General features: G+C 52.4%; 2 protein-coding genes and 1 long non-coding RNA gene across 3 annotated transcripts; 2 read left to right on the forward strand and 1 right to left on the reverse strand.

Annotated features, from left to right (window-relative positions):
* Window positions 1–9,931: 9,931 nt before the first annotated feature.
* Window positions 9,932–15,347, forward strand: Pck1 (phosphoenolpyruvate carboxykinase 1). Its single transcript, XM_020152656.2, has 10 exons — window positions 9,932–10,080; window positions 10,242–10,501; window positions 10,895–11,076; window positions 11,588–11,791; window positions 11,912–12,099; window positions 12,534–12,696; window positions 13,093–13,317; window positions 13,435–13,566; window positions 14,068–14,163; window positions 14,337–15,347. The coding sequence occupies exons 2-10, from the start codon at window positions 10,278–10,280 to the stop codon at window positions 14,789–14,791; spliced, it is 1,869 nt and encodes a 622-aa protein (XP_020008245.2). The 5' UTR covers window positions 9,932–10,080; window positions 10,242–10,277; the 3' UTR covers window positions 14,792–15,347.
* A 21,837-nt stretch (window positions 15,348–37,184) lies between these two features.
* LOC141423436 (uncharacterized) lies at window positions 37,185–43,408 on the forward strand. Its single transcript, XR_012448325.1, has 3 exons — window positions 37,185–37,321; window positions 41,373–41,501; window positions 41,696–43,408. It is a non-coding gene; the product is annotated as an uncharacterized lncRNA (long non-coding RNA).
* A 5,041-nt stretch (window positions 43,409–48,449) lies between these two features.
* On the reverse strand, window positions 48,450–57,745 carry Zbp1 (Z-DNA binding protein 1). The gene is given in 10 exon segments (XM_074075261.1): window positions 48,450–49,121; window positions 50,287–50,653; window positions 51,275–51,462; window positions 51,465–51,657; window positions 52,562–52,568; window positions 52,687–53,190; window positions 53,549–53,942; window positions 54,355–54,420; window positions 55,174–55,404; window positions 57,468–57,745. Coding segments are annotated over 10 exon segments (2,133 nt in total). The 5' UTR covers window positions 57,502–57,745; the 3' UTR covers window positions 48,450–48,972.
* Window positions 57,746–70,128: the final 12,383 nt, after the last annotated feature.

Genomic DNA, 70,128 nt, shown 5'->3' on the forward strand with positions numbered 1-70,128 from the left:
AAGGGACAAAGCAGAGCCATGAAGGCATCTATGCATTTTTGTATGTCCATCAATAAATAAAATTTTTTTTTAAAAGAACCTGAAAAATAACCACTGTGAGAAATATAAGAACACTCTAAAAGAAGTTGCAAAACAAACTGAAAGATGAAGACTTCTTTTAAACGTTACTCAGATAGGCACCACACATCCGGGATGTATGCAGAAATACCTAAACACAGAAGGACTTGATAAATGTTGTCAAAGCACGTATTTTTAAAGCATATCTTGATCCAAAGCACATGAACTTTTCATTTTCCATGATGGGGCAGCTCACTGGAAAGCCAAGTTCAGTATTTTTTGTCTTTTTTTTTTTTTTTTGCGGTACTGGGGTTTGAACTCAGGGCCTACACCTGGAGCCACTCCACCAGTCCCCTTTATATTTTGTGATGTTTTTTTGGAGATAGGCTCTCGTGAATTGTTTGTCTGGGCTGGGTTAGAACCTCGATCCTTCTGATCTCTGCCTTCTGAGGAGCTAGTATTACAGGCGTGAGCCACCAGCGCCCTGCTTGTTTTTTTTGTCTTCCTCTGTGTTTTGATGGCACTGGGCGTTGAACTGAAGGCCTCATGCTTGCTAGGCAAGAACTGTACCATGTAAGCCATGCCCTAAGCCTTCAACCAATGTTTTTTGTACTGCCATATTTCAAGGTGGATGGTGCACCAGGTCTCTGGAACAGGCACACGGGCAGGACAAAGATATGGCTGTCCCCACTCCATAATTCAGCTCCTTCATCTCCTCTATGTCTACTTGTTCCATTTTTCTATCTGACTTCCATGAATAGCACACAGAGCAAGAGTCCAACCTTCATATCAGGTACATCCACACGATAGATGAGGCAGCTCGCCCCACCTGCTATCCGGCTCCTGTCCCCACACTGTCCTCACATTTCTGGGGAATGAGGCAGGGTACCAGGAAGCAATTATGACACCTTGCTACCTCAGCCTCATGTCTAGGGGAAGCTGTCTTCTGCTGGGAAAAGTTGAGGCCACCCAGCTAAAGTCATGGCACACATTTCCACGCAGCCAGAATGGCGTAACTCACTGAGGAGGGGACGTGTCACGGATTGCTATGTTTCCTCATGCCAGGTTTAAATTAATTTCTTTATATGTTCCTGTTAGTGAACAGTGATTGATAAAGCAAAGATATTATTAATAAAAATTAGGTGCCCAGATTGGGAATAGACTTTTGTTCGCGGCTCAGCGCTCAGCAAAGGGCAAATGAAAAAGGGTATTTTGAACAACTCGAGATTGGAACGAGCCAGGCCAGGTGGAAAATGAATCCAGCCATTCATCAAAGCTGTCGAGTGGAGCCTTGCCAGAAGTGTTTACTGATACGTGAGACCTGCACCCAAGTTTGGCTGACAGGCGCTCTTCCGACCTTAACCCTGAGGCCTTTTGCAACAGGGCTATTTAGTGTACCTGCTTATTGAAAGTGCATGCATCTTGTGGCCTTGGTGTTCGGAATTATGAGTCTGCACTGCAGGCATCTGGAAAGTAAACTATGTGACTCAGAAAAATGCCTGTTTGGAGTAAAATGAGCAGCTGGTGCTCTGGGGAGCACAGAGACCACAGCGTTCCGAGTGAAAAATGACCTGCTGGTCCTGCACAGGTAATAACGTAAATATGACTCAAGGAAGTGAGAGAAGTCTAGTAGACAGGTAAACTTATGGGAATGTTAAATAAAAACCTGAGGCAAGGATGCCGTCATTCTGTGGTCAGGGTCTCTCTGGGGAGGGGGTGCACTTACCACCCAGACAGCACATTTGGCGTTTGGTCATCTGTAGCCTGTGAGCAAGGGCTGTGACCTGGGCTTCCCAGTGGGTTTGTGCAGAAGACTTTTGTTTATTTTTGGCAATTTTGGATTTGAACTCAGGGCCTTTGCACTTGCTAAGCAGGTGCTCTACCAGTGAGTCACACTTCCAGCCCAAGAAGATGTTTGCTGAGTGCCTCCTACATAGCAAGCCCTGGAAGGAATAAAAACACAGACTGCTTCCTACCTGAGCACCACGCAGGAGCCGATTGTTAAATAAAGAATTTGCATCCACGTTTCCCTGCTCTCATTTGGAAGCTTGGCGCTGTTTTAAGAGTGTTTATTTGAATAAGCAAATTAAATCCTCATAAATTGCTACCCTGTGAAGTAGGCAGTAAGTTACCCTCATGTTATAGAGATGGAAACGGAGGAAGCAGAGAGGCCAGACTTGACTCAGGCCACGTGGCCAAGGAAGAAATGGAAGCAACACATTGGTTCCTGCCATCCAGCCTGTTGGTCTCCATATTGTGCTGCTTCCAAAAGTGCCCAGGGTCCTGCCCACAGGCTGGAAGTGCTAAACTGGCCCTTGTTCTGGTGCCCTTGCTGGCCAACTAGGATCAACTGCTCAGGGTGGATAAACCACAGCGTGGAAGTCAGTGTGTGAAAGCTTTCCAACACTGGAACACTTGACTCTGCCCCTTGGAGAGAGAGGGAGAGAGAGCCCCAAGGCCTGTGAGCTGAAGTCAGTCCAGGTCCTATGCCCTGGAGGCCTGGCCGAGTCAGTGCAGGACAAGACACAGGATTTGGAATGGGGCCTCTGTACCAGTGCTTCTTTGTGCCAAGCTAGGGAAAGAAAACTTACACAATCCCAGCCAGCTTTGGGCAGAAAAGTGCAGGGTAGAACTTAACTGATGGTACTGCAACTAAACAATTGCAGTACCTGTCCTGGGTGGGACCATGCAGGTGTCCCCGGACACTGAAACACCGGCTTCTGGAGAAGACAGCCCCTTCTGGGTTGGCTTGTGGTTCTGTACCTCACAGCTGACTTCTCATGTGCTCAATGGTTTTCTTTTTTTTTTCCAACATCCAACACACAAAGCGAAAGTTTACCTCCTTTACGCTGATGTTGCATGGTTGCCTCTTCAAAGCAATGGAGGGTGGTTTGGGGAAGGGGGCTTAGGGATGGCATCTTTTCCCACCAGTCTCTGTGGTTGGTCTTCAGACAAACGGGGTTTTCTGTGCATGTGAACATTGACTTTGCTTCAGTTTGGGCTATAGCAACAGCAGTTCCAAGGGGGCTCACTTTTCACTGTGCTCCAACTTTGGAAGACCTCGTCTCTCCAGCTAAGTAAGAGGCCCAGCCCCTGACCAGCTGTGCTGGTTGGACCCCCCGCCCTGGGCCATGTGTTCCCACATGTGTGCAATGTGAATCCCATACCCTTGGTGGAGAAGCAGAGTGGGTGGGTTAGATGTACTGAGTTTGGGGAATAATCCCCAGCACGGCTCAGAAAAGACATTTCTGTTCTGAGCAGAAACATTACAGGCGAGCAGAACAATTTGCATAGTTACCAGGGAACGGGGAAGGGTAGCGTTCACTCCCAGGCAATTATCCTCACTTCCAATACGGTTAACTGTGCTGCAAAGTGGATCTATTTTCTCACTGAGAAATAAGTGCGTTGGATTGTTTTTGTGGTAACGATGCAATTAGTTCTTTTAGCCTGTGCTCAGCCTGCAGTGGCTGGTGCTTCTCTGTGAGTGTGTTTGGAAGTGTTCAGTGACAAATTTGCTCTCACCATCTTTGATGCAAACTCTTAGAAAATGGACTTGCTTCCTCGGTGTACCTGAAGTTAGGAGCAATTTGAGATTGGCAGGCCATCTCAGTTAGAGATGAGGAAAACAAGAGGAGAGGGAGTTGCCCGGACTCCCAGTGCTGGGCGGAGTCAGCGAGGGCCACCTGTCTGTGGCTCTCCTGTGGGTCATGCAGAGTCTCGTATGTTGGCCCAGCATTTTAGAAGACCACATGGAGCTGTATTACACAGCCTGCACCTGCGACACCAAAACCCATGTGCAAACCAAGGTTTGGCGCATATGGCAGAGCGGACAACTTAGGTAAAGATCTGGGTACACTTTGTATGGAACATGCAAACGAAAGAGAGAGCCAGGCGCTGTGGTTAAAAAAAATAGTGCGAACTTGAGCTTTTAATTTTGTTCGTGTTACCCTGGTGAACTGCCCCTTCCCACTTACGGTGGCTGTTCATTCATCCTTACACACCAATCAGATCAAAGACTCCTTAGCCCTCAGCAAGAAAAGGGGCTTAGCAACCAGTGTCCCCAGACATCCCAAGTAGGTAAGAGGGAAGTAGGGCTGTGGAACCCCTGGCAGGGAATGTGTCTAATGACAAGGGACAGTCCTTTCCCAATGGAAACGGCCCCAAACTTATCTCATCTACCTCCACTGTGCAGGTGAGAAGAACAGAGGGGGACAGGTTGGAGCTGGGATGGGAACTACTCTTGGTCTCCTGAATCGTCATCTTTGTGGGCTCAGTATGGAATCTGGTCTCCACTGGGAGGTTTTACCTGCAAACAGCTAGGTTACCCAAGGCAAGGCTGGTTGGCTCTGGGGGGCAGGGGAAATCAGCTGGAGACCACAGCACTGAGGATGGGGGGTGGGGGGGTGTTGGAGGCTCACCTGAACCTGGAGTGGACTTTGGGTGCTCCCCCACCATGCCGCCTGCCTACTTGTTCCTGAAGGACTACGCTGTGTCGTTTTTTTTTTTTTACTGAAGTGAAATTCACACTATGTAAAATTAACCATTTTAAGTCATACAACATAGAAGGCTTTGTTCATTCCCAATGCTGCCCAGCTACCCTGCAGTCTGGTTCCAAGACACTTTCATCGTCCCCAGACGAGACCCTCAGCCCTCCCGAAACTAAACTGGACAGATGTAATCTGTAAGGACCCATTCGATTTTATGATTCAATGGCACCGAAAGAGGAACTTGATCCATTCAGCTCTGTGACAACAGCCCTCCCCAACTGTAGAGACTTCTCGATTACCCCATAAATGTCGAACATCTAAATATTTGTCCCTGACAAACACAGTCAGGGTGGACGACCTGAATCTCCCTGGTGACGATTCTGAGGCTGATGGTCACAGGGCTGAGCAGTGTTTTCCTGCTGTTGGAAACATCCATGATGAGGTCAGCCAGGTGCCCACTGAGCTATATACTGGCAGTGGAGACCCACAGTGGACTTGCACAACTACTTTTGGCTCCAGGACACAGGATTTACAGTTCCTTGTCACCTAGAAAACCACTGCTTCCTTTTTCTTTACTAGCAAGAGTCACGCTTTCCTGTCAGTTCAGAATCCTGAGCCAAGGGGCATCTTTGTGGTCACTCCCCCACCATGGAGGGGTGGGGATAAGCTCGTCCAGCAGTGGCTAGGGTGGACTGAGGAGGTCATGGTCTTGCTTGAGGGACTTAGCTTGGGAAAATGGCAGACAGTGCTTGTACTCTCTGATTCTCAGCTGCTTCCTTACCCAAAGAAAGGCTTGGTTGTGATTGGTGGATTCCCAGTATTTTCTAGCTGTGAAATTCCTTGCACCAAGACCCAATATAGAAGCCTAAGTCAGAGCTGCTGTGGGCGAGGGGGCTCTGAGCATGTCTCACTGGCCCGTCCCCCTCCTCTGGATGAGGCCTGGTTGAATCCCCTCTACCCTCGGAGCTCAGTTTGGAAACCACTCTCTGGACTTCTGTGGCCTCCAGACACTGAGTCATCTTTGGCTGTTCTTTCATTGGCCTCTAGGTGGTCGGGAAACTCCAACATGTCACAGCCAGACTGTCTTCAGAATCCTGCCTGGTGAGACTCCACACAGTTCATGGCTTTGTTTACTGTCGCTCACCTGGAACACAGCCATTGCCCCTGCCCCACACCTCACCTGTCGCACCTGTTGAATCATGGTGGGCCCAGGCCATGTTTCCACACTGCTTCTGGACAGCTCCCGAACAGGGCTTTCAGAGACACAGCCGGTAGAGAAAAATGATCGAACCACATGTACTCTGCACAGGGGAGAAGAAGACCTACTTCTCCTCTACTGTGTGCTCAGAAGGCCATGGGCAGTGAGCAGGCAGGACCCTGACTTGGGAAGTCAAGGGACCTGCGTTTAAAAGTCCTATGGCATCCCTGGGCCCACCATGACCACCTGGCCACGTGACAGCAACTCAGGGAAGGTGTTCACTTATCTCAGAGCTGGGAGCCAATGTCTGCCATTACTATTGGTTACAATCCAGCAGCCGAGTGCAACACCCAACCCACCCACAGGACGACATGAGCTCTGGGCTTGGTGATTAGCCAGGTGACAGAAGCATCCTATGGGTCTGATGACCAACCAAACATCCCAGACTTTCAGGGTGTCTCTCAGACCCCATCTTAAGTCCTCAAGGAAATCTCTTTATTCCTTTCTTCCTTCCTTCCTTTCTTTCTTGGCAGAACTGGGATTTGAACTCAGGGCTTTCAATTACAAAGCAGGTGCTCTACCACTTGAGCCACACCTCCAGTCCATTTTACTTTGGAGATGGGGGAATCGCAAACTATTTTCCCAGCCTGGCCTCGAACCACTATCCTCCAGATCTTAGCCTCCCAATTAGCTAGGATTATAGGTGTGAGCCACCAGCACCTTGCTACTGAAGAAATGTTCCTTCATGTTCTCACCACTGTGGTGTGCAGCGTGGCTGCCTAACCAGGGGGGCCAAATGTCGTGAAAATGAAGTCCCTTGCTTGCAAAGGAGAAAGCAGTGTTCTCTTTCTCCAGGGTCTTCTCTGCCACAGAGTGCTTTACTTGCTAGTTGATGTCTTGCTCCTCCAAGACGTCTTGTGGGAGCCAGGAGCATGGCCCTTCTCTGACCTCCCTACAGTGATGCCCAGGGAAGGGTGGGATTGGGAAGCAGGTGGTCAAATCCCTGTCTCAAGGAGTGGAGCAGCAGGAGGCAGGGCCTGTCTGAACCGAAATGCACGCTCCATCGTGCTTTTGACTCCTGTTATGAGACACACGCTCAAGTAATGTCATTAGGAATTTCCGGACAGTGACCTCTAGCATGAAACCCCAAGAAGGGCATCTCCTTCCTGGGATGGGGCATTCCCTTGACTCCATGAAGGCAGCTCTGGTGATGAGTATGCAGTAGGTGCCCAATGTGTGCTTGAGGGTGAGGTGCTGGTGGTATATAGAGGAAAAGAGGGTCACAGGCTCACAGTTTGGGGACACAGCTACAGAAATGTCTGTGTGACAGCAATAGTTAGCTGCTTAGCCAGTGTTTGCTGAGTGAATATGTGATTCTTTTCTTGACCCTCATTTACTTGATCTATAAAATACTAAAGACAATAAAGGCGCTTATTTCAGAGAAAAATCACAAGATGTTTTCCATTTCTGGTGTGCAGAGAAAGCCACTGTCAGGAGGAACATTCTCCCAGTGCTGGAAACAGAGGGCATTTAATGCCTGTTTTCACTGAGGGTTCCTGGAAACAACGTGGTTTTGGCAAATTGGATGTCCTGCAGGCAGGACACTGTATGCACGTCTGGTGCTGTGGCCTCAGGAAGGACAGAGGGAAAGGCAGAGTCGCTTGAAGCTGTTTCTCAGTCTGGACTTTCTCCTTCTTTCTCTAAAGCAGTGCTGTATGTGGCTCAATGTTTCATATATTTTAAAGGGCAGCCTTGGACTTGAGGACACACGTGTCCAGGGAGCCCCTGAAAAGCGGGGGTCTGTATGGTGTTTGTCCCAGAAATCACAGGAGAAGCACACACCTGGCAGAGCCCCAGCTCCCCACCCTGTGAGGGACACATCACCAGTGAGGACCAAGTGTGGCAGCTACTTAGGCCTAAGCCACTGTCAAGTGGGAGGCTGAGGGTGTCCAGCAGTGCTGTTGGACATACTGCCCACGAAGCCCCTTGAACTGGAGATCTCTGGGGATGGGAGCCACAGGGCTTAGGACACCATCAACTAGGGATCAGGGAACTTTGGCCCCTGCTTTTAATCCTGTGTCCTCAAAACCCTCGCTCTGTTTTGTCTCTCATTCCTTCCAGAAAACTCTGGACTTCATGATACATTTGCAATCCATTATTTGCTTTTTAATTCTTTTTTTTTTTTTTCTGGTACTGGGGATTAAACTCACGCCCTCACTCTACCACTAGAGCCACACCCTCAGCCCTTTTGTTTTTAATTTGTTTTTAGACAGGATCTTGAGCTACTTTTGCCTGGACTAATCTTAGACTTCGATCCTCCTGCCTCTGCCTCCCAAGTAGCTGGGATTACAGGCATGAACCACCAGGCTCAGCTGCTTTTGGACATTGTGACTAGGGCACAGTGATGCAGGGGCCATGCCACTCTTCCATACTGTGAGTGGGGTAACTAACCGGCAGGGTGAAGGTCAGTGTGACTTCCTGTCCTGCGTTTGAATGGAACTTGCCACTTCCCTCCCAGAAGACTCACAACATGAACACCTGGAATTTAGATGGTACACTCAGAGCTCCAACTGAGCCCCAGCTGGTCCACTTTGTTCTCAATTCATGAGCATTCCTAATCAGCCCATCACAGTGTCATCAGCAAACCGCAACTCCACCAGTCAGCTGAGCTGAACCTGCATAGTGTAACTGCGTGTCCTGACTTATGGTTGTGCACGCGAATGGCTGGTTTCACTGATGTCAGATGCTGAGAAAGGGCCCTCAGCCACCGAGCGTGACATCTGTGCTGGGTTTAGACATGCCACGAACTTACATAAAGTGATAGTACCTCCGGTAAAGAATTCCAGAGACCAGAACAGGAGTTGACCTAAAACTCCACAAGTCTTCACCTATTGCATTTTCACTGAAACACCCAATTGGTTGAATAAAAACCTGTGAGTGCAGTCCAGCAAAGGGTTGAGAATTTGATGTCTTTGTCTGACGTTGAAGAGCGAGCCAAGCCCATAGCTGGTTGCAAGCCCAGTCATGGAGTTATCTATGGGATCATTCCATAGTCACAGGGCAGGTGGACCAAACTCCCCGTCCTCCAATTCATCTGAGGTAGAGGGTTCCCATGGAAGTGTTAGGCCAGCTGTGGAGAGCAGGGGCCTGGAGAGGCCCCTTCTGCCTTCTCACCCAGTGTTCTCTATACCCCAGCCAGCAGCCTCGATAGCTCATTAAAGTGGACTGAAGATCTGGAGGCTGGCAAAGCAAATTCTTTACAACTGTTGTAAAGGTCTCATTGCTTAAGTGTAATCTAGCAAAACTGCCCAGCCTCTTCCACTCCCCAGACTCTCAGACTTGCAAAGGAAGTGAAAAGGGTCTAGGTGGCTCTAGGGCCACCCTACAGCTGTGTCTAGCCTACAACTTCTTGGGGGACACGTGGAAGTTTCCAGAAGAGGTAGTGGTACTCCAGAGCCCAGCTTGCTTGTGTTCGTATCCCCTCTCTGGCTCCCACCAGCCAGCAGTCACAACTTGATCTGCATGCCTCAGTTCCCTAGTCTGAACGTAGTGCTGCTTGTGGCTCTACCCTACACAGTGGCACTGAGCCAGCCGAACAGGGATCAGTATGCATGCATTCAGTGTCTGCTCTGTGCTGGACGCTGTAGATGTACATGAGTGACAAAAGCAGAAATCCTGCCTTGTGGGGTTTAAATGTGGGGGAGCCCAGCATATACAATAGGCACTCAGTTAGCTCAGACATCGCCAACCTTTGCCAGCGAGGCGCCCATTCACAGAGTCATGGTGTATTCTCATGAACCTTGACCGTGGGGCGACACCTCACAGCTGTACTGTTTTGACAACCATCAGCCATTGGCACATAAAATGTGCTGCCAGCAACATTTGAAGTCCAGGAGCTGCTCTTGTCAGCCTTGTCCTTGACCTCCACCCCCACCCACCACTCAAGGAAAGGGTGTGTGTTTTGCATCAGCAGTGAACGGGGTCAAAGTTTAGTCAATCAAAAGTTGTGTAAAGACTCACTATGGCTGATCTAGAGGCCAGAGGTCTCCCAACATTCATTAACAACTGTCTGCTCAACCATTATCTCCCTGGGGTTTATTGTGGTGTGTTGGTCCAAAACAACCTTGACCATGGCTGTGATCCAGAGACCTGCCCCTGACGTCAGGGGCGAGCCTCCCCCGTGCAGCAGAGGGGCAGGGCCATCTTTCCACACCATATTTAAAGCCAAGAGGTTCCGCCACCCAGCACGACCTTCCCACTGGGTACACGCCCCCAGCAGCAGGCAGAACCGGCAAGGCGTCCTTGGATCTCTGCGCCAAACGCTCCAAAGGAAGAAAGGTCAGTAGTCCCTTTGATTCCTGAAATCACAAATACAACATAACCTCACTTTCTTTTTCCTCAGCAGTAACTCTGGCCGTGTGCAACCCAAACAAAGTCAGAATGTGCTGGAAGGCATCTGTGTGCACTCTTGTTCAGGAAGCCTGTGTTTTCTGGTTCAGGTGACGTCAGCCTCCGTGCCCCACAGCACCACAGAAATGCCTCCTCAGCTGCATAACCGTGTGGACCTCTCATCCAAAGTTGTCCAGGGCACCCTGGACAGCCTGCCCCAGGCAGTGAGGGCGTTTGTAGAGAGCAACGCCCAGCTGTGCGAGCCGGAGCACATCCACATCTGTGATGGCTCTGAGGAGGAGAACAGACGGCTGCTGAACTGCATGCAGGAGGAGGGTCTCATCAGGAAGCTGAGGAAGTACGACAACTGGTGAGTCCCGGTGCTCCTGCTCTGTCCCCTCCTTGGTGTTGGTGGGAAGAGGTGAATGAACAGCCTTGGGGGTTGTGAACATCCTCAAAACTTAATGCAACTGTCAGAACCCTGGCGATTCCATGGTGTTAGCAGAGCCGCCCAAGCCCTAAGCAAGACTCCGGAACCTGGATTCCTAACAACATAGCCCCTGGCCTGCAGGACCAGCTCGGAGTAAGCTGGACCCTAAGCTCAAAGTCTGCAGATGTTGTGTACTAGTTGCTTTGCCTTTAACATTTAGGGGACATTGCCAAAGTGCTCGGTGTCCTGCTAGGCTGGGAAAGAACACAAGGATAGGTAAGCCTGCCAGTCCCTAATGATGCTTGGCTGAAGGGCATCCTGTGATTTTTGCAGCTGGTTGGCTCTCACCGACCCCAGGGATGTGGCCAGGATCGAAAGCAAGACGGTTATCATTACCCAAGAGCAAAGAGACACAGTGCCCATCCCCAAAACCGGCCTCAGCCAGCTGGGTCGCTGGATGTCAGAAGAGGACTTTGAGAAAGCATTCAATGCCAGGTTCCCAGGTTGCATGAAAGGTGAGGGTGACAGTCGCTTGTTGGGGCTGTCCCCATGGTCGCTGTAGTAGTAAGGAAACTCCTGTGGCCTCAGGTTTTTTCAGTTCCATGTGTGAAGACGTGCACCCTTATTCTGTTTAGCATACAGTTGCACACTTCTGAAAACTAATTCACTTTCCAGCAGATTCTTCTAAAGCATGAGGCTGGTAGCTGACAGGGTCTGATGTCATTTGTGGGAGATGTGACTATTTTTTTTTTTTGGCAGTACTGGGGCTTGAACCCAGGGCCTATAACTTGAGCCACTCCACCAGCCCTTATTTTGTAATGGGTTTTTTTGAGATAGGGTTTCACAAACTATTCGCCCAGGCTGGTTTCAAACCGCAATCCTACTGATCTCTGCCTCCTGAGTAGCTGGGATTACAGGTGTGAGCCACCAGTGCTGGCAGATGTGATTTCCATAGGGAAATGATGCTAGTTCCATTTGCCAGCCAAGGTCATTTCTCACTGTCGCCACTTACTTCCACCTCCACAGGTCGTACCATGTATGTAATCCCATTCAGCATGGGGCCTCTGGGCTCCCCTCTGTCCAAGATCGGGATTGAGCTGACTGACTCGCCCTATGTGGTAGTCAGCATGCGGATTATGACTCGGATGGGCGCGGCCGTGCTGGAGGCCCTGGGCGACGCGGAGTTCACCAAGTGTCTGCACTCCGTGGGGTGCCCTCTGCCTTTAAGAAGTAAGCGTATTATTTCAAAAGCCAGACGTTCATGAAACAGTAAGCTGGACGCTAAGCTTCGGGCTTGTGCCCAGGAATCCCTGAGCAGGGACACTCATGTGGCCGGGTGCTTGTTCACAGAGCCTTTGGTCAACAATTGGGCTTGCAATCCTGAGCTGACACTGATCGCCCACCTGCCCGACCGCAGAGAGATCGTCTCCTTCGGAAGTGGGTATGGTGGCAACTCACTGCTGGGGAAGAAATGCTTTGCCCTCAGGATAGCCAGCCGGCTGGCCAAGGAGGAAGGGTGGCTGGCAGAGCACATGCTGGTGAGTATGAGGGACGCCCTGCACTGCAAGGGCCCGTGGGCCGCAGGTCCAGCCACGCTGTGGTTCCCGTGCAGACAGGGAAATCCCATTGCTAAGTACAAATGACCCAGTATACATCCCCTTTGAAAGACCTCAAATGCAGTGGGACCAGAGCTCCTGGACTTCCTTTGTCCTATTTGAAGAAACAGACCTTGAGGGTATAGGTTTCTAGAATTTGTAGGTGAATTCGACATTCCTGTAGGCAGAAAAAACTACAGATCCCTTCCCTTCCATTCCCTTCTCTTCCTTCCTCTTTCTATTAAAAATTCAATCCCTTTCTCTTCCTCTCTTTTTATTATTGGTGCATGTTAATTACAGAGTAATGGGTTTCATTGTGATGACTTCATAAATGCGTAGAAGGGACAAAGATGGCAATGAAGACCTTATCTCCACAGGTCCTGGGGATAACCAACCCTGCGGGGGAAAAGAAGTACCTAGCAGCTGCGTTCCCCAGCGCCTGTGGGAAGACCAACCTGGCCATGATGAACCCCACCCTCCCCGGGTGGAAGATAGAGTGTGTGGGCGACGACATTGCCTGGATGAAGTTCGACAGCCAAGGTGACTCTATAGTCCCCAGTGGTGATGATAGTTGGACTCCTGTGACCTGGTGACCTTCAAGCTTGCCACATTCTCCTAAATCCACAGTGCCAGGTGTTTAATTGCATTGGGTCCAGAGCTGGCAAAGCCTTAGAAATGTATATTCTGTAGGCTTTCTGTAAGTCCTCTGGATGGAAATAGGGCTATGTGTCATTGTTAAAATAGTATTGGTGGACCACGGAAGAGGAACAGAGACTTGCAGAAGTCTACAGTGCTTGGATAAAATCAAGCTGGATGTGTAGCCTAGGGAAGAGGGAAAGGTTTGAGGTTTTGGTGCAAATGCCAGCCCTGCATGACAAGAACACACTGTGCTGTGCTTGGTGTTCATTGCTCTTTCTCTGCTTTGCCACCTTCCAGGTAACTTGAGAGCTATCAATCCAGAAAATGGTTTCTTTGGGGTTGCTCCTGGCACTTCTGTGAAGACTAACCCCAACGCCATCAAGACCATCCTGAAGAACACCATCTTCACCAATGTGGCTGAGACCAGTGATGGGGGTGTCTACTGGGAAGGCATTGATGAGCCACTGGCTTCAGGCATCACCATCACGTCCTGGAAAAACAAGGAGTGGAGCCCACAGGACAGTGAGTTCCCTTCAGAGGCCAGGTGCTCAGGGCTGCAGGTCTCTCTTGTTTGAGCCAGACACTAAGGGCGTCTCTCTCTCTCTCTCTCTCTCTCTCTCTCTCTCTCTCTCTCTGTAGGGGAACCCTGTGCCCACCCCAACTCACGGTTCTGCACCCCTGCCAGCCAGTGCCCCATCATCGACCCCGCCTGGGAGTCTCCGGAAGGTGTGCCCATAGAGGGGATCATTTTTGGAGGCCGCCGACCCACTGGTAAGGCTCTTTTCCATTCAGGGTGGGAGTGCAGGTTGGGGCAGCCCAAGGACTCTGGTGAAATCTCTTTTTCTATCACCTAATCAGAGGGTACCAAAGACCTTTCTTTCCCCAAATCTAGAGCAGCAGGCAAGCTCAAATGTAGAAGCAACCTTGATTCTGGTCATCTGCGGCCTTTCTGGGTCTGGGATCTAAAAGAGCTGGATCCAGTTTTATCATTCACTCTGGGGCTCTGGTGGTGTAACTTTGACTCCTCAGTTTTCTGCATGTTAGCTTTGCAAAGGCAAAATTAGCTCAAATGAAAAGATGCTTCCAGCCAGGTGTGGAAGCCATGTCTGTAATCCCAGCAGTCTAGAGGCAGAGGTGGGAGGATTTGTGCTATGTGGAGACCCTGTTTCACAAAACAAACAAACAATGCTGCTTGGCTGTGTCTTTTCACACAAACAGTAGTCCTAGAGTCTCAATGTCAAAGCCTTAGTAGAACTTTCTTTTTCGCTAAAGGTGTGCCTCTGGTCTATGAAGCCCTCAGCTGGCAGCACGGGGTTCTTGTGGGGGCAGCCATGAGATCAGAGGCCACGGCGGCTGCAGAACACAAGGGTAAGTCAAGGTCAGAACCCAACACCACAAGGAAGGGTGGTTAGAGCCTTCCCCTCTCTGTCTCTCTGCATCTGTTTTGGTGGGGGAGAGAGACCCGCACATGCTTAAGTCAACTTTGACATCCTTGCCTTTGACTGATGATGTACCAAAGCATCCCCCCTTCTACTCAACAGGTAAAGTCATCATGCATGACCCCTTTGCTATGCGGCCCTTCTTTGGCTACAACTTTGGCAAATACCTGACCCACTGGCTAAGCATGGCCCACCGCCCAGCAGCCAAGCTGCCCAAGATCTTCCATGTCAACTGGTTCCGGAAGGACAAGGAAGGCAAATTCCTCTGGCCAGGCTTTGGAGAGAACTGCCGGGTCCTGGAATGGATGTTCAACCGGATCAACGGGGAAGACAGTGCCAAGCTCACGCCCATCGGGTACATCCCCAAGGGGGAGGCCCTGAATCTGAAGGGCCTGGGGAATATCAACATGGAGGAACTCTTCAGCATCAGCAAGGAGTTCTGGGAGAAGGAAGTGGAAGACATAGAGAAGTATCTAGAAGATCAAGTGAATGCTGACCTCCCCTATGAGATCGAAAGAGAGGTCCTTGCCCTGAAGCAAAGAATTAGCCAGATCTAATCAGAAGAGGACTTCCTTTCCAAGACACAGGAGGCACTCGGAAAAAGAGATGGTGCATCTTCCCAAATCGCCACGATAATGACCACACTGCTGAACTGATCAGAAGGCACACTGTAATTGTTCAGATGAGAACCACAGAGAACAGTCTAGTCACTAGAGATCAGGAGGGGAAATCTTAGCATGTCTCAATGCATCGTTGGCTCAACTTGAAGGTCATGTAGGCATTTGTTTAGTTCTTCAGTTTCCTCACTTTAGCTGTCAGATAGCTAGATTGCACAGAAAAAAGATACTTGACCTGTACATATGTGTGTGTTCCATGTACTTGTGTGTATGTGTCTGTCTGTACTGTCTTCAGGAGTATATTTAACACCTATGGGAAAATCTCGGGCAAGATTACCTACTAGTTGTTACTACAAAGAAATGTTGCTTTATTACTAATATGTGTGTTTAAATTATTTTTATACAACACAAGTTCCTTACTTTTACACAGTTACAAGTGTTCTTTCCACTTCTGAGAAAAAAATAATAAAAGTTGCGAAAGAAACTTTTATAGAAAGGATGGATTTGATTTGCTTGACTTCTCTTATTTGAACCACCCAAATGAGAGCTCCGATTAAACACTAAATGATTCAAATCCAGCCCCAGCCCCAAGAAGGTGGGGACATGCAGAATTGCCCTTGAGAAGGGGGCGAGTTGGTCTGGGCTGGTGGAAGGAGCCAGTGGGGAGGAGGAACAGAGAGGATGGAGAAAGCCCTGGGGACTGGGCTGTGCTTCCTGGTTGCTGTAATCACTGCCGCCACTAGCTGGCACTCGTTAACAAGTCTACAGACCTGAGTGGCCATGTTTGCAGAGCTGGGCGGGAGTGTTTACTATGTGCTTTTGTACAAAAATTAGGGTCTAGGGGTTCAGCTGTCCCTTGAGAACTGCATTGTGTCACAGGCTGTCCCTTCTGCTCTTTTTTTTTAGCAAGACTATGCACAGTGTGGATGGTGAGAAGAAAAACATTTTTTTTTTTTTGTGGGACTGGGGTTTGAACTCAGGGCTTCATGTTTGGAAAGCAGGCACTCTATGAGCCACATCTCCAGTTATAAGGGAAGCATTCTTTAGAAGTAAAAGCTAATGGGAGTTTTGCTGTGCGAGCATTAATTGAGCTCCTTCTGTATTCCAAGCATTGGGACTGCACAATGGGCTTCCTGAGAAGGGAGGTGGCGGAGATTGGCCCCAGATTGGCCTCTGTTCTCCTCTGCTCCCCTACTTACTGGCTGTTGAAGAACAGTTCAACTAAACCATAAACCTGTATCATACGCTTGTCCTGCTTAGATAAGCAAGCACTACTTCCCTCTTGTCATGTTTTCCTTTCTGGGCCAGGCTGTGAAATTGCTTTGCCCTCCACCACACCCTAGTGAGCAGGCTGTTCCCACTCTAACCGGACACACCAGACTTTCTCCCCTCTGTACCTTGCAGACTCCCTCTGCCCCTCTGCAACTGCTCCTTGCAAGGGATCCACATGGAAAGTGTAGCCAAGATTATCCCAGTTTTACGGTGGGGAAACTGAGGCATCCACCAGTGCTGGATAATAGGCGTGTTTCATTCCCCTTTAAGGGACATAGGGTCAGAGCCAACTTCTCAGACAAATGGCACTTTGTATGACCAAAACCACTGATGGCGAAACCACTTAATAGAGTTAAATGCGGTCCGTGGTCTTTAGTTAAATCAGTGGCTTTCAAATTCTGTTCCCAGCCTGCCACAGAACACCCTGTTGACATTCTCTGTCTCCAACGCCCATGCCTGAAGGTGCCAAGGGAGGAGGCAGTCTACCTGGGGCTGGGGCGGGAGCTGGGGACCCAGGCTACCCAGCCTCTATTTCTCTATTCCCTGGTGGACTTACGGGAGAGTAGTCAATCAGGAATTCTGGGAGCATCCCTTTTCCTTGTGTAACAATCTCTTCCCTTCTCCCCCCTACCCCAGGGAGTCCCTTCCCCCTTCTCAAAGACTTTAGCAAAAGATCCTGCATTTGGAGCCAGTAATGGTACCACTAAGAAATGTGTCCTAAGTGAAAAAATCATGGCTGAAGCCAAAGATTTAGTTGTAAGGCTGCTTTTTATGAGGTTATTATGACCTCAAACTCGGAACCAACCGAAATGCTCAACTGTAGAGACTCACTTAAAGAAATTGCAGCTGACCCAGAATTGTCACCAAGGCAACGGTTTACAGGACTCTGCAGAAGATTGGTTGAATGACATAAAAGTGAAGACAAAAGTGGGGCGGACAGAGGAGCATCTATGCCCAGAAGACCCTCTGAGAGTGACAAAAGGGTACAGGTCATGCCTCTCACCTCTTTTGGGCGTCTGGAGCCTGGGTTGGTGGGGACGACATTGTATTTTCACCATCTTCTTCAGGCCCATAAATACTGCTGCTGTAGGGCCTACTCACTGCCAGACATGATGGAGGACAGAGGAGAGAAGAGGAGAGAAAGCAGGTCAGCATATGTTGACTTGTCAGATCCAGGGTGAGGATAAGGGGGTACGCACTGAGACCCGGCACTCCTAGTAAGCCTGATGTCCACGTGGGAGCCTGAGGTTGTAACATACCCCACACAGGAGGTGGCGAGCCACTGCCACTGCCCTTGCCCCCATGTCTATCCCAGGCTGTCCTGGGTCTCAGACATTCCTACACAGCAAAGGGCCCGACTTGGGCTCCGAAATCTCTGAGTGGCCATCACCTCCTCTGATGGATGCTTTGAACATGACTCCTGTCATCCCTGCTCATGCCTTGCAGCAACACAAGCTCTCCCCAGAACCCTGCTGCAAACTGGGAGCTTGGTTGGGGGGCAGGGGATGCCTTTGAGTTGAGAAAACTCCAGGCCAGCTGACTCTGTACCCCTGGAAGGGGACAAAGTTTCTTCTACAGGGAGAAATGGGGGCTTCTGACCCTGCTTGCACAGGAAGGTCAGCACAGGGGAGCACTGGGGCAGAGGGCCAGACATGGGCACTTAAGGACCCTTCAGAAGAACCGTGCAGATCACAGGAAGAGAGGCTGGCAAGATCGATGTGGGTCTGAGTTTTAGAACTGTTTCCACGCACCATGTTCTCTCAGCCACCTGGGCCTAGACAGCATCAGGACAAAGCTCAGAGGTTTCTCTCTGTGCAGAGCAGGGACTTGGGGCTGTCGCAGAGGAGCAGAGGACATCATTGTGCTCACAGTAGCACCAGAGTGGGGCCAGGAACACATTTGCCTCGCTGGCTGACACCTACCAGTGCCTTTGCTTTAACCTTCTCCCTGGAGGGGTTGGGGTGGGGGCTCGGCCCACGCAGCCTGGGTCGCCGCAGACCAGACCAGCTGCGAGCCCCTTGGTAATGGGATGTGTAAGTGTGTGTGTTTGCCTGAATGGCAGAGCTCTCCTCCAGGCAAAGCAATTTACAGCAAAATATGCCGTAAATATTTGTTCAGCCCAGGAAAATGACTTTAATTGCATAATTAAACTTGATGTAGACTCAGCTTCCGGACAAAAACGATGGGGAGAAGCACGGAGCCGCAGCTGTCTCTCGGAGTTTGTTGACAGGAGGTGTCGATTGCTGTTTGCAGACCTTGCTGCAGGTCTCCCTTCACAGGGCACGAGGACAAAGGGAGGAGGGAGGAGAGAGGGTGGGAGAGAGGAGGGGCAGAGAAGGTACGCAATCCTGACAGTGAGGGATGAACAGACCCTCAGGACAGGTAGGACTTGGCTCTGTTTGCCAAGTGTCTCACGCACATTCCGCCTTCCACAGACCATGGTGACCTGAGCAAATAATCAGTTCACTTCAGTGGAAAAATGTTGATAGACTGAAATAATTTGCTTGAAATAAAAAGAGCATCAACTGAAAACCAAAGCCCAGCTTTCTTTGCTAAAGTAACCCACCTGAACACCATCCTAAGTGAAGAAGAGGACCGCAAAGGATATGTGTGCTGTTATGGCGTTTATGTGAAATGTCCAGACAGGAAAGTCTACAGAGACAGAATGCAGGCCAGATGTTGCCAGGGGCTGAGCAGGAGGCCATAGGGGAGAAAGGGGTGCCAACGGGTGCAGGATTGATTTTGAGGTGACAGAAATGTCCTAAGGTCAGATTGTGGTGATGTTTTCACAATCCTGGGAATAGATTAAAGATCTATTATTATAGATAACATAGATGTATTATGGATTTTTAATGGGTAAACTTTATAATGTTATAAAGTTGTTTACTTGTCTTCCAAGGGGTGAGCTGGAGGCCAGTGTGCACTTGTTGGAAGGGAGGTGAGGCAGGAAGAGGACCTGGAACAAATCGAAAGGGTTCCCAGGAGACTAAATGGGAATGGGCTTGTCATCACATGTTCAAGGTCATTTAATGTGGAGCCAGGGAGCCCCCTGAGGTCATCACCAGTTATCTCCTCAACAGCTAGAAGAAAAACGGAAGCCACAGAGGGAGGAGCCTGCAAAAGTCACTTGGGCAGCAGGCAGTAGAGCTGGGACCACGAGGAGCTGTAGCGTCCAGGTGCTCACCCTGGCCTTGAGTCATGGTCATGATCCCACATAGGTCCTCACTCAGCAGAAGGAAGAACTCTGGAGTCAGGAGACCAGGACCCGCCAATGTCAGGAGACCCAGCCTTGTAGCACCTGAACGAGGGCCTAACCCAGATCACTCATAAGGACTAGGGCTCCAGCACTGGCAGGAGGAACCACCCTCTCCCTGGTGGCAGAAGCTCATGGAATGGAAGAGCTCACTGCAGCCACTGAATTCCTGGTGTATCCTGGGGACAGTCCCTTCCTCTGTGCCTCCAGCTGCACGAGGGCTCTGCCTTGTTCTGGGAAGCCTTTCCTCTGAGAACTGGGAGTGATTTGGCTTTTGAATGAGGGTATAGTGAGCCCAGGTCCAGGCTTGAGGGCAGTGGCCGGGCAGAGCCAGTGGGATGACTTCATTAGGACATGGCAGTTTGATGCTTTGGAATGGCACGCTTGAAACTCCACCTCTGACCACCTTTCACCCACACCTGTCACCCAACTCAATGAAACCATTTGCTCCCCACCTATAGCTGAGTCCTCCCAATTCCTGGATCTGGAAAGGATGGGTGGGAAATAGGAGGCTCAAACTCACGGGCACAGCCCAGGGCCCTTGAGTTTCCATCCTGGTCCAGAGCCTGGTTCATGTACCGCCCACAGAGACAAGGGCAATTGCCAGGCCTGCGTTAATCCTTCTGTCTTCAGGGCATGAGTTCAGCTCCAGGACATAGGGCTAGTTTTTTGTTTTTGGCAGTACTGGGGTTTGAACTTAGAATTTAACACTCACTATTTAAGCCATGCTCCAGCCCCTTTTTTGCTTTAATTTGTTTTTGAGATAGGGTCTCACACTTTTGCCCAGATCCAGCCTTGGACCACCATCCTCCTATACCTCCAGCTGGGATTATTGGCATGTACTACTATGCCTGGCCTGGACTTTGAGAGAAGCCTTTAGCATTTCCTAGGGAGGCAGGAAGAGACATTTTCTGTGGCCTAGAGGCCAGCACTGGGGCTATGTCGCTCTGAGAAGACCTTAGCCACCATGCCAGCTGCCAGATCCTGATGAGGGGCAAATTTCAGGACTAAGTAAAGGAGACCTGGATACTCAGTGGAGGCCAGTCTGGCTTAGTGGGAAATTTTGTGGATACGGGAGCTTGGACTGTCCAGGACTAACTCCAGAGGACAGGTCTGGTCCAGTTGGGGCCTCCTGGGCTGAATCTACCTTCTGGGGTTGTCGTAAAGCCCCCACCCTGTGTCCTGCTGGTTAACAGAACACTGAGGTGAACTCAGGTTTGGCCTCGGTGGGCACGGAGGCTGTGACTGTCTGTTTGAAGCATTGGCAAGGGTTTCATCATCATTAAGGATGGAGACGAGGGAGCCAGGGGCCCTGATGACTCATGTGGCAGCTGCTCCCCCGTTAGGTAAAGTAGAGCTCATGGCCATTAGCTGATAGGAGATGAAATTTACATTTTGAATTAACTCGGATCATCTGAGTGCTTCTTCTCGACCCAGTGAAATTAAACATCCTGTTGGAGGGAGGTGTGGGCAGGAGAGGCAGAGGCTCAGCCGAGCACGCCAGGTTGCCTTTTTCTTTTTCATTTTTTTAAACAGGCTGCAGGCAAAGGGGATGGGAGGACACTGCTGCAAAGTCAGCTCGGAGAGAGGAGATGGGCAGCCAGACGTGCCTCCTGTCTTTGTCCATGGGCCAAACAGCAATAAATCTGCGTGGCAGAATTAAATTCTGATCTGTCCGAGTTCCTCCATTGCATCCTCCCCTAATAATGGTTATTTATTGAGCACTTATTGTGTGCCTGGCACTTAGCTTAGAACTTTATAGATAAGGCAGAAGTGAATTTGTCTTCTTGCTCTATCTTCCCCCACCTTCATTACTGCTGGGGAGAGACCAGGATGGGCAAAGGAGAGAAACAAGTGTTTGATGAACAGCAATGAGCAATGCTGAGAACTTTGCTTTGCCTTTGGCTGCAGCACTCAGGGGACTGAGACCCTAAGGCCTCCTGTGACAATGCTGCAGTCCTGTCCCATAGCCTGTGTGTGAGGAGCCCCCTGGAGGAGTGCAATGCACATGTCTTCCCATCCAGCCAGAGTCTTCATGAGTGCTGCTAGGGAGAAGAGACCACAGGGACTGGGCTGGGGATTCAGGGGAACTGGGAAGGTGTTGCATCTTCCTTTGGCCTGTGAGCAGGTCTATGGTCAGCATCTAGCGAGAGAGTCAAAGTCTGGATGTCCTTCTAACTTTGTATAGGGGACCTTCTGTGTCACCCGATTCTCCCGACACCACTTCTGGGTTGGACTCTTACCCTATTGGGTCTTTTTAGCTTCATGGACATATGCACTCCTGGGACCTGTGTTGTAAGTCAAGTTGTCCCAAGTTGCCTGGATTCAGCCTCACCCTCCTCACATCTTGTGTCAAGTTGCTCAGAGGTGGCCAAGCCTCCTTGTTCCTGGCTATGATCCAACAGAAGGGGCATGTCCCCTGGGGTCCCTCCAGCGTGCAGGTGACAGTCACCACCCAACCATGGGAAGCAATGCTAGTAATGGCAGGGTCAACTCTTGCTGCTGTGCACAGGAGCCTGAGCTCAGCAGAGTGCAAAGTTTGTGCTGTCCCCAGCTGCCCTGTGCCCCCCTGCAATGGCACGTGTCCCAGAGCAACTCATCACTTTCCAATGAGTAGTTATTGAACGTCCTCTGACTGCTGGGACTTAGAATCAGCCCAAGTGCTTAGATGAGCTGGTCAAGACTGTCTTTCCTAATGAATGGGTCTCACAGGAGGCCTTGTCCTTTTCCCAGGGTCACTGAAAAACTTCAAGCCTCAAAGTATCAGGAGCAATATTTCCTGTGGGTAAGAATCCTCAGATTCCTTTTGCTGCCATATTTAGAACTGCCTGGTGGTCAGCCTCCTAATCCCACCCCCTAGATTTTGCAATTCTGCCTGAGCAGCTGGGAGAAGGTTTATTTGTGTTACAACTTGTCTGTGCATCCACCTATCTACCCACTAATCTGTCCATCCATCCACCCATCCACCCATCCACCCACCCACCCATCCATCCATCCATCCATCCACTCACCGACTCATCCATCCACCTACGCATATGCCCTCCCATCTACCTATCTATCCACCCTCCCAACCAACCATCAATCCATCCATCCAACCATCCAATTAGCCATTAATTCAGCCTTTTACCCTTCTATTTACTTATCCATGTTTGCATCTTCCAACCAACCATCTATGACTCCATACCCTACATCCATCTGTCCGTTCATCCAATCATCGTGAGCCTCCAGTATCACTTGCTGTTCTCCACTCCATCAACCAATCATAAACCTGAATCCACTTTCAATCCAGTTTTCCATCTTCTCACTAAGGTAAGAACTAACACAGCCTGGCTTCCCCATGTTCCTTCAGGACACCAATAACCCCTAAAGTGACAGAGCAGCCAATCGGAGGGAAGCTCCTCAGAGAAAATAGTCTTTGAGTAGCCCCAATAGAAGGACATGAAAAGTCGAGCTCCAAAGGAAAAGTGTAGGAATTGCAGAGCCTGAGTGAGGTCAGGGTAGATTGTGGTAGAGTATGGTTGAGAATGGACTAGGGTGAGTAGATGTGGAGGCGCTGTGTAGATGGTTAGACTTTTAACGAATGGGGATGTGGTTGGATCCAATCAAAGAATATGGGAACAGGAGAAGGGTAGTGTGCCTGTCCCCTGGGCTGGGGCAGATTTTGAAAACTCAGGCCATGTAACAGAGCTGGGATTGACTGCATTAGGCAGGGAGAGTAAACTTGAAGGTGTGTGAATGCCAGTGATAGCAACCTTGTCTAGGAGGAGCCCCTGTAGGTGTGTGCCATGTGCTTGGAGTGGCCCAGGCTACCTGGCTGTCCCATGTCCCATCAAGAACTTATGGCCGGAACTCTAGCCATTATGGAACTTGAACAACCTCAAGCCAAAAGCCAGGCTGTTGTCAGGAGTATGACTGATGGTTTGAAGCAGGAAAAGTCTCTCCCTGGTCATTTCATAATGGCCATTTTGGAAGGAAGAGGCTGAGGAAACCAAACGACTTGCCAGCATCTTGTCCGGTGTAAGAGAGCGAGGTCTTTGATGGTTCCAGGCATAAGTGCTGGCCTGCTGTTAGGCAAAAATACAGCATCTGAGAAGTTCCAAGTTAATTTTCAGGGAGGAAATTAGATGAGAAGTGGCTTTTAAAACACAGAGAATCTTGTGTTTAAAAACTTGGTTGCCAGGGAAACTCTCTCCAGTACTTCCTTGCCACTGCGTTATAAATTAAGCCCTAACTGAAGGGTAATTAAGGTAATTGGTAGAGCTGCAGAGAGATGGTGGCAAGGCAGCTGGGGAAGAGGCCCAGTCTTCAGGGCACACCCCCGTTACTGCCTGGGGGGGCTTGAGGGCCCCTCTGGAGGGGGAGCAAAGCAATAAACAGCTGCTCACCATGCTTGGTGAAAGGCTAGGGCATTGCTGGGAGGTAATGCTAAATGTCAGGCAGCTGCCCCACTGGAGTCCAGGAGGTGAAAGCTGCTCAAGTCAGTAATGAGCAGATTGTGAGGGCTGTGTGCTTGGCCCCCTGTGGCCTGGCTAATGTATGCAGGAGCTGAAGCAATTGTTATCTGCCACCTTTGGGAAGGAGGCAATTTAGCATTTAGTCTGTGGTTCCAGCCATCCGGCAATCCACCTGTCCATTCATCCATCTCTCTGTCTTTTCATTCACCTAATTGTCCATCTGAACATCCATCCACCCACCTTCTACTCACCTGATGGACCAGCTATGTAGTCATTTATTTATTCATTCACTCATCCATCTATCTGTCTGCACAGTCATCACTTACCCCTCCCAGTCTCTCTCTGTCTCACACACACACACACACACACACACACACATACTCACACACTCACACGCACATACAGTTGAGCTGATAGGCATGTAGATGGATGAAAGGATGTTTAGATGCTTAATAGGAAAGATGGATGAATGGATGGATAGATGGATGAATAGTGGATGATTGCACAACTCTGTCCATCTCTCCATCTACTCCCATTTACCTATATAGGCATCCACTCACTTACACATCCATCCATCCATCCATCTATCCATCCATCCACCATCCATCCATCATCCACCCATCCATCCACCATCCATCCAATATCCACTCATCCATCCATCCATCCAACATCCACTCATCCATCCATCCACACATTCATCCAATATCCACTCATCCATCCATTCATCCATCATCCATCCATCCATCTATCTATCCATCAAGGCAGTGAGACTTACTGAGCACTGACCATCATTATAATAATGGCTTTCACTTTCTTAAGAGTGCCTGATATGCAGAGAACTTTCTAGCTACTCTCTTTACTTCTGCCCTCAACATTGTCACTTGGATGTTATACTATCTTTTTTCTATACATGAGGCCATGGAGGAGTTCTTATAGGTAGTAAGGAGAAGAGGTTGGATTTGAACACTTGTCTCTAGCCTGGGTGCAAATTCCTAGAAAGAGAGGGCATGGTAGGTTTCACCATTGCCAATCTCTTGGTGTTTTATCCCAAAGAGCAAGACTCAAAGTGGATGGAGAAAGACAGCATGGATAAATTACCCAAAAGGAAACTACTCTCCTAGCTCCAGGGCGCTGACTCTCTCAGATGCCTTGACTTTGACCTCCTGCCCCAGTGCACCTGCGCCAGTCCCACCCACCCAGGTCTGGCCCTTTCCCTTCCCCCAGGGTAAACACTGCCAGCGTGGTCAGCAACTGGTGAAAGTCCACGCACGGGTCAAGAACCTCATGCTGTTCCCAGAAGCTGGGATCTCATCCATCCCCCATGACTTTTGGCCTGCTTCCTCTGCCCCCTTTTAGGAACTGCCCGTCCTAACTTCTCTACCCTTCACCTCACTCCAAGGTCTCCCATTGCTGAGAACAGGCTAGAGACTGATAGACAGAGAGAGGGGTCTGCCTGCTGAGCCTCTCAGCATAAAGTGCCTCTTTATGGTCAAGACCAGCCACATCCCAGCAGAGCCTGGGACTTGCTCACTGCTCTCAATTTGTGGAAGAGGAGACTAAGGTTCATGGTGGCGAGGTGGCTCTCCCCAGGTCACTCAGCGAGTTCTAAGAGCAGATCTTGAGGCTTGATACCACCATCCAGTGGCTGATCCAGAGGGCAGTGGGTGTTGGGGAGAGTGTGTGGGGTCTGTTCTCAGACAGCCACTTCTGAGCTGTGTGACCTGAGTGAGTCACTTAATCTCTCTGTGCCTCAGCTTCCTCTTCTGCACAAGGGAATAATAGGATCAACTCATAGTGTTGAGAGGGCTCAAAGAAGGGGTGCACACTCCAAAGTTACTCTCTCCATGCATAGTCAGTGCTCAGAAGGTGGAAATGACCTCCTTTGTGGCTAGGAGTTCTGCACCAAAAAGTCTGTGCTGTTGAGTGGGGGCTGAGCGCTGTGGCTGCACAAGGCAGAAGGTCAGACAGCCAGGGAGGATCAATATGCTGTCATTTGGAAGGGCACAACGGAGGCCAGCAGCTGTGACCACTGGAGCATACTGCAGTCCTGGGAGAGGCTGCCATTTTGCAGAGGGCGTGGTGGGCACAGGACTAATGTGTGTATGGGTCCCCTTGGGAAGGGGACAGGTGCTCTGAGCTTTTGGGAATCATAAAGGCTGAGGAGCAATGTTAAGTGAAGAACTGGGAGCCAGAGTTCTTTCATTATCCCCCAGGGGTCCACCATGTTGCCCAGGGCCAAAAGAGGGCACTGACTCTCCTGAGAGCTCTACAAGCCCCTAGTCTGCCCTGTGAGGCTGCCAGAACCCCAGGGTCCTACTGCCAGGGTTCAGTGGACCTAAGCAACTGGTCAAGGCCACAGGGATGCTGAGGGCGAAGTGGGATTGGCATCCTAGTGTGTCTGAATCCAGAGGTTCTGCCTCTGCCACCCCTTTTCGTTGCTGCCCTGGACTGTTACAGGTGTGGCCAGCATCCACGGTGGGCTCAGGGTCACTCATCTGCAGCCTTTCCCAGGGCCAGCTCTGTGGTAGGTATGGGGGGGGGGGGCTTGGGCCAGGCAGCTGCAGCCTGGGGTTTGCACAGAAGGTTTCTGCCTGGTCCCTGCATGAGGTTGGCTCGAAAAACACTAGAGCTGCTTTTTGAGCTCAGAACTGAAGCCAGCCAGCAACATCTGCCTCTTGGTGGGTGAAACCCACAACACCTACACCCACAGAATGCTCCCCAGGTGCCACCACCTATGCTGAGCCCCTTCCCACTGTCGCTTGAGAAAGCCCTGGTGACACAGGGTCCTCACTCCAGTGTACTGACGAGAAACAGGGAGGCTTTGCCACGAGACTGGCTGTCTGGCTGTCTCCTTCCTCTAAGCCCCTCCAAGTCCAAGAGTAACAGCAATGGTGACAGAGGCTTCCTGCCGCCCACTGTGTCCTGTGCATCCTGCTTCAGACCCCACCCAGGTAGGCAGCTGGAGGTGGGGCTGTGTACCCCATCAGATGGGGAAACTGAGGCTTGCACTGGGAACAGCAGATCTAAGGGCTCTGGGCTCTTTTGCTTGCTGCAGACAGTGAGAGAGTCATCCAAGGTCACCAGAGCCGCCACCGCAGAGACGACAACAATGTTCTGACTTCTGGTCAGGTTTTCCTTCCATCAGGACGCGCCAAGCGAGGGGAGGGAGGCGAGGCGTGGGGGCCGCCGGGGGCCTCTTTAATTCATGAGTTACTGGCAGAGGCACAATCTCGGGAAGATTGATGACCGGCTGCAGGTACTGGTGGGCGGATTCATAAAGCTGTCTGCAGCGGCCGTAAATCAGATGAATATTCAAGATGCCGCCTCGAAGCAATTCCCCGGCTCTGACAATAACAAGATGAATCGAAGGCGGCACGGTGGCCTCAGAAGCCCTCGGTCCCGGAATGAAACTCGCTCAGAACTTGTACTTCTGCCTGGAAATTTGAGCAGCTGGAGAGGAGGAAGAGGGTGCACTGCAGACCCCAGACCCCGTGCAGACCCTGGGGTAGTGAAACCCCATTTACGAGCAGAATCTCACAGGTCTAAGTGGGGTCTTTGTGCAGCCACCTCCCCAGTCCAGGTCCAGGACATTCCATCGTCACCCCAGAAAGCTCCCTGTGCCTGTCCCTAGCAGCCCCTCCCCGAGTCCAGGCAACCCTTGCTCTTTCTCTCTCTGGAGACAGTGGACTTTAGCAGTGGGCTTGGACCTCCCTGTGTGCTGTGCCATGGCCTGGCCTGAGTGTCCCTAGGCACCGTGAACAGTCCCCTCCTCCATTGCAAGTGCTGTCCTGTTGATGAGTTCTCTCTGTCTTCATGGCCACCTGGCTGTGTCAGGTCATGCCTGTTTGAGAAGCTGCTATGAACTGACCCTGGTCTTTCTGGCACTTTCTCTTGGGTAAATACCTCCCTCCGAGTAGAACTGCTGAGTCAGGGGATGGACACAGGGGGTAACACTGTTGGAAAGGCCAGACTGGGGGGCTGAGGGCATGTGCCACTGTCACTCCCTGCAGCCATGGCTGGGGACACAGCTGCCCCCTTCACTCTTCTACCAGCACATGCTGTATTGGTGCATATATCACCCCTGCTCAGGTGACACCCCCACTCTTTGTGTAACTCACAAAGCCTCTGCTGGTCCTGGAGGAGGGCACCTCTCCTTCCTCCTGCTAGCTCCTCTCTGGGTCTAGGTTCAGACTCAGGTATGCCCTCTAAGAAGTCTCCATGGCTGTCACGGTGCTGGGGTGCATTCTACAGGAGCGGGAGTCCATCTCTGCCTACCCTGCTCTGGTCCGGGAGCCAGGGGTCAGGTCCCACCCTAGGACCTTTGCACTAGCTGCTCCTTTTGCCTGGACCCCATCTGTTGGTATGTGTGTGCATTGCCTTTGACAGTCACAAGCCACTGAGGGTCAGGTGCTAGGGGCAGTTACCGTAGTAATGCCATCCCAAGCCTCACCTCACACACACATCAGGAGCTGAAACTCAGCAAGGTCAAGTAACTGCCCAACGTGCATGGCACAGCTGAAACGGGGAAAGACCTGCTTCCTTGGCACCAGCTAGCACCATGTTGAATGCTCCTTGGAATTGAGGTGAGAGCTGGGTTTCCCACGTGACTGGCGTCCATGTCCATCCCACAGCAAGGCCAGTCCCCAGGACCCCAGCACCCCAGAGATCAAAGCCCCAGGGTGGGAAGACCAAGAATAAGGGTTGCACACAGGAGCTGTGCCCTGCAGAGGAGCTGTGTCCCTGGCACACACAGGGTCACCCAGAGGTGGCATTACTGACTGAGACAGGCCCCCAATATCCCATCCTTGAAGAAGGGGAATGGTCCCTGAGTTGCCTCTCCGGGGATCCTGCCAGCAGCCCTACTTTGGTCCCATTATCCCCCAATCACCTTCCCCAGAAGCTGTCACCCCAATTCCCCCCTGTGGAGGTAAAAGTTTCTTGTCCTAGACTTCCAAGTTCTGAGCAAGCACCTTAGTGACATGAGCACGTCTTCCTCCTGCAGACTGTGTGCGTCACAGAAAGCCTGGGGGCTGCTGATTGGGCTGGCTCTGCTGCAGCAAGTCTGTCCCTGACGCTTGAAAAACAACATAATGTATTCCTGTCCGCAGCTCCGAGCCCAAGCTCATTTTGCGTCCTGCAGTTCCATTTCCTGAGGATTAATAAGTGTGGAGGGGGGACGCAGGCTTCGTGCCGAGTATTTATTTAGTCAATATACTCATCAGTTTAGCAAATTAGAGATTGCAAGCCATTTCTAAGCAATGCTGTAAAAACAATAGCTGTACTTTAAACTTGTAATGGATTTGGGGGCGTGGGGGGCAGCTACTATGTGTACTAAGCAGAAGAGTTTGTTCCCTTCAACTTCAGTGAACATCTGAGTCACTGTGGGAGTTTTAGGAAAGCAGACATCTAATCCTATGGGCTGGGGTACAGCACACCACAGGGAGGTGAGGAGGGGGCTTGGCTGAGGTGCTCCTGCTGGCCTCCTGGCTGTGAGGGGTGCTGTGGGCTGTGGGGTCTGGTGGTCTCTGTTTGGAAGGTTTTGCTGGGCACTGTGGAGTGTTGAGCACCCTCCCTGGTCTCTACCCACAGGGAGACAGGAAATGCAGCCCCCTCCCCAGCTGTGACACTCACAGATGTCTCCAGACAATGCACCATCCCTGGTGGGGTAAAATCTCCCCCAGTTAAGATCTGTTGAGGTGAGGCACACAGCTCAGGCTCCCTGGAGATCCCACCCTGTGAGCAGGACATCCAGCCTACAGCCCAGTGACAGCATGGCATTGTCCACAGGACGTAGGTAGGAAAAGGTGGCTCAGACAGGCACAGCCACCTGGCACATATCCAGCTTGGGGAATGGGAGCCCCCTCATTCTGGGAGGTCAGAGGCACCTTCTCCCTCAAGCAGCCAAGCAAATATTCCCTCCTCAGAGAGCCTCCATCCCCCCGGGCTGGGCCGATTTTTGCCCCTCCCCATGGCTCTTGGTCATCACCCTCCTGCATTCTCTGCGGGCCTTGCCAATGAGCCTCATGTCTGTGTGCAGATGACCTGGGCTGTGTCTGTCCCCTGCTGCAATGAGGACCCCATCAATCTGGCTCCCTGCTTTTTCCCCTGTCGCAGGCTCATAACAGACGAATCAGAGAACAACAATCGGCTCATCTGCAAGGTTACCAAGGCAGAGTTGCCAGCTGCCCCACGTCATTCATTCTTTCCGTATTCCCCAGTAAAGAGCGCCCAGTTTTTAGCTCTGGGACTCATGGATTTGGGATCAAGTGCTGGCCAGTGAGATAGATGATAATGGAAGTTTTATGTGACATCTTCTGGGAAGTGTCCTTATAGGAAGAAGCTAGCACCTGCTTATCCCTTTCTTCTTCCTGATGGCTAATGGGGGATTTGATGGCTGGAGCAGAAGCAGCCCTCCTAAACCATGAAGTAGAAGCTCCATGTTAAGCATGGAAGGACAAGGCAGAGGGACCTGAGCTTTGGTGATTTCTAGAAGGTCCCCACCCTCAGCTACCTTCCTCTGGACTTTTATTACATAGAGGTGGAATGCTGTGTTGGGTCTCTGTTTCACACACTACAGTGAGTCCTAATCACCATTCTGGACTTCTGGGAGTGGCCAGGACCAAAGAGGGACAGGTGTGGATTCTTTCCAGGTTGCTCTCAGACCACTGGCTCCATGGGTCCCTTCAGTTATAGATGGAGCCCCTCCTACACCGTGGAGGTAATTGCCCAGCTCCTGGGGCTACAGATTATTCATGACCCCATAAGAAGTGCTGATGGCCAGAGAAGTGTGACAGGCAAGGAATGGGCTTGGGTTCAAACTCACGATCAATGCTCCCCAGATGATATCACCCCCTTGCTGCTCCCCACCAGGCACCCGCCTGCCCACCCGTCCACCCATTCCATGCCCACCTTGATGGAGCCAGCCCCTGAGGACAGGGCAGTCAACACAACAGCACTTGGAATCTCTGATCAAAACAGACGATGGACCAGCAAACCCATACTGGTGAATAGGGGTGGGATTGAGAGACAGCTGCATGACTTTGAAAGGGAGAGTGGGGAAGGGCTCCTGAGCAGGATGGTGGGGTGCAGCACAAGGGTGTGGGAGCAAGGCTGGGGAACTGAGAACAGCGACCAGGCAAGGGGAACAGCAGGGCAAGTTTCCTGCTGCCCCAGGTGTGTCAGGGGGCTGGGAAGAGGCCCCAAGGCTAGGACAAGAGAGTGGTCAAGGGAGATGGGTTAGGGGCATAGCAGGGCTGTGCTCAGCCCCTTTTCTGCGTTCTCAGTGTTCACAAGAGTGACCATGCCAAACACCAGTGACCCTCAGCTGGGGTTTCTTGGCTTCCGAGTCGCTTCCTTGCACACAGTGTGGCCTCCTGCCAGTGATTGCAGAGGATTTCTAGGTAAATCCCTGGGTCCCGAGGAATAACCTTGACCTTTTGTGGTGAGTCCAGTGCTGCCTCCAGAGTTCCCAAGGAGGAGAGAGCCCACAGGGCTGCCTGTGTCCCCTCCCATGCCCCTCCTCCATCTCTTCTGGGACACCCAACCAGAGACAGAGTTCCCTGGTTTAAGCTCTACAGTGTCCCTGAGGGGAAGAAGCTGTCACTGCCCCTGTTTTAAGAGGAACAAAACTAAATGGGGAGCAGAGAAGCTAAAGAAGCTCAGGACACACAGGAGTGACAGAGCTGGGATTTGAACCCAAACAGCCTGGCTCCAGCCTGCCTTATGCCATGGCTTTTAGGTGGTTCTGGTTTGGCCTCGGTGTAGATGAGCCTTCTCCAGCTGGGGACCTGTGCTGCAGCAGCAGCCGGGGACCCTGTCAGACAGGGCAGTCAGAGGCTCACACAGACCTCACGGTGGGGGAGGGAGTCTGCACCTGCTGTGCATCTGCTGTGTAGACGCAATCCACTGACAGTTCAAAGGATCTCTCAGCTGTCGCATTAGAGATGGGGGGAAGCAGAGCGTGGGGGTGGTGGTCAGACTTAGGTGGCATGTGGGGCTGAGCCCCTAGACTTGGGGATGGATGAAATGTTGAGGTGAGGTGTAGAAGAGATGACGACACCCCAGGGTTCCTGACTCGCACTATCAACTGAGACGTCCCACCCGCTGTGTGAGGTGCTCTGGGGTGCAGCTGGGTGAGGGGTCCACGTTACAGCAAGGGGCTGGGGTACATCCGGCAAAGCCTGTCATCTGCTACCTCTGGTTTTGCCCCTCTGTCACATCAAAACTTCCAGAAACAAGGTTCTCTCTGGAGACCTGTCCTGCCAGAGCCGTCCAGGGAGAGGCCAGGACAGCTGGGAGCCAGGAGGGCGGTGCACATGCTGAAGTCCAGTCCCATGGTCTGTGAAGAGGACAAGATTAGCACAGGGCCACTCTGCCCGGAACCTCTGCTCTGGCAGAGACAACAGGGCCAGGCCTGGCACACCCTGGGCCCCAGGGTGGTGTCTAAACTCCTGGTGCCCAGGGGAAAAGAGGCTGGACGGCTGAGCTTCACATTGCATTTCAGTGCTTTCCAACAGCTCTATCCCCAAGCAGGAGCACCCCAGGGCCACACTGGTCATCAGGGGGCACTCTGGTTAATGCCTCTCCATGCATGTGCACACTGGAAAGTGGACTAATCCTCACACCTTGACTGATTGAAAACTAGGGAATCATTTTGTAAAAAGCATTTTGCAGTAATTTCCTTGTTGATAGAGTGCAGCATTGGGTCTCCCAAAGAAACAACCTTGCATCCCACATGAGGATGAGATGCAGGACAAGTGGCAGGCAGTAGCATCCAGGCCTTGTAGACACCTGGGAGGAAGTCCCAAGCTGGGAGAAAGGGCACAAAGTGACAGCAGTGACAGAAGGTTGCAGTCAGGGCTGTTGTGGGGACTGTGTCTCCTGTCACCTGGCAGTGGAGGTGCCTAGGGGTGGGATGGCAGCCCAGGCAGCCATACTGGAAGGAAAATAAGGAGTCCCTGCCCAGGGGTGTTCAAGTCCTCAGTGCTGGCAGATGGATGGTGAAAGCCAACAGCTCAAAGGGGTGTTGGTTTTATTTTTATTTTTTAATTCAATTTTAGTTTTTGCAGTTCTGGGGATTGAATTTAGGGTCTTTACTACTTTTGGTTGGGTGACCTCAGACCTTGGTCCTCCTACCTCTGCCTTCCGAATAACGGGGACCACGGGTGAGCACCACCACAACCAGCCGCCTCGATTTCATTGAGTCAGCTCCAACATACGTTAGTGGAGTATCCTGTGTGTAGGCATTGTTGTGCTCACAAAGACACCACGGTGACCGGACACATGTGGCCCCTGTCCACAGAGCACACGCTCTGGCATGGTCACTTAAGGGTCCTTCCAGGCAGTGGTGGAGCTGCAGAGGGGACAGGGGATCTGCCACGGTCATGCAGAGACACATTGGGTCCTGACTCTGACTCTAGATCCTGTGCTTTCAGTCTGGGAACAGGCTGTGGTCATTGGGTGGCCCTAATGTCCCCCTGGGCAGTGATGCAAATCTTAAGCAGAAAGGAGAGCCTCATCCACCCTGCAGATTCTTCTGGAAGGAAGACATATATCTTTGCTGGTGGAATCTCAGCCGTGAGGAACCTGGTTCTTTCCCTTCCTGTCCACCGGAAGTGGCTTCTCAATGTGAAACAGAATTGGGGGCAGACAGGACAGGTGTCCCTTGGATGTCTGGAAGCATGTATCCTTTGTGCTCACAGGAGATGTGGGATAAAGTTACATCAGGAGAGATGTAACTTCCTCTGTCTGGGAAGTTCTGCTATGGCCCCAGTGAGCTCAGCCAAGTGAAGTCTTGGGGTGTCTGGGGCGTCGGCTGCTGTCCCCTCAGTGGCTACTGCGTTTGCTTTGGGATTTCTCTTGGCCCACACCTGATGTCGGGGATGGGGAACGGGTACTGATGGTGGGATTTCCCATCACACCTTGGAGAAGCTCATGCAGCTGAGCAGTTGGGGCCCAGACGAGAAGCATCTGGAACCCCACTGGCCTCTGATGGTCTAAGCCTTGGTGCCTTCTTGTCTGTGTCCCTTCTTCATGCTCTGATCTTGGGTGTCCACACAACGCCACAGAGCCTCACGATGTGGGGCTGGAATCTTAAGATACCTAGCACCCTGGCTCTGTACCATGTGCAGTAGGCCTAACTCCTTTACCTCCACTGTCCAGGGGGTCCTGTCCAGTACTTTGAGGCAGGGGACCCAGCAGCCGGCAGGATTCCTCCAAGGATGGGGCTCCCTCATTTTCCACCCCCTTGTGTCCCAGAAGCAATGCTCACAGGTGCCCTCTGGTGATAAGCAAACAAAAAGCAAAACAAAACAAAATAAAAACAGTTCTTAGTGGCCTTCCAGCCCCCGCTGTCCTGGGTCCTGACCAGGGCAGCTCAGCCTTGGCTCAGACACACCCGGGCTCTGGGGAGGCCGTTGGGGTTTGCCCAAGGTTAACAGCGAGGAGCAGGGAGCCATAGGGGGAGGGTGCCCGACTCAATGGGTTCAGGCCCTCCAACATTCCTTGCCGGCCTTGCTGTGCCCCGAGAAGGCCTGGGGCAGGGGCTCATGGGGCAGTGCCAAGAATTAAATGAGCTGCTATGTGTGCAGGGGCAAGAAGGGGACCTAGTACCTGGTGAGCTATGGCAGGTTCAGCCCTTAATCCTGCTTTCAGATGGGGAAACAGAGGCCTGACAGAATAAGGGATTAAGCTAGAATTTATGATGGGCCCTCCTGAGTCCGGTCCCTGGCGCCTCATGCAGTCAAGACCCTGGGTAGTGAGTGATCTGCTTCATACTCTAGACCCCGAGCAAGCGGCCAGGGTCAGCAACCAGGATGATTGAGATGAGACACATACGTCTTTTCGAGTGCTGATCCGATCCGAGTCCAAGCACGCCCCTTAAGGAGGAGCTAACATGGTCACTGGACAGATGGTGGCACCATGACGCAGAGAAACTAAATGCTGCCTGAGGCCACACAGGAAGGTCTTTCAAATAGCAGAGCACGAGTGCTCAACAACCAGCCACACAGTACTGCCCCTACTGCTTCCTCCACATGGGCAAAAAGCAGTGCCCCCCCCACCTCCAAGGCAGGCTCCCAAAGGTTACACCTTTTATGTTGACACCCATGGCCTAGAGGTGACCATGGCCTCAGCCACGTCCCTGAGAGGGGCTGTCAGGGTGAGGTGAAGCGGTGCAGAGCCCCACACTGCTGGGCCCACAGTGAGCTCCGTGCCACCTCACTCTGGCCCTGAGCATCCTGGGTCTGCACAGCGCACAACTCTGGGCCTTGGCTGTGTTCTGGCCAAAGCTTTCCGCTCAGTGTCCAGAGCCGAGGTCCTTCTTTGAGGCATCAGCCCACTGGGCCCAGGCTAGTGTGCAGTCCCTCCCCAGCACTCCTCTGCATTTAGTGCAACTGTGTGCTTAGGAAAACTGGCAGCCCCTGGGGGTGCCATTCAACTCTGGGGCTGTCCTGGCAGTGGAGTATTCACCAGCATCTGCCTTCCTCAGATTGCTTTGCAAGGCTGTGCTTTTCTTTCCATTCTCCTGCCTCAGCCTCCCAAGTGCTGGGATTACAGGCAGGCACGACTGTGCTGGGTAAAAGTTTTTCTTTGTCAAAGTCCTGAGCAGCTGGGACAGCATCGATGGGGCAAGGCTGTTCCCTGCTACTCCAGAGTGGGAGTTTCTGAGCAATCGAACCTTCCAGCAGGAGATCCAGCCCCAACCGGCTCCGTTAATCATTCCCCCAGTTTTGGGACGCTGCTGGATGGATTTTCCAGGCAATAGGAGGTCAGTGGGTCCAGCATGACTGTGGGTCGTGAACACGCTCTGGGGTGTTTCAATGATCTGTCCAAGGAAGGGGAGGGGCAGCGCAGGGACAAGGCTGAGCTGCCCCATGGGCTGCGGCCCAGGGAGATGCTGGCAGCACTTGGAGCAGTCCCTGACTGGCTTGGGTCACACCAGTGTCCCCATGCTTCTTCCAATCAGGTGGACTAGAAGTGGGGAGGAGGACCTGAAGCCGGGAAGCCCAGTGGTATCCTGGTGGCCCTGAGGTGTCACTTATAGTCCCTAAACATCTGCCTCACTCACAGGACTTGCTAGATGCAAATGTGAAAAAGAAATACAAACTTGGTGAAGGGTAATAAGCCAGGAAGGAAGTGCTTGTGTTTATTTACTTACTACACAGGGCACCACCCCGAGCACCCCACACCTGCCCGAGGCTCACCTGTCTGGAGTGAGCATTGTTACTGTATCCCACCCTGAGACCTTGAACCATAGTCCAGGACCGTGACAGGAACAGAAGAGGCATTGGCTCCTAGGCTATACCCTAAGTCCTTGGTATCTGAGCCAGATATGACTGGGGTAGAAACGCACACCCCACCCAGGGACCTGCAAGACCATGGGGGGCTCTGTTGCTGGGCTCTGTCTTCTGTGGCTCCAGGCCCATGTCCACCTGTCACAGTTGTCTCCAGGGGGACAGATGGCAGCTGAGTCCAGAGATGGCATGGGAGACAAGAGAAGGGTCCCCCTCCAGCCCCCTATAGGCCAGTCAGAGAAAGCTGTCCAGAAGAGGGACACCTGAGGTGTGTGATACTGAGCTGCGTGGACAAGTGGTAAGGGAACAGAGGCAAGGGTCACACAAGGGACTGGCCGGGAAGCTTGTCTGGCAGGCTGATCTTAGGGTGGGGAGTGAGGAAGGGGGAGAAGACCAGGTGTGACTGACTGAGGGCCCAGCTTAGGAGTCTAGTCTCCATCCTGGGGCAATAGGGAGCCCCTGAGGGTTAAGGCAGATAGCATCTCCTAAGCACTCCAGGTTGCTGGGTGGAGAATAAGCACAGGGAGTAGCAGGGCTGCAGAGAGGCCTGGGAAGTGACTTTGAAGAGAGATGGGGGCTTGGCCAGGGGGCTGAGGAGATGGGAAAAATCCCAAGAACCTGAGGTAAACTGCTGGGTCCTGGGGAGGGCAGATGACAGCAGCAGGGCCTGGGGATTCCTAAAACTGTCCAGGCCAAGCCCTTGCCCTAGGAAGCCTCTGGGAAGGCTTGGCCTTCTTGCTTCACCAAGGAGAAGGCCGGGGCCTTCAGAGCTGCGAGGGGCAAGGAGCTAGGCTTGGTGCCCAGCCTTCTTGAGGGAGGGTGAGCTGGGGCCGGGGGGGCTCAGGGCTGGGATTGAAGTCCGGAGGCCAGGGTGGAAAGGTGGGTCAGCATGGATCTTGAACATCAGCAAAAAGGGGAGAGGGTCAGCTACCTTCCCTGCAGCCCCCACCTGAGGTGGAAAGTCACATTCAGCCCCACCCTTAGCTGCTAGAACCAACTAGAAAAATCAGTGCTTAACCTGGCGACTACAAGGGCCACTGGCCCCCACGTCAGCACTTGGACTGGGACTTGGGTCTCTGTAAATACCTGGCCCAGGCTGAGTCCTGGCCAAAGTCCCCTGATGTCTTGAGACTCGAACCCAGGCTGAGGTCCAGAGTCCATGCCCCACGCTCTGCATGAGGCTCCAGGCAGCAGGGAGGTAAGCTGGAGACCACAGGGGACACAAGGTCCCAGGGGTGCAGCACCCAAGATTCATCACGTCAGGATGGGACGAGGCCTATCTATCTAGCTGGCACGAGGACTGGAAGATGGTGGGGAGGAACGAGGTCCCAAGGCACAGCTGTGAGGAGAGCTCACCGTGTGGGAGGAGCAGACCAGAGACAAGCCTCACCTCCTTTCCCTGGAAAGGGGCACCCAGCATGTGGGCGGCTGAGCAGGCGCTGGTAGACAAGCCTGTGTTCCCTCCTGCACTTCCCATGCGTCCCTGCAAAGTCCATACCAACAGGAAACCAGGCACAGAGGGAGCTCTTGCCCAGGGCCCCACAGCCTCGGAGAGGCTTGAGTCACCTGGGTCCAGGTGGGCAACCACGAAGTTTCCATCTACCCTGCAGCACTGGGTCCTGAAGAGAGAGGCCAAGGTCAGAACTGCTGCCTTTCCGTTCTTAGCTTCGTCCTGGCCCTGGCTAGGTCAGATGTGAGCCCCAGGCTGGCCAGCCACAGCTTGTGTCAGGGCCTCCTGAGTAGGGGCTGCCAATCCTCCTCCATACCCCAGACCCCAACTGCGAGGTGACACCTCTGGGGTGGCCCAGGGCCAGCATCTGTCCAGTTGTTAGCAGACCCACTGGAGTCTGAGGATGGCTGGTACAGGTGTGACCCCAGCATGGAGATGGCCGGGTTAGAGACACCCAAGGCTTTCGGCTGGATGTGAGCGCCCAGCAAATGGTGGGACAGTGTTTACAGGACAGAGACCAAACCTGACTCGGGAAGTGTTCAAGAAGCCCTCTCAGTGGAGGTGGAGGTTAGGCAGGACCTTAGCAGTGAGTGCGACAGTGGAGTTAAGAGCAAAGGGCGTCTAGAGTGAGCAGGAGGGACACACTGCCAGGGCAAAGGCCTGGGGTCTACAAAGGAGCCACCATCTGGTCTTGAGAGTCAAGGAGAGAATGCAGAGAGGGGAAGTCCACGGCAGGGCTAGACCTTGAAGGCCCAAGTGACGGCAAGTGTCCAGGTTTCCAGACCCCATCGGTGTCAGTCATTTACCAAGCTCCTTTATTCACTCACACGTGTGTATTGAGTCCCTCTGGTGGGTCAGGCATTCTTGGCACTGGGAACTTAGCAGAGAACTGACAGAGTATCCCTGTAAGAGAGACTGCAACTATAGAAAGAGGAAATAAAGTGATCACAGATTACACTGAGTACTCAGAAGGAATTAATTGAGAGGTGTGGCAGAGAGTGGCTGGGGTGACAGGGAGGCTCTTTCTGAGGAGGAGGCATTAGAAATGTGACCCTGAACACGAGCAAGAAGAGATGGAGAAAGAAGGGCAGATGAAGCACGTGCAAAGGTCCTGGGGCAGAAGGACTTAGGGGAGGCAGGTAAGGCTGGGGCTGAGGATGGAGGCCTAAAGAGGTGGGGAGATGAGGCTGAGCAGGGTCAGGTCAGTTCTCCACACTGTGTTAGAGCTGATTCTGAGCCCTGATCTGACCTCAGAGGGTTTCCGGCTGGGGTGGTTCTAAATGCAATTTCTTGGGCCCCACACAGAGCTACCGGATTGAAATTTGCAGGGGCAGAGTCTGGGAATCTGCCTGTACAGATCACAGGGTCTGGAATACTGCTGGACAATGAGATGTGATCTTGTGGGAAGGATGAGAGGGAGACAGACAGAGAGAAACAGGCAGACAGAAAGACAGCTGGAGACCAGAGCTTCCTGGCTGCAGAGCAGACCCAGGGTGAGGGAGGGGAGGGGAGGCAGGACAGGGGCCCATGAGGAGAAGGGGCTCAGAGAACAGACGAGGTACCCTTGGCCCTGCAGTGATGGGTGGCAGGGTTGAATATCACTTTGAGGCCATATAGCAGGTGGAGGGGGGCAGGTGCAGAATGACCCCTCCATGCTCTGCAGAGGAACAGCCTAACTTGGGACCAGGGGCCCACAAAGATGGGGACCTCAGGAACTAGTCCTCTCCAGGGGCTGCTGGGCTGAGTGGACCCCGACCTTTGACCCACTAACCTGTGATTTCCAAGTTTGGGCTCAGTTTGCAAAAGAAGACCAGGGGCGCCACCTGGCGGCCAGAGCCTCGGCCATGGCTGCCTCAGCGCAGGCCAGAGTCCACAGTGTCCAAGGGCCCCCGGGGGGCGGGGGGGTGTCCCCACAGCCCCCTGTGACCTTGGAAGGTGTTCGCACCTGCCCAGCTGATACACGCACCTTGCAGATAACGTAGAGAACCCAGAGGAGACCTAAGGAAGTCCACTGCTGGGATTTTGCACCCAGAGCAAGCCCTCGGTGTGGGCTGATTTCCTTCTAGACTTTTCTCCATGCATCCAGAGACTTTCTAGTTTAAAATGTGATTCATACCCACAGATCTGGGAGCTGCCAGGCTGGCTCCCACACAGATAGATGGCAGATCTGTCAAAGGAGAACTCTGTCACAGCCTGATGGAGCAGCTGCCGTGTCCTCTGGGGGTGGCCACAGGGTGACGGGGCCACTGAGCTGGGCAGGTGGGACTTGTTGGGAGCAAAGTGAATTCACGGAGATTTTCTCTTCTCGCTTTGGCTTCCTTGAGGAAGACGGGAACTTCAAAGCCCTTGGTGGGGACGAAGAGGGGGATTTTGACAATTCACTTTGGGGATAAATGTCACAGTGCAGGAAAGGAGCCCACACAGTGTCCTCTGTCCATAAGGGGGACACCGTGAGGAGGATGCTGGGCAGTCACCTACAGCCTGCTCCAGGCCCTGTTGGGTTTGGGTCCTGGCTTTCCAGAATGGACACAGAGATGCTGAAGGTGTGGCCCATGGCCAGTCCCAGCAATCTGACTGACCAGGGTCAGTGGTGACCTTCTGCTTGTCCTCTACCACATGTGGAGTCTGTCCCCCAGGACGGGGTTATGTGACAGCTTGGCCAGTGGTCTCTTCCTAATGCTTCTCGCAGGGCCAGGTGTGGGTCCCCTGGCCAGTGTCAGCCTCTGTTACTGCTCAAAGTAACAGAGTAAACAGGACCCCAAAGGCAACAAGGCGTGTGTCCACATTGCTGGCTGTGGGACAGGGGCCACCTGCACATCCCGTGGCCTGCTTCTGTCATCTCTGGAAAGGGCCAGGAGCCCACCTGGGGTTGGGGAGGAGGCTGACCCCCAGAACATCACTAAGTCACACCAATTGCTTGCTATTGTGGGGCCATGGTTAAGCCAGGAGCCACGGGCACAGGGACAACACAGTTGCGTCCACCCTTGCCCACGCTTCAGAGCACTCCACAGTGGGCTCATTAAGCCCCTATTTTGCAGCTGGGGAAACTGAGACTTGGGAGGGTGCAACAAGTGCAATGCACATCTGGTAGGTGGCGGAATCTCACAGCCTGGCTTGGGAGGTGTTGGTATCTCTTCTGCATCAGGAGCGGTCTCCTGTGACCTCTGAGCTGGGTGGGGAAGGTGACACTCAGCAGAGTGGTGGGAGGAGGCAGCCCCCCCCATCCCCGTCCAGAGGCCCCGCCCACCCTGCCCCAGCCACTGAGCCATGTTTTGGGGGAGCTGAGGTTGAGGATGGGGCCACTCAGGGCTGTCAGCACAGAGGGGGAAGCTGCTCCCACCAGCCTGGACAGGGCTGAGTGCAACAGGTGCCTCAAAGCATCCTGCCCTGAGGGGACTGTCAAAATGAAACCAGGGCAGCCTGGCAGCCTGAGGCTCAGGGGACTTCTGGAAAGGGCAGCATGCAGGGCTCTGAGATGGGGCAGCCTAGGGAGGGCTGGGCAGGGCGAGGTGGGCATCAGCAGCACCAGTATGGACACTGTGATGGGCAGGCACTTGCTCCTTGCACCCTCTGTGGAACCTGGCTAGGGGTATTTGCTCCCCTCGGAAGAGGGAGAGGTGAAAACTGGGGCACAGAAAGACCAGGTGTCTGCCCCAGGTCACGCAGCTGGAAGATGCAGATTCCCACAGAGACTGTCTTCACTGTGTGCCCTGGAGCTAATCCTGCTGAGCTGGTCACTGGCCGTGTGACCTATGGCAAGTAGCTTAACCTCTCTGTGCTTCTCTTTTTCCCACCGCAGGAAGTGGGTGGGAGCTCCTTTCCCACAGAGGCAATGTGGAGGTGACGTGAGCGGGTGCAAGGAGGAGTCTGATGACGTGGCGATTGCAGGGACCAGGGCTGCGAGGCTGCAGGTGAGCTGAGTGCACAGGTAAGCCCCTTCCTCCCACAGGCATGGCAAGGGGGCTTGGAGGCAGGGCAGATGCAATGGTCCCCCTGAATGGAGAAAATCAGTCCCTGAAGGGCTGGGTCCCTTCCCTCAATTTTGGGGCACTGGCGTCACCTGGAGGGGTCCCGTGAGAGGGCAGTGTGGGGTCTGTGGACACCTTCCATGCTGTGCCCCAGCCCAGAGCCACGGGAACACGCAACATCTGGCGGCTGTTGGAAGGCGTGAGCGGAGCTCAACCCTGAAGTTCACGACCGGACTGGAGTGTTGGCCAGGCCAGGCGGTCCACGGCCAGCAGAGGGCGCTCGGCCCAAGGCTGTGACAGTGGGACAGCCTCTACGCTGGCCAAGGAGGCCAGGTGCTCCTGCCGTCCTCAGTGGCCAGAAGGTGGCGCAGGGGAGCCCGGCCTGGTCCCCTGGACACCTTGGGCCCTTGGTGCCCTCTGAGCGCAGCCTGGGGGCTGCGGGGGGCTGGAGAAAGCTGTAGCAAACCCTGCCCAGGCCCCATGTTGGTCCCCAGGCCCCCGGACGGAGAATCACATACAGGACTGGGCCTCACCCTCCCCGTGGGCGATGGGCGCCAGGGGAGCACTGAACTCACCTCTGTACCATTGTACAGAGGAGGAGACTGAGGGTCAGAGGTGACACTCAGGTCACATCCACCTGGGCTGTGATGTCTCTGAGGCTGTGCCTGTGCCACACATTGTGAAGCAGCCTTCCCAGAGATGATCCAGTTAGGGACACTGAGATGGGAGGTTGTCCTGGGTCCCCTGGTGGCTTGGTGCCCTCACGGGGTACCTACAGCAGGCTTGGAGATGTTAAATGGGCTGGCGGGTGGGGTCCCATGAACAGGAGGTGCAGATGGAGGTTCAGAACCAGAACCTTGCAGTCCAGCTTCCAGGACACACCCTTGCCTCCCACAGAGCTGGTGACTCAGCTTTGCCAGAACCTGAACCCTGTCAGGCCTGACCCTGTCATCTGACACTCCTGCTTTCAGAGCTCTGTCACCTTCCTCTGCTGAGTCATTCCTCCCCAGGCCAAAGGGTCCTTGTGAGGGGACACGTGGGGGTGACCATGAGAGCGGGATCAGGTGTGAGAGCCAGGCTGCTTTCTCAGCAGCATGTGTAAGAGCAGAGGCCTGGGTTCGAAGCTCATCTCTGTCCTTTGGGCAAACTCCCTGAGCCTCAGTTTACCACTATGGACAGAGGCTCCCTGGGAATCAGCCAGAGTAGCTGCACTGTGCTGCATATGCACAGCACAGGTATCCAGGGCACTCTCGTCCCTCAGGAACTCTTGAAGGAAGGTGTTGTTGCAGAGTGCAAAATGCTGGTCCTGCTGCTTACGGCATCAGACACTGCCTTGGCTGTCATAGCGCCAGCCTTCCTTCCACTTCTTCACCCATGCCTGGAAGATGCAGTGCTTAGTGCTGGCCAGTGGGCTGGCCAGCTGAGCTGGTTCTAAAGTGGTCTTCAGCTGCTTACCTTCCATTAGCCTGATTTCCTCATCTACTAAAGGTGCTTAGAAAATGTCCTACGCCCAGTCAGTCCCTCACATCTAAGCTCCTCCAATCAGGGCTGGGCCCAGATTTGTCACAGCTAACCATCAATTGTCATCCCATGGCCAATTGGACATGGTGAATCCCAGGGTGGCTTAGAAGGGACTTTTGCCCTCTGTGGGAATGTGAGCTGTGGAGGCACAGCAGCCACTTTGTCATTAAAGGGCAAAACTCATTGTGGCTAGACTCCTAGAAAGCAGAGTCTGTAAGAAGCCAAACTGAGAGATGAAGGGTGACAGGTCCTTGATCAGATTGTCCCAGCTGCCGGATGAGGCCTCTTACCTGAACTCTGTTTGTTTGCAAGAGAAAGGGGTGGGAGGTAGGGAGGGAGAAAGAGAGAAAAGGAGAGAGGGAGGGGGAGAGGAAGAGCCCAAAAACAAAACTCCTGAAAAAAGTACAGCTTTTCTGTTTTCATTCTAAAGTGTTATGAATCTGCAACATTCCATCCACTGTTTTTAGCAAAAACAGTTTTAAAAACTTTGCTTTGCTTAAACACAGTTTAAAAAACCTTGGTTTCTTTTTTCCCATTAGAGCATAAAAACTCCTTCCCACATTCTTCCACCCCCAGCCAGCCATGGCACCCTGCTCCCCACATTCTGTGTCCTGTCCCCTGTGCGTTCTTCCCCACTCGGGCATTCTTGCTGTGCCCCTGTTGTAGGAGGGGACACCCACCAGTCTGTCCCCCAGAAAGGGCTTGGAAGGAGAATCCTGCTAACTGATCCTTCTCCATTTCCTTGGAAAATGTCCTCCACTCTCCAGGCACCTGTGCAGCTGTCCTACACCACTGGGCTCTGGCGATCGTTTTTTGTTATCCAAGACTTTTAGAACCTTTTCTTTATTTCTGCTTTTCAGATATTCCATCTGGCAGGTGTTGTGGGTAGAGCATTTTCCTCTAAAAATTCATGGTTTTCCATTTGAGGAAATTTTTAGAAATTATACTTTTTTTCCATACTTAAGAGACACAAGGTTTACTCAATTAATCCCGTAAATTTCTTTTTCAGTCCTGTTATTGTCCATCTTATAAACAAATCTTCCTCTACATCTGCCTAACGTTTTCTCAACTTTTTCTTCCAGGGCTTCTATTGCTATTTCATTTTATTTTATTTTCTTGCCTCCACACTTATAACATCTGGGGTTATCCCTGTTTCCTTTACTGAACCAGCCATTCCTGCGTCCTGGCAGTGGCACCCTCATGCCTCGACCCTTTTGGTGATAGGCCCTAGAAGTTTTCTTCTGTTCACTGCATTCTCTCTTCATCTTTTGTGTTTGTTTCTTTTTATCTGGAGTTTGTCACAACTGTCTTGGGAAAATACCTTTTACAATAAGTAAGGGAATTTGCATAGGGTTTTCTGTGAGTTACAGGCCACTACTGAAGAAGTTTCTAAGCTGGTGGAATTCCTAAGGTGGGGCACCTTACACATTGGGTAGCCAAGTGGACAGTCCCAGAGAGATGGAGAGAAAGGAAACTAGAAACAGGGCCTGAGCTCTTGGATTCAGCCACTTGTGGATCCAAGTATTGCTTGATTTGCCAGTTCTGTGAGCAAATAAATTGCCTTTTCATCTAAGCCTGGGTGAGCTAAGCTTCTGTCACATGAAGTCAAAATGCTCTGACTTTTGGAGCCAGGCTAGGCTCTTTATTCCAGCTCTAAGCTGTCTGCCAAAAACACAGGTGAGGGGTTCCATCTGGGGTCACCACAAGAGGAGGAAAGCAGCTAGGGTGAGGAATATAATCTCACTATGAGCAGGTGTTGGAGGTTTGGAAAACCATTTCCAAGTCAGGGAACAAATTCCTCCTCCCCCTCATAGGCTGGGCTGCGGGCTCCCTCAGTATTCAGGGAGGCAGGGCAGGTGGAGCAGTGCGAGGACCAGAGGATGGTGGACATCATCATTCTCTCAATGCTGGCTAGTTAACTTCCTTCCTGACGAGACCAGTGCTGACCTTCACCTCCAGCCTCCATTAACAGCACACTTATGACAAATTAATTATACAGACAGGGAGATTTTGCTGGAAACGAGTAATTCTGGTTTGCGCTGGGGGTGGAAGCTGCATTTTGCTGCCTGGGGATGTGGGGCCTGGTTAGCCACAGAGCTTGGGCAAACTTTGAGACCTGCAACTGATTTTCAGCTCAGTGCAGAAGGAAGACAGTTCCAGAAGCAATGAGCCAGCCCAGTGTCCAGCCTTTTCTTTACTTGGTGGCTGATATTTACAAACAGGCTATCCCACAAGGACGTGATGCAGCCCACCTTGATGGGTGAGGTGACTTTGACTGTGTAGAGCAGGGCATTTCCAGCCCTCAGCACAGGATCCCTGCCTCCCATAACGGCCCAATTGCCTTGTGGCCCAGACCTGCTGGGTCTTGCTGTCTTCTGCCAGTCTTCTGTCTCTGACTCCCTCTCCCACCAACTTTCCATCCCCATGTCACTGCGTGGGCTTCTGTCTAACCACCCCTGAATTGCTTTGGCTCTCTGAGTCAGTCACCTCTCTCTGAACCTCACACTTTGGCCAGGGCTGTCCCCTGGCTCTTCCCATTCCCGCCCCCCACCCCCCACTTTTTTATCTCCCTCTGCCAGGTCTTGGAAGTAATCAGACTGGACCTGGGCTCTCAGGTCTTCTGCTCCCCAGGCAGCTTCCTGGGCCTCAGGCAGTGTCTGGGCCCCTGTGATTGTTCCTGTCAGGCACTCAGCATCCCTGTGTGTGTGTCCACCTCCTGATGACTTTGTCTTCTGCTCTTGGTAGCCCCCAGGCCCAGCACAGGCTTTGACCTGCAGGAGGTAGTCAGTGAGGGGCCACACCCAGCACACATTGGGTCCTGGAAGTAGAAGAGAGAAAAGAGGGCCCCTGAGCCCAGTGAAGTCTCCTTCCGGGGCTGGGGAAGCAGGAGCCTCTAAGGTTCTCACCTGTCCTGCACCCCTTTTCTGGTGACTTTAGACAAACCCCCTTCCCATGCACTTGGACTGTGTGATGGGCCCTTCCTGGTTCCGGAGGTAAGCTAACACAGCATTCCATGGTTCCAGCCAGTGACCAGATGGGGGATGGCACACAACCCAAGCTGACCAGTGTGACTTTTGCTGTGGGAAAGAGACCTCCTTCTACTACTGGTCAGCTGCACTATGGCCTTGGGGCCTGGACTGCCGTCTTTGTTAGCACAGAAGGCAGAGCAGAGGAATGGAGGAAGGGAGGCTGAGCCCTAAGACATGGTATGAGCTCCTGGATCCAGACATTCCTGAAGCAGGCTCAGGCCTGGATTGTCTGTTGGAAGAACCAGTAAGTACATCCCCTTTTGTGTTGAAGGAGGTCCAATTGCCAGTGGCTGGGGCGTTCCAGATGCTCCTCGGATCTTGGGTACGTCTGTGGTTAGGATGCTATCCTGATACATCAAAACAACCACGAAGAGTAGGAAGAAAACAAGGAGTGATTTCTTAGCAAAGTGGAACAACCCAGGCTGGCAGTTTGGGGAAAGGCTGTGTGGAAGTTGTCTGGCTTGGGGTTTTATCCAGTGCAGTGGGGCTACTAGGGGACCCCAGACTGAGGCCCTCCCCTGTGGTCACTCCCCAAATGGTTTGGCAACTGTACAGTAACTGCCTGGGTGTGGGAAGGCAGGGTCTGAGTCTTGTTCTTTGTTGCCCTTCCTGGTTTAGCAGGGCCAGTGGAGATCATTGTGCTTTCAGGGGGTGGGGCACACCAACCTCCATATGGGGAGTGAACTCCACAAGGAAGACACAGAGCCATTATCGTAATCCTAAGCCTAAGGTGTGGGCCATCTGGGTTTTTACCATGGTAGCTGATAGCCTGGGTGTTTCCTGGTTCTGGCTCATGCCTACCTGCTGCCTATGCTAACAGGTCCAGCTTTCTGTCATCCGCAGCCAAATGAGAGTGATGACTGCAGAGGTGGACCGGCAGCAAGGCACAGCAGGCAGCGTGCAGGTGTGATGGGGAGGCACAGGCAGCCTCAGGTGCAAGAAGAGGTGCCAGCTGGACCATGAGCTCTAGGGAGGCCACGCCTCCACTGAGACCTGCAGGCCAGGTAGCAGAGGTCTCAGGCAAGGAGGTGGGCAAGGTGAGGGGTGGGCTGCGCTGGGAATGGAGTCTGAGCACAGACACTTCTTGACTCTTCCAATGGACAAGTGCAAGGACAGGTCCTGTGTCAGAAGTGACTTGATCAGGGGTTCAAACCACGTCTTTGTGGTTTGGAAGGACAAGCAGTACATGTTTGTCTAGACTCCATGAACACACAGAAGCACTGGTGATCTGGGAAAGGAGAGGCCAATTCTGCTGAGGCCCTGGGGTGAGCTACCCATCGCCACCAAGACAGACACTGACCCTGGGAGAAGGCTGGCAGGTGCTGGAATCCCACAGTCCCCAGGAGGAGGCACAGCAGCGTGTAAGAGCTGTGTTGTTCTGGGAGGCAGCCACAGAGGGACAGTGTTCACAGAGCGACTATGCAAAGTACATAGTCCTGTTCCACAGTGGCCCTGCCTGACTGGCTGTCACTTCCTCTCTCTCTTCCATCTTCCTCCATTGTCTTACCCTAAGGGCCACCCAGGCTCCGCTCTTTGGTTCAGGAACTGTCACAGTGCCCAAATTCCTTCCTGCTGATTGGCTAGGGGAATTCACCTGACCCATGGGACCGCCAATGGCTTTTAGGGACGAGAGGGAGCAATTTGCTCTTTGGAAGCTCAGCTAAGAAATCCTGAAAGGTTGAAGCTGAGGAGAGAAGATTCTAGGAAGGTCTGGCAGCATGACAGACCTGAGGAAGTCAGGTCACAAGGGAGGACACAACTGCTCAGATTGCTACAGCAGCCCATCTTAGACCGGCAATTTATAAGCAACAGATGTGTACTGTTTGCAGTTTGGGAAGCTGGGAAGGCCAAGATCAAGGTGCTCACAGGTTTGGCATCCAGCGAGGGACGTTCTCTGTCTCAAATCTGGGGTTTTTTGGCTGCATCCTCACTTGGAGGGCTAAAGAGCTTCCTCTAGCTTTGTGTAAGGGCAGGAAGCCCTCACAATCCTTCTGCCTCCAGAAAGCCCTGGCCTCTTAGCACGATAGCACTGGGGACTCACTGTGAGCATGGCCTCGGAGGGACACAAAGGTCAGGATCATAGCAGGGGGCCATGATGGGAAACAGCTCAGCCAGGGACTTGGCTCTGGGAGGAATGGAGACAGTGGTCCAGTTGGACTGACTGGGCCCCACTGCCAGCCACCCACCTCTTCTCAGCACACCAAGGGGTCCCCAAGGCTACTCCTGCTGAACAGGCAGCCTGATCCCATTCCACACCAGTTCCAGCCCAAAAATCGACCCATGCTGGCCACATGTGAGGAAGTGAACGTGGGTTGGTCAGACTTTTCGTCTCTGTGACAAATTCCCAAGAGAAGCAGCTTAAAGAAGGAAAGGTTTATTTTGGCTCACATTTTCAGGAATTCCAGTTCATGAACTCAGTTGGCTCCATGGCAAAGCAGAAACCCGGCAAAAGAGCACAGAAGTGAAGGTGCTCACCTCACGGCAGCCAAGAAGCAAAGAGGAGACTCAGGCCACAAGACGCAGGTGCTTCCCAGGAAGCAAAGGGGAGGACCCACTTCCTCCAGCCAGGCCCCACCTCCAAAGGCATCCATCCTCCCAGCAATGCCATCCAGTTATAAATTCACAGTGACTGAATGCACTGATGAAGACCACCTGATGGTCCAATGACTGGGTCCCCCGGCTGGCACCAAGCCTTCAGAGCCTCTATGAGGGTGTGACACTTCACATCCAAGCCAAAACAAAAAACCCTGTGTCTAGGGACACAGGAAGTCCCATGCCAAGGTTCTCCAGCAACCACCTACTCTGGCTTTTCTTCTTGTGTCTGGTCTGTGGTTGTCTGTTTGTCCCCCCCCCCCCACCCCATGTCCAAGGCTCCATCGACTCAGAAACAGCACTCTGCAGAATCGGGCTCAGTGTTCCCAAGACTCATGGCTCTCAGCTCTGCAGCGAGCAATGAGAGGCTGTCGGAGACGGCTTGGGTAACATCGTGAGGGAAATCACTTCTGCATCCTGTGCCTTCCGAACTTGGATCTAAGGGAAGAGAGATGTCACCAAAGGAATGTGTGAGGGGCTTGGGCTGGACAACCAAGGCTCCCTAGTTCACCTGGGGCTGCAGGCCCTGACCTTTCTTGCCTGGACAGTTGCAGTAGTCCTGCTTCCCCTAGGGGTCCCTTTGCTTTGTCCCCAAATGGTCTTTGGTAAGACTTTTAAACAGCCCACCACGCCACACTGCCCTGCTTGAAACCCTCAGAGGCTCCCAGCTCTCTTCTAGTGAGACACGGACTTCATCCAGGCTTCCAGGCTTCCAGGCTCTGCAGGACATGGAACCAGCCAAGGCCCTGGGCTCGTTGGCCATACTCCCTCTTGCTCCCAGGACTCTGGACAGATTCCCCAGTTCCCACCTCAGGGCCTTTGCACTCGCCATCCCCTCTACTTATGGTCCATTCCCAGGTCTTCACTCGGCTTCTTCTCTCTCCTGGTCTCAGCTCCCTCCCAGAGCCTCCCTGCTAGGCCTAGGCAGCTTTTTGCTGGATACAGTCATGGCCCATTCCTCTCCAAGCTTTATAGGTTCCAAAGAGTTCTGGCCTGGGCTCTGGTGAATATGGCCCTTCTCCATGCCCCATGCCATTTCACTTACACAAGGGACCCACAGGGGTCCTGAGGGATTGTTGGAAGGTAAGAGTAAGGCCTGAGTCTCCTCACTGTGCTAAACCATAGAAAAAAAGCCACCAGGATTGGGGAGCCATTCTGTACCCAGGATAGACATCCCTGGGCCTTTGGCACAGGCTGGTGGATGCTGGCCAAGCTGTTTCATTTAACCACTGGTGGACTGGGTGTGACCCCTATTCCAAACCCCAGAAATCTAGAGGCTGAAAACTCCTTTGATCCTTTCTTCACCCCGAACCAGAAATATCTTCGTGGGCTTCTCCTGCTCAAAGCCGTTCTGTAGCTCCCTGTTGCCTTAGAGTAGATGCCAATGTCCTCACCACAGCCTGGATCTGGACTCTGGCTTCTGCTTCTCTCTGTCTCTCTCTCCCCCTCTTTCACATATGCCCCAGTCATGCTCACCTGCTCCCCCGTCCACGCAGCCTCATTTGCCTGCCTCCAGGCCATCACCTGATTGTTGAATGAACAACTAAATGTATGGGAGGAAGGGAAGAGAAGAGAGCACACAGAGCCCTCAGTGCCAGCTTACCCGTGTCTTTCTCTGGCTCCTCAGGGCTCCTCCTGCTGTCCCCTGACCCCACAGCCCCCGGGCTGATGGTCATTTTGTTGCTGCCGCCAATGGCAGTGTCCTCCAGGAAGCACCTCTTGATGTGGACTCTCTGGGCCCCGTCCCCCTCGTGCTGAGGGCCTGGCCTGGACATTTGAACTTCAAACGAAGTATCTGGGCCGCCAGCCTCAGTCGAGACTGTGGGTCGAAGAGAGGTGCCAGGCGGAGCGGGCAGCTGCCCAGCGCCCAGCCTGGCTTTCAGAGCCCCACCAGTGACCAGGGTAGGGTCAGTCAACTTTGGATACCACTCCCTCTGCCCTTCACGAGGTGCAGACCTGGACCTTAGTGTCTCTCCTCACAACTTCCTGAGCCTCCTCATCTCTGCGCAGCTCTAGGGCCCTGTCCCCTGCCTTTGGTTCAAGTCTTCACTTGTCCTAGCCCAGCCCCAGCCCTGGCTGTCTGGCAACCCCTCTCCCACCCATACCCATGCTCAGCTTTGCCTTGTCTTTCCTGTGCTGTTGTCCCCTCACTCCTAGAAACTGTCCCCCATGGCTGCCACCAACCCCTGTGCTGATCTCCATGGCAGCCTCCTCACCTCGCTGGCCTCTCCTCTGGAGTCACCTCTCCTAGTCCCTGCCCTTCTCTTCCTTGGCCTCTGTTTTATCTCATCAGTTTGTCTCTGGGTTCCTGGAGTGGAGGAGGACCCTGCCTGGGCCCTCTGGTCACCGTGCTGCCACCACACCACTAAGGCCCCAGATACTCAGGTGGCCTCCTCTCCCTCCTCCCTGGACACCGTTCCAGGCCCCAGCCTGCCCCTCCCACCCTGCTCCAGCTTGCCCAGCCCCTGCTTCCTGGGGAGGATATGCCCACTTTACAGACATGGAAACTGAGCTTGTCTGTGGGTGGGTACTGGGAGCTGGGGACCCAGGTGCTCACTCTAAAAGCCCCCCCTCCCCACTACTCAGGGGGAGGAAAGAAGTTTCCCATCATGCCTCTCTCCCCAAAAGGCTCTAGGTCCTTCCAGCGAAGAACCAAGTGGGGTGATGGAGGTGGGTTGGTTACCTGGGGAACTGCCAGAGAGACTGAAGGTCAGGCCTTCTGATGGGACACTGAGGAGGCTCATCTCATTGCTGTGTCCCAGCTGCACCTGTGGGAGGTGGACTGCTCCACTCGGATGTCCTGGGGTCCCCAGGCACCAGTAGGGGGGCCCTGAGTAGAAGCATCACCTGGTGCAGTTGGAGGGAGACGATGGGGAGCTGAGGGACCTGGCAGGGGACACACAACAGGTGTTGCTGGAGGTGACACCAGGCTGCTCTGTCCTAGACAGCAATGGACGGCGTGCGTCAGGGCCCCCTACTTTCCCTGTGCGAAACCGACTGGCTTAGTACCAGGTAACCCAGTGAGCAAACGCTACCAGCCTCCCTCCCGGACCTGCTCAGGCCTCGAAGCCTGTGGGAGAAAGTCTTCCTCGGCGTAACGTAGCTTAACCCCTCTCCGTGCAGAGACCAGAGCCTTGGGTGTCGTTTTATCCTCCTGGAGTTCATTTTGACAGTGACCTTCATTTTTTTGGAAGGAGGGGGACGTACTGAGGATTTGTATCCCCAGGTACTCAGGGCCTTGTGCTTGTCAGGCAAGCATTCTACCGTTTGGGTCACACCTGCAGTCATTTTGCTTTAGTTATGTTTCAGATGGGGTCTTGCACTTTTGCCCTGGCCAGGCTCAGAACACAATCCCCTTACCTCTGCCTCCTGAATAGCTGGGATTACAGACTTGAGATGCCATGCCTGGCCTGGTCCTTCATGACTTTCAGCTTAAGGTTATACTAAAAATTTTAAATGTAAGCTGAAAAAAGATGATTCAGTTGACAGCAGTAAGCAAATAACCACACAGGGCATGGCCAAAATTAGGGAGGTGGTATTAGAGGATGAAAGTTGGGGGATGATCTAGAATCTAGAATGATCCAGAATCTAGATCATTCTAGATTATTCCACCATAGGGGAAACTATGGCTCAGAGCAGAGCTTTCCTGAGGTGACGGGAAGTGTCTGACTTTGGGGCCGATGCTCCCATACGTGGGTGACAGGAATGGCATGACAAGTGGCCCTGTGCCCTCATGCCACAGCACAGAGTAAGTGCTCGATTTACTACACCACATTTAAGATACCTCTGATGACAAAATATGGCCCAATTACAACATGTCACCCATGGGGGCAAAGAAGTTGTCCAGAATGAACAAAATATTACGATGACTCCCTGACATTCTTCCTGAGGAGAGTGAGTTGAGTTATGCTTCATGGAAAAATATTGGATCTCACTGAAAATGAGCAAAAAGCACTGAGTGAAGGGAGAGCAGGAGAGGCTTGATCCAGGCTGCCTCAGTCACGGGAGAGCTATAAGGGTTAGAAGCTGCCTGTTGTCCTTGTAGGCCAGGGACCCCATTATGTGCTCCCTCCCAGGCAGAGCAGGTCCCCCTAGAGGTCCCCTCCTGGTGTCCCTCAGAGGACTCGCCGCCCTCCCCGACGCCGTCATGGTCACAATGTTGCCATGGCCAATCTGGGTGGTCCTGGAGTTATTGATGGAGATGTGGCTCTGCCGCCCACTCTGGAGGACCATGTTGATCGGGTTTTTCTGGCAAATTATGGCGGACTGAGTTGTTCTTCCAGAATCTTCTGCAAAATAATATTCCACTGAACCTCTCTGCACTTGTCTACAGCTATTTCTAGTAATCGATATCCGCCCCCCATCATCACCCCTCCTGGCAGTGGCCCTTTGATGCTGAGACCTCTGTGGGCAGGGTCCCCATGGCCAGGCCGGCACCTGCCGGGGGCTTTGCAGACTCCACAGGCCACATAGCCATCCTTGGCTCTGGTGCCTTTGTGGCCTTTTCCTGCATTACAGTTCAGGACCATTTGCTATGAAGGCAAACATAACCCAGGCTGAATTCATTCTTGGATATCCTGTTGAATATTCATTTCTTCTTCTGAAGAAGTTAAAATGGAAACATATTTGTGGACCCCTGAAAGTCCAGTGGACTCTAGAGCCCAATCTGCTGCCCCCGTGGGCTGGTGGCCCTGGGACACCACACTGAGATGCCCAAGTCCAGTCTTACCTCTCTTTAGATGACTTTAAAACCCCAAGTTGGGCAAAGTGCTCATAGAGAGCCATCATCAAACTCAGACTGAGCCCAGGCTGATGACATCTGGAATGGGCTCTCTGCCTTCTGCTCCTACAGTGCTCAACCCTGCCTCCAGGAAGCCCTCGGTTGAGCACCCTTCTCTCTTGGTCCCCCTCGCCCCTGGCAGAGCCTTAGTAAGGCCTGTGCCAGCCTGTGGCAGGTTCCCAAAGGAACCCTCCTTTGAGGGGAGCAGGCCAAGTGCTCAGCAGAGCCCCCTGCAGTCAGAGTGTTGGGGTGAATGACTTCTCTCATGGCTCCTGAAGCTGGGTGGGACAGCAGCCCAGGCCTACCTGACCTGGACACGTCCCACACATTCAAATGCTGATCATGGCTCAGAAGCTGCAATTTCTTCATTTTGTACAAGTCTGGGTTCACGTCACTCGCCGTCCTCATGCCCAGGCCCTGGGCGATTTGCAGTGCCTTGCAAGGCCCCTTTCCTTCCAGAAACCTGTAGATCTTTGCACCTGGGAGGGAGGGTGGCAAGGCAGTTAGGGAGACCCGGAGTTTGAATCGGCCCGCCTGCCTGTTGTCTGGGCCTGGGACCGTTACCAGCCTCTTGGGCCCCATTTCCTCATCTGTAATACAGGTGTGAAGCCACCGGCACAGTAACAGTGCCCCTCAGGAGTTACTGAGGACAATCCCTGCCTAAATCGCTCCACACACAGCCTGGCACAGGGTAGGTGCACGAAACATCAGCTCTCGAGCAGGGAATGACTTTCTCAGCTGTTCAGCTTCTTCCTCTGGGAAGATGGAGTTTTGCCTCTGTGGGAGCCTCTGGTTGGTGGGTGGGACGTGACCCTGACCCCTAACATCCCGGTGTCCTCCAGGAGGGCCCGGATGGTGGGGGTGGAGCTGACAGGAACTGGAGATGCTTACACTGGTCACTGAGCTGAGGGTGAGGACTCTCTGCCATCACAGCTCCATCTTGCTGGGGCCTCTGGGCTGGAGGAGAGAAGGATGGGTTGGCCAAGGGGACAGGACAAGTCTGTGGCCTCTACTGGACGAATTGGGCAGCCCCACAGGTGCATCAGGGGGCACAGGTGTTTCAGCTCAGATTCCAGAGCCGGACAACTCTGTCTGTGTGGTTTCCTGTTGGTGAATTTCCCTGGGACTCCACTTCCTTTTCTAGAAAAAGAAAGAAGAGCAGCATCCACTTCCCTGGGGTTGTGTGAGGGCGAGGTGTGAACTTGATAAACGGCAGGCTTTTTGTATCCAACCAAAAAAGGGGACCCCATTGTCACGCGAACGTGTTCTCCTGACAGTTAGCACTGTTACTGTTACTATTACTATCATTTGCTAGACTTGGGATGGAACCCAGGGCCTCAATTGCTCTACCACTTGAGCCACACCCCTGTCCTTTTTGCTTTGGTTAGTTCTTTAGTTAGGGTCTTTCTAATCTTTGCCTTGCTGCAATCAGACTAAGATCCTCCTACCTATGGTTCCTGAGTAGCTGGGATCAAGCCACCATGCCTGTCTTTCTTTCACCCTTGCCAGTGTTTTGCTGCATACCATGAGCTGGACACACCAGGCTGAGCCCTGTGCAGCTGATCTTCTCTCCCAACAAAGCAGCCCTATTGTCATCCCCATTGACTAGAAAAGGAAATCAAGGTACAGGGAGGGGGAGCCACTTGTCTTCCAGTGGTAGAGCCCAGGATGGCCTCTGTAGACTGCCCTGTCCCCTGGGTGGCACGTTACCCAGGCTGGGCTGAGCCAGCTCCTCCGTGGGACCAGGGCCTCCAAGATCAGCCCTGCTCAAGCACCATGTAGCCTGTGCTGCCTGGAAGATGCTGCCCTTCCTCCTCTGCATATCGTAGAGAACTTGGTTGAGCTCCTTCTTGAGCACACCGCACTCCTTCACCAGTTGGGAGGTCTTCACGGGTCTGCCAGCCTTCTCTAGCACCTGCAGGATTTTCTGTTCCAAGTGGTCTAGGAGGAGGAGGACAGAAGGACAGGGAAAAGAGCTGAGTCCAGCCCCCACGGACAGGCTGGGGTTGAGGCTTGGGGAGGTAGGGAGGCTGGAGGTCTCCCCTTGAGAGGGATCCAGAGCAAAGGAAGTGGCAATGCCCGCCAGCAACAGCCATGATCAGAGCCTCTGCTCAGCAGACAGCAATGGCCAGGCAGCCTGAGGGCAGAGGAGGCACAGGGTTTCTGAGCCCTGCAGGGTGTGGGTGCCAGGGTAGGTAGGAAACTACAAGTCTGGGTTCATGTCCCTCGCCAACCTCAGGCCCAGGGCTGCAGTTGCATGAGGTTCCCACCACCAGAACACTCTATCCACTACCTGCCCAGCATCTCCTCTGCCTCCTTCCAGAAGCCATGCTCTGTGTGCTCCAGTGGGTGGGCACCATCTGTGTGATAGTCCCTGGTAACATCCCCAGGGTTCCCCGCTGTCCTTGCCTGGTGCCCTGCCATGTCTTTGGTGTCTTGCTCAGTGCTGGGCACACAGTAGGTACTTAGGAAAGGGCAGTTAAATGCATGAGGACTGGGAATGGATGAGGGAGTGGGGGGGGGGTGTGCCCTCTGCCTGTTCAGATGTTCAGTTGACCGAGGGCAGTGGGCCTGGGTATCTGTTCCAGGTCAGAATTTCATAGGGCCAAGGAGAAACTTTCCAAATGGCCTCGCTCCTTCTGTGACAACTCCCCAAATCTAAATCATCACCTCCCATTATTAAAAACCAAATCAAAGCCAGGGACTCTGCAGGAAGACGAGGCCAGCACAAACTGGGCACAGGCAGCACTGGGGACCAATCACTGGGGAGAGCAACATGGGCGGTGGCGCAACCTGTCCTAGGAAGCCTCCGCCATCAAGAGCCCCAGGTACAATGTGAGGCAGGGCTCCTCTTGGGACTTCCTGGGTCCCCTTCCACGAGAGGGCACCCTCTTTGCTTCTCAGCTCTCCTAGGTCCCACAGGTGGCACTTGTGGGGGAGGGGAAGTGAGCCTGAGACTCACAGCTGGGCTAGGGTTCCTGCTTGGGGTCAGTTGCTGCTGTCCTTGATCCCCAGGGCAAGTGAAGAGCAGTGAGAAGACTTGGGGACATCTACCCTCCCCTGCCAGATTCTACCCTTAGCTGGATCTATGCCTCCCCTTACCCCAGTTTGCTTGTCTTGGAAAAGTGTTCATTCCTGGAGAACCTGTCCCATGGGGCTCCCTTTCTTTCTCCCCTCCACTGACCCCAAAGGGCATGGGGCAGCCCTGGGAACAAAGGCCCGGTCTGAGGGTCCCCAGGTCTGAAAGTGGGAGGTTGTGGAATGGAGCGGGTGTAGGTAACAGGCTGGCCAAAAAGGATAGTCAACTGGGGAGTGAGGCAGGAAAAGCCAGTCCTGGCCTAGTCCTCAGGCTCCCTGCCCAGCACCTGTGTCCACCCTCCCAGGAAGAACAGGGGCCTGAGTCACATATACCCTCTTCTCCCGTTCAGTCCAGGTAGCCTATTCCTTTGGATTCCCTGTGCCTTGGTTTCCCCATCTGTGAAATGGGGGTATCTGCAGTGACTTCAAGATTGTGGTGAGGGTTAAAAGAGTCAGTGATGAATATCAGAACAAAGGCAACAAAACAACCACACAGGCCACAGGCCCCATCCAAGGCCTTACAGGAGCCCCGAGAGAGGGGCAATGTTTTGTGCTGAGCTGGCCTTTGTGACTTCCGTGGAGGAAAGAAAGCAACAAGGGAGAGAGACAGGCCCACCAACTCGTGTTTCTCATAATGACTGTGCCTCACTGTCTAGAGCCACCAGGTGTGGCCCCCAAGGCATATCACCGCAGGACTTTGGTGCTCTCGTCCATGACTTGGGAGACCCATCACTGCCCAAGGGCTATTAGGAAATGAAGAAGTGTGAGGCAAGGGCCTGGGACACAAAGTCTGTGAAACAAGATGGCTGTCCTGTCCTCTTCCTGGTTAGGGAACTGGTGTTATTCAGGCCAAGGAAAGAGCTGGGCAGAGAAGTAGGGAGCCCACCCAGAACCACACAGTTCCCTGGAAGGGAGACATGCCTTACCTTTCCTACCAGGGTCAGCAGGTGCCTCTGCCATGCTGTCATCAGGAACAAGGAGCCTGGGGTAGCAGGCTCTTGCACTGTGGCCTCAGGAGGGTGACCAGGAGTAGGCTGTGTGTCCTTAGGTGGCCAAGCCTCCTATTCCTGCCACCTGTGAACCCACAAGAGAAGAGATGCCTGCTTTGCCTAGGCAAGTGTCACCTGCTTACACTCCGGAAAGAAAGGCCCAGCCCATCTCAGCCTTCAGCCCTCTGAGAGAGAGAAAACGAAACTTCACTGTGGCTTGAGAAGGAGAACTGAAAACAGGATGGATGTTATTGCCAGGCGGAGCCAGGCACGGGGCTGGCAGGAGGAGCTGTGCGTGGCCAGACCAGAGCAGCCTCTGAAGTGGTGTCTTGGGGCAGGGGCTTCCCCCACATTCTCAGCGCCCGGTGTTGGCTGCCTGGAACCCCATATGAAGGCTAAGACGTTTGAGTAGGGGATGGCCTGCAAGAGTTTTGTGTGTCAAGATGGTAGCTCTCTTTAATGAGTACCTTCTAATTGCTTTCCAATCGTGTATGCCCCTCCTCTCATCTACAGGGGAGGGGCAAGTACTTCCCTCTTCTCTCAGACGGGACACTGAGACACAGGTCTTTGAGATCATGGGTGAATTCCCCAGTCCACAGACCAAGTCTCACTGAACAACTTGCTTCATAATTCCAGACTCCTAGATGAGAAAGCTACCAACTTCACAAAGATGCCCTAAAGGTAACACCTGGGGGCAGTGCAGCCTCGTGGTTAGGAACAGATCCTGGAGCCAGGCTGCTGCAATTCAAAACCAGTCACACTTTTCACTGGCCATGTGACTTTGGGCAAGTGGTTTAACCTCCCTGAGTCTGTTTTCTCATTTCTCACCATAGGGAGGTGGTACGGACTAAAGCGGTGAACCCCTCCCCACCTCCCAGCAGGCTGGTCAGAGTCTGGCTATCCACAATCTTGGGCACTGATGGGCCCCCATGTATGTGTTCTAGAAAAAGGGTCCACCACATTCATAAATTCTCACAGGGTCCAGTGATCCCCAAACAGTTCAGAGACAGGGTTCTCCTCCAGGCTGTAGAGGGGAGACTGAGGCTCACAGAGGAAGATGGCCTTGTGCCAAAAACTCAGCCTCAGAGGTGTCTGAACTTGGGGTGTTTGGGGCCCCAGACTCAGGGGGTCTCCCAGCATTTCAGCAGGGGAGGGCAGCAAAGCAGGAAATAGGGACACAAGGGGGCCAGGTTTGCCTAGAAGCTGTCTCAGAGCAAGCAATGCCCACTGCTCAGGATGGGGCAGTATGGGACCCAGCTTCTCTGGAGTGTCTCAGGCTTTCCCAGGGAGCACATGGGGCCAGGACACACCAAGACCCAGAAGCCACAGGAGGCTTGCACTCCCTTCTTACGTAAAACGGAAGAACTATGTGTCACCATCTGAAGTCACAGCTGCTCTTTAAGCAAGATAGCTGATTGACAGAGGCACTGGCTGAGCCCTAAGTCGAGCCTCGCTGCAGCTGGGGTGCCATTTAGAGACTGACCACCAGGTGGCGCCCGCTCACTACCCACACTCCAACTCCAGAGTCATGTAGCTTGGGAGAACTTTCTATTTGTCCAGGTGGACCCAGACTTAAGGCTCTGAGCTCCAGGACCCGGCCATCCACCCAGCCACCACCTTCGCCATTGGTCCTTTATTCTTCCTGCCCCAGAAGGAGTCAGATCCCAGTCAGTTCTCTCTGGCTGACCCTCCTGGTCAGTTCTTAGTCCTCTCCCACCTGCCCTGCCAGTGTGGCTTGCACACAGCTGCCACCAGGAACCCTCTCTCATTGCCTTGTGCCCACACCAGCTCCTCCTCCTGCAGGCTCTGTCCCTGCTGACTGCTGTCCTCTGAGTGAGGAGGCCCCCGGACTTCTCCTGGCCCCCAGGACCCTGGTGAGCTTGCAGGTCAGGCAGCAGGACTCTTGTCCTGACAGTCAGTTTTGCTTGTGTCAGTGGAGGGGGTCAAAGCCCCTCATGGCCTGTCTGGGCAGTGCCTGGGTGGCCTCTCCCATCCCAGAGCCCCCAGTCCTAAAGCCATATGATCCTCACTGGCCTCTCCTAGTTCCTGGGGACCAGCGGCAGAAACCCCTGGAGGGGCCTGAGGACAAAGACCCTGACTCCCCTATCTTCCAGCAGTTTCAAGATGTGCCCCTGCCTCTCCCCAGCTATGGGTGCCTATCTCTCTGAGCCTCAGTTTACTTAATATAAAATGGAGATAAGAAACTGATGATGGGTGCTAATGGCTCACACCTGTAATCCTGGCTACTCAGGAGGCAGAGATCAGGAGGATCTCGGTTTGAAGCCAGCCTGGGCAAAAAGTTCAAGAGACCCTAACTCGAAAACCCTTCACAAAGATAGAGCTGGTGGAGAGGCTCAATTGGTAGAGTGTCTGCCTAGCAAGCATGAGGCCCTGAGTTCAAGTCCCAGTACCACCAAAAAAAGAAGAAGAAGAGAAAAAAGAAAAGGCATTTCTATCTGGTGCTTAGTGCGTGCTCATAAAATTTGCATAAAAATTTGCATAAGCAGAAAATGTATGCAATAAAGCCCCACGATGTTAACTGTAGACCCTGGACAAAAGCAAGCAAGCAAATGAAGAGGAGCAAGAATGAGAGGGAATGAGAAAAACAGATAATGGGGGGGCTGCCCCTTCATTGACACGTCAGGACCTGGAGCCAAGAGCTGTATTCTGTGGAATGCCCAGTTTTTGTTTTTTTGAGAGAGTGTCTGGCTGGTCTGGAACTCAAGATCCTCCTGTCTCAGTTTCCTGAGTGCTGGGATTACAGGAGTGCACCACCATGTCACACTTTAAAGGTGTGGGTTGCCTGGTATTCTTTCTCTCCATTTAAGATGTTTTAAAGCTAATTTTGTCCATTGGGATTGTGTTTAAGCCCCAGTAGAAGTGGCTATAAGAGTACAGATGTGTCCTTGTTTTCCCTGGTGTAGTCTGTTGGCAGTCCAGATTTGGCATGGTGATGCAGGATCCTTTCATCATGCTGGCCTGCCAGTCTCAGGTTAGAGCTATCTTATGGTCCCTACCTACATGGGGGGCTGGGAAAGGTGGTCTGTATTCTGGGGCACCATGTGACCACCTAAAATTAGAGTTCTGCTAACCCCAATTCAAAATAGAGAACAACAGACATTAGCAGAGACCTAGCTAATATTTTAAGGCTCTCCCCCAAGGAGGGAGCAAGGACAGCTTGTGTCTGCAGGTGAGTCTGTCCACTGGAGCCTATTTATCCAGCAGGCACTGTGCTGAGGCTGAGTTCAAAGGCCACAGCTGCATCTTCAGAGTCACCCATCCAGCAGCAAGGCCAAAGGGAGAGAAGGGAAGCCAGGACTTGCTGTCTCCTCCCTCCACATCCAAGATGGCGACACTGCCTGCTGAGCCCACGTCTCTTTTTGCCTTGGAAAGCACACTTCTTCATGGCTGGTGTTTTTCTGGAAACTATTAGAACTCTCCGCCCAAACCAGATGATAATTACACATTACCGATCTGGTCTTCAAGTTTTTCTCTCTCTTTTAAAAGACAGATATTTTTACTGCACATTGTGTTGGCAAAACCCAAGCCTCCTCTCTACCAGGCAGCCTGGGTTTATTTTCAGATTCCTCTGTGACTTTAACTCAGGAAGAGGAGATGGGGAGTGAACTGTCTACGGTCAGGGGTGGAGGTCAGCGTTCCAGAGGTGGCTTGAGGGTGCGGCCATGGCCCAGGTCTCTTGGGTTCCCCACTGCTGAAAGTGAGGAGCTAAGTTCCAGCAGGCTAGCGTGTCCTGGATGACCACCTCAATCGTGCAGTGCCTGGAGTGGGTCCTGGCTCCACTCTCTGGCCCTCAAGGCAGAGTGGTATCTCCAGTAGCCTTCTGTGTGCCCTGAAGTCAGACAGACCTGGACACTCCCGTTTGTTAGCGCTGTACCTCCTCTTTCTAAGTCTCAGTTTCTTCCTTTGAAAGTGGGATCACATAGCACACACCCCATGGGTCATGGTGAAGGTCAGAAGTCAAGCACTGGAAGGCCCCTCGAGAGCCAAGTGCGAGGTGCGTGCACACGGAACAGAACCCACACCTATTCTCACTATGGGGCCCCAGAGTCCATTTTGTGGTGGCAGAGACACCCTTTTGTCCATCCAGTCCCTCACCAAGCAGTTCACATGGTGTCAGGCCAGATACCTGAACCCTGCAGGGAGGGAGAAAAGTCCCTGCTACTCCTGGCTCACTGCCCAGTCCTGGTTTGGACAGGATGGCCCAGGCTGAGTCCCAGGGCCCCCACCTTGCAGCACCATGGCTGGCAAAGGTGACCTGGCCAGTAGCACCTGCTGCAGGTGCACGTGAGGCCAGGGGTTGAGCAGGACAGGCACTGACGCCTCTGGAGAAATGGGATTTTCTCCAGGACAAAGAGGGCATCGGGAAGCTTTTCTTCCTAGGCAAGTCAGGGTTTAGAAAGGTGGCCCTGGCTGGGAAAGTGGGAGGTGGATGAGGGCAGTGGCTGTGGTGTCCAGGGGAGGGGAAGGGGGCCAGTAAGGAGACTGTTTTTATTCCCTTCTTTCCCCCTCCCCAACTCTTTTAAGAAGTCCTTCCCCACATCCCAGTGGCTGCACTGCAATGAATTCACACCTGACTTTTATCTTTATAATTGAGGGATTTTTAAAATAATTTTGCTTCCCAAATTATTTGGCTCCAAGAAATTCATTTAATTACAATCAGCCACATTCCCTCCACCGAGCATTAATCTTGGGAATTCTTACAAGTTGAAATTTCACCTATAAATTCTCTTCCAATGTTATAAAATATAATGAAATTTTTATGATGGCTAAGTGGGACAATTAATGAACTTGAAACAATGGTACATTTTCTAGATGTTTAATTAAACATTCATTGCTTTTGATCTTGTAGTGAGTTTTTTCTCCCCCTCCATATTTTGGCACATGTTATCAGCTGGGCACCTCTGTGGACAGTGGGAGCTGTTACCACTCAGCTGGCCAGGCTCCTTTGCTTTACTCAGAAATTGCATGTGGGCAAGGGCTACCTCCCTTTGCGTTGGGTCTTGAGCACCAAATGCTTATGGCTGGGATGACAGACCCAAGAGGCTTACAGCTCTAAGACCAGAGAAGTAGCAGCTTGTGGCTCCAGGCTCTAAGGCAGAGACCACGGCTCTACGTGCTCCAATGCAGGCTCATTGCGCTGGCCTTCGATCGCCAGTGGCTGGGCACTTGGCAGCTAGTGTAATCCTCAGCTCTTGGCTGCAGCACTGGGCAGCAGTGTCAGAGCCAGCTGCTATTACAGCTCCCAAGTCTTGGGTGTTGGGACCCACAGCTCCTAACAGCTCTTGAGTCTTGGCATCAGGACCCTTGGCCCTTGAACTCTTCCAGCCACCGAGACTTGCAGTCCCCTCTTTGGTTCTTCACAGCCTTCTCTACAAGCCCACTGTCTTTGTCATCTCTACCCTGCCCACTCTCTAGAACCCCTCAGCTGCACTGCTGCTGCCACTACTGCTCCATGGCTACCAGCTCAGCCCTCTCTACTTACAATAAAAACCAAAAGTGGACAGAGCAAAGACCATTTGGGGAAGACTTACATTGAGTCTAATGCTGTAACACCAAGGGGCAGTACAAGAGGGTATCTCCTAGCTGACTCAAAATGGAGTCCAACAGCCTCCAACAGCCTATTTAATTTGACGGGTGAATGTGGGATAGGTGTGGCATTCAAATGAAGGGTTGTGCACATACCAATGACAGAATAGTTTTCAGTTCCACCAATCACAGGCTTTATGTAAGGACAAACCATGGCCCTCTCACTGCACCAATCACAGGCTTTCTGTGGGCTACTGAGGAAAATCCCTCTCACCCCTAGAATAGTTGCAGGGCAAGCAGGATCACCTGGAGTTCACCAAGGTCTGTCTTGGAGTCACTTCTTCCAAGACCAAGACTGGTGCAGGTTGTCTACAGTGGTCATGACTGAAGCAGGAGTCATGGTTGCAGTGGTTCCCTGCAACAGCTGGAGTGTTCCAAACAGCTGGAGTATCCAAAGCACCCGGGGCTGCCATGGGACAGTGTGGTCCATTGCTAGAGAAGGGGCTGCTTGTCTGACAGTTCCCCACTCCAGGCTGGAGTCTCCAGGGGAGGGTCTGTCCACTGACAGCTGTTCCGGTTTTGTTCAGTCACAGAAAACAACTTTATAGGGTGCTTACAGTAGAGATTTAAAGACAACACATGTCTGACATTCTCAATAGTAGTCAGCAATGCTTTCAGTGACTAACTCCTGCCCCAGGGCCTTGGGGAGACTTGGGCTCCCCATGGGTCTCACTGAGGGAGAGGGAACAGTGGGAGATATAGCCTCTGAGATCCACCCAAGAGTGAGGGTGATTGTCTGCCCCTGAGGCACCCGTATTCCTGGTTGCCACACTGGGGAAAGAAGGTTCTGGAGGCCACAGGAAGCAAGACAGGGGATCTCAGCTGGATGTTGGACCCTCGTGGACAGAAACTAAAAAGGCCAAGGGCACAGGGTAAGGTGTCCACAACATTGGAGATGTTCTTGGCCCCACAAGGTTAGCTAGCATATCTGAGGGTGGGAGCTGAGCCCGGCAACACTGGGGAGAATTCGGATTCGACTCCTGATTGACAGACTACAGAGCCCATGGCAGCCATCTATGGCAGTGCATATCTGTGATCCCAGCACTAGGGAGGCTGAGGCAAGAGGGTGATGAGTTTGAGGCAAGTTCCAGTTCAGCTTGAGTAACAAGGCCAGACCCTATCTCAAAAAGATGGAGGACGAAGAGGAGGAAAAGAAGGAGGAGGAGGAGGTAGAAAACCATTTTAAACTCACTCACTCATTCAATTAGGCTAGATGCTTTTAAACACAAATTCAATTATTTTGAGCTCGATAAAAGGCTTTTGATAAGCTCCCAGCCTGATTTCAGCCCTCCATTCTTAGTTGTTGGGCATGACTGGAAGGGGCTCAGGGGAGGGGAGGGGAAGAGGAAGCCACAGAGGGAGGGGGCAGCACACGTACACCCAGGCACACACACTGCGCGCACACACACGCACAGGGGTGCCTGTGTATAGATGTACGGTTATTTTTAAAGTGCATTTGCACATGCAAACCCATCATTTGTTCCAAATTGTTTGATCAGGAAGCTTTTATAATGTTTTGTTTTATTTTTAGAAGTTCTTTCACTGCAGAACAACTGTACAAAGTGCTAAGGAAAATGCAGCGCCGTTTGGCACAGGCCCTGTGTGTTCTGTCCCGCTCGCTGCTCACACATTCTTCCTCACCCAGAATGTTCTGTCTAGGCCACGGCTGAGACAGGAAGCCAGACGCACAGGCTGAAATAATTTCAACAAATATCAGCTGAAAACCAGCATGAAGTAGGCAGCGGTGGGAGGGCTGACCCACACACGGAGCCTTCCAGCTCAGCACGGGAGGCTGCTTTGCCACCAGCCAAGAGTGCTGCTGTAGTCACGTACATCTTTCCTTTGTCACATCCATGGAGTCATTGGTCCATTGTAGGTAGATGTGTCCATCTGCTGAGTAGCATCCCACCCCGCTTTCTGGTAGAGTCACCCCCTTCCTCTGGTGAATGCCCTCCTGTCTCAGTCCACCTGACACAGTAACTGACCCTGACTCTCAGGCTCTGGACAGGACATATGACTTGAACCTGGCCAATCAGAGCGTTCTATTCAGTATGGCTGCAGTGATTGGTTTACAGCTGAGCACATGACCTAAACCACGCCAATGACATTCTGTCTTGGGACTTTGTCTCCAAAGAACTGACTCAAAAGTTTCTTCAGACTGGGCTCAGAAGTAGAAGGAAAAGAATCTGGAGAGAAGATGGTGCAGGGAGAGGAGATCTGGCAGGGAGGGAGAGTGAGCCAGCAGCATTTGCTGGGGGAGCCAGGCCCCGTGGCCACACTGTGCCTGGTGACTTGTGATTGAACCTGGCTCTCACCTGTTGCTTTTCAGGTACGTGAACACACAGTTTCCTTTTCTGCTAAAGCCAACTGGGTTTGGGTTTAGGACACTGATCACAGAACTGCACACGAACTGAATTTATCAGACAGAATACCATCATGCTGGGTCCGCTGGTTCCAGATCCCTGGATGGATGAACACCTAGGGATGGGAAGCAGTTTGAGAGACTCCAAACAAACAACCTCATTAGTCACATGCTTGGCACCTGGCCTCTGTTCACTCCCTCTCAGCCACAGGCCACTCACCAGGTGATGGAGTGGCTGTCTTTACCCTGAAGGGATAAAATCACATATGCACTAGAGGCACGCACGAGCTATTTGTCCTAGGATTTTTTTTTTATAAAGGTGAGAGAAGTACAAATAATCTACATAGCCAACTGTAGGGGATCAGCTAAGTAAATGGGGATTTCTACTCCGTTAAAAGCTGTGAATGAATGGAACCCAGAACTGTGTTTATTGATACAGAAAGATGCCCACCATATATGAAGAAAAATGTCTACAAAGCTGCAGTATGATTCCATTGTAAAATATGTGACTGTGAGGAACACAGAGAAATGTCTCCAGACCAGCCGGCTTACCCCAGTGACACATGGGTGACTGTCAACTGTATCTTCTAATTTCTTTGTATAATAAATGTGATTACTTGCGTGCCTCCATCAGCTCTGGCTGTCATAACAAAATACCATAGACTGGGTGCTGGAAACAAGAGAAAGTAATTTTCTGTTTTAGAGGCTGGAAGTCTGAGATCAGAGTGCTAGCCTCACTGGGTCTCTTCCTGGCTTGCAGATGGCCACCTTCTCACTGTGGACTCAAGTGACAGGGACAGGGAGAGACCAAGCTCTCTGGTGTCTCTTCTTCTTAGGGCACTGGTCCCATCACAGAGCCCCTCCTCATGTCCTCATCCAAATCTAGTTACCTCTTAGAGGACCCAGCACCAGAGACCCCCATGAAGGGTGGGGGTGGGCTTTAGCATAGGCGTTTAGGGGATACAATTCAATACCCAAGCTCACTTACTTACATTGATTGTGGATACTACCTGCCTAGCCACCCCTTCAGCACCGTTCAAGTCACAGACAGAGCCCAGATGACTCATTACTCCTGGTAAGTTGGGGTGGACGTGGAGAGTACGGAGGTGGGAAGGAAGTGAGACAAGACTGAGGAGAAGGGGAGCAGAAGATCATGCCGGGATAGCATCCTCAGCTGCATGGGTGCAGAGTACAGACATGCTGTCCCCCACCTGTGTAACAAGAAACAGTGGCTTAGATAGCACTGCTTCATGCCACAAACACAATTTTAAAAGAACCCAAATAAGGATATTTCTGTCTTGGGAAGTAGGGGGCAGGCGGCCGAGGGGTGCTAATCACTGACACCCTGTCTGTCTAAGCAGGAAGCCTACAGCCATGTCTGCAAGCTGTTAAAACACAGAGCACAGATGGAAGCCATTGTGTGGGAGGCCAAGAGGCACCTCTCAGAAGAAGAGGCCAGAGTGGTCATTGTCTCTGAGTTCTGGATAGCAGGTTATGAAGCAGTGGTCCTGCTGTTTCCCTTTGACAAAAATGAAAAACACACTCAGCTGAAAAGCAGCTCACCAACATGGTCCCTACAGGTTTCAGATGATAAGGGACCATGTGTGGAGCTCCCTCAAAGAACCACAGGGTAGATCTCACACACCAGGCCTGTTTGAAGGGAGGAAGCCAGGACTCAGAGCTTGCAGAAGGTGCCAAGCCTTGGTGGGCAGCTGGATAAGAGCCATGTCTGTGTGACCCTGCACTGGGCAAGCTGAGTGAGAATTTGCACTCTGGGGCCAGGCAGCCTCACTCTGTGTCCCACCTGGCCAAGTGTAAGTGCTACCTCTTCCCTGAGCCTCAGTTTTCTTGTCTAAAAAACAGAAGCAGTGGCCATCCCTGCCACAGAGGGCTAAGGATTCTTTGCTACTCCATGGAAAGTGCACAGTGTGGTGCCCAGTCCTGTGTAAATGGTGAAGGAATGGAGCTATGGAGCAATTAGGAGCAGCCTCCTGCATTAATCAACTTGTAGCACCATAACAAAATACGTGAGACTTGCAAAGAGAGGTCTGACCCAAGCTCCATCAGCCCTATTGCTTTGGGCTTTAGGTGGGGTGCCAGATACCCACAGTGGAATTGGAGGTGTAGAGCACCTACTTTGCAAGTGTGAAGTTCTGAATTCAAACCCCAGTTCCACCAAAAAAAACCCCCAGATGTCCAAGGTGGGGAGTGTATGGCACAGTAGAGAGCTCAAGTCAACAGCCAGGAAGAACAAGGAAGGGAAGAGGCCACGAATCCCCTTTAAGGGTGTGCCCCAAGGACCTGAGGACCTCCCACTCACCCTGCTTCCTTTAGTCTCACGTCACCTCCCAATGGTGCCAGTCTGGAAACCAAGCCTTTGACCTTCAACACATGAACCTTTGTGACAGTCAAGATCCAAACTGCAGTGCTAGATGTAGTGGTACATGCTGTAATCCCAGCACTTGTGAATTTGAGGCCTGCCTGGCTACATATTGAGATCCTGTCTCAAAAGCAGAAACAAATTAATCCAAACTATAACACCCCCATCCAGGCTTCAGACCATTGCCTGCCAGTCAACGACAGAGATTCTTCATGCTGTGGATTCTTCACCCGGAAAGTGTAGCTGACAACAGTTTCTGCCGGTCAGAGTCACAGGGAGGGACCTGTGAGCCAGTCATAGGGTAGCCCTCAGCTCACAGAAAGCACGAGCTCTAGAGGGAGGTAGGTTGCAAGGCCACCCCTATTTCTACCCACACCATCCTGGGCAGCAGGACATCACAGTGCCCCATGAACCTATTTCTCTCCCTTGAACCTGAGCTGGCCTAGGGCTGGCTTTGGCTTATAGAAGTCTAGACTTCAAGAGCACTTGCGGGCTTCTGATCTCTCAACCAGCATCCCACCAGCATCATGGGAAGAGCCAGCTGGGGAAGAGAGGCCAACCTGGGCCAGCTGGTACCTAGCATCCCAGAGCTGGTCTCAGAGGAACCAGCACACCCAGTGGAGACGGGCTGAACTTGGCTCAGATCAGCAGAGCTGCCTGTTGACTCTAGGCATGAGACATGTCGAGGGTTGCTCTCTGAAGCCCGGAGTTTTGTGGTGGTTTGTGATGCAACGTTGGCCCATACAGCTGACCTGGCTCATGTTCAGTGATGCTCTGAACCTAAGGTGCAAGTTGACTTTGCTGGTCCTCTCTCCAGCGCCAACGGCCATCAAAGCCCGGCTGTACTGACTGCACCCCCTGCACCCCCGCAGAGATCTACTGCTCGTTAAATAACCGTCACAACTTACCAATAAAAGACAAGTCATCCAAGTAAAAATGGGCAAAGCGTCGAATAGCTGTTTCTTCAAAGCTGGAAGCAAGGTCTTTAATTAAGCTTATGAGAAGAGTCAGAATGTTCACGACGAGGGGGATGAAAATGAAGACCTCGGTGCGTGCTACCCCACAGTCACTAGGACGGCTGTTTAAAAGGAAAATAACGAGGATGTGGAAGAAACTGAAATCCTACCACACTGCAGGTGGAGTGTGAAATGGCGCTGCTGCTGAGGGAAGCTTGGCTCTTCTTCAAAAAGTGAAACAATGAAGTGATTGTGTGATCCATCAATTTCCTCCTAGGTCTGTGTCCAAGAGAACTGAAGAGATAATGTGAAATCTTGCTCACGAACGTTGACGGCAGTTATACTCTTAACAGTCCAGAGCAGAAACCACCCAAGTGGCCCTAATGGATGAGTGGGATGGACAAACAAAATGGGGCACAGTCAACCACGGCAAAATAAGATGACATGCTTTTCCATGCTACAACACGGATGGACCCTGAAAGCATCATATTAAGTTAAAGAAGCAAAGACACAATAGACCACATCTTGTGGGACTCTGCTTACACGGAATATCCGAAAGAGGCAAATCTGTGAAGGCAGAAAGCAGGATTGGGGTTGCAAGATTCTGGGAAAGGGGGAGCAAGAAGGAGCAACTGTGAATGGGAACAGGGCTCACTTGGGAAACATGACAATGTTCTAGAAGCAATTCTGGTGAGCCCACCACCTGCTGGTATACATCATTGAACTGAACTTTTTAAAAAGGTGAATTTTATGGCACGTGAATGCCGACTCAATTTTTTAATTGAAAAGAGAGAGACACAGGGAAACTTCTGGTTTCAGCCTTAACATACAAACAACTTGGAAGTCACCGCTCTTGCCCTTCCAAGAGAAGGCTGTTCAAATTGAGAATCAACTTTTCTTTGATCCATCCGAGAACCAAGGTCTTGCTAAGGATCTAGCAGGAAATCAGCCATCAGCAACCCGAGACTCCTCGCCAGGAACCAATCAACTGACCTGATGTGGACCTTTCTAGCTGTCAGGAGAGTGAAAAAATAGATTTCTGTTGGCATTTTGTCACGGCAGCCTGAGGTTTTGTCTGAAGACACTTTTGTTATCTCTGAAGTACTACGGTATTTTTAGAAACTGGGCTGAGAATAAGTGAATTCTAATGCAACAGCCTGAATTTTTTGAAAAAAATTATTGATATGTTAAAGGAGAAAGAACATATGATAATATTAAACATCAATTAAAATCAAAGAAGTAAAAAAGGGAGAGAGTAAAAGTTGCAATAAGGAATACATATGGCAAAGAGAA

Source organism: Castor canadensis, chromosome 5, assembly GCF_047511655.1.
Source record: "Castor canadensis chromosome 5, mCasCan1.hap1v2, whole genome shotgun sequence".
Taxonomy (NCBI): domain Eukaryota; kingdom Metazoa; phylum Chordata; class Mammalia; order Rodentia; family Castoridae; genus Castor; species Castor canadensis.

Excerpts from the sequence above, each read along its gene's own strand:
- Pck1 (XM_020152656.2), top strand. The coding sequence starts at position 10,278 with ATGCCTCCTCAGCTGCATAACCGTGTGGACCTCTCATCCAAAGTTGTC. Across the intron at positions 11,792-11,911 it reads GTGCCCTCTGCCTTTAAGAA|AGCCTTTGGTCAACAATTGG; the intron begins GTAAGCGTATTA and ends GCTTGTTCACAG. Across the intron at positions 13,567-14,067 it reads TGGAGGCCGCCGACCCACTG|GTGTGCCTCTGGTCTATGAA; the intron begins GTAAGGCTCTTT and ends TTTTCGCTAAAG.